The sequence below is a fragment of the Sinohyriopsis cumingii genome, chromosome 14 (assembly GCF_028554795.1).
Source record: "Sinohyriopsis cumingii isolate HCF-2022 chromosome 14, ASM2855479v2, whole genome shotgun sequence".
NCBI classification, from domain to species: Eukaryota; Metazoa; Mollusca; class Bivalvia; order Unionida; family Unionidae; genus Sinohyriopsis; species Sinohyriopsis cumingii.
Genome location: NC_142974.1, coordinates 48,183,712 through 48,255,800, shown reverse-complemented (window position 1 = coordinate 48,255,800; position 72,089 = coordinate 48,183,712). Strand labels below are relative to the sequence as shown.

The 72,089-nt window shown below is 35.8% G+C and overlaps 1 long non-coding RNA gene across 1 annotated transcript; it reads right to left on the bottom strand.

Annotated features, from left to right (window-relative positions):
• Window positions 1-20,775: 20,775 nt before the first annotated feature.
• On the bottom strand, window positions 20,776-46,332 carry LOC149783723 (uncharacterized). The gene is made up of 5 exons (XR_016414061.1): window positions 46,215-46,332; window positions 22,918-23,044; window positions 22,491-22,579; window positions 21,433-21,629; window positions 20,776-20,927 (listed from the first exon to the last, which is right to left on the bottom strand). It is a non-coding gene; the product is annotated as an uncharacterized LOC149783723 (long non-coding RNA).
• Between the last annotated feature and the right edge of the window lie 25,757 nt (window positions 46,333-72,089).

The following is a 72,089-nucleotide window of genomic DNA, read 5'->3' as shown; positions in this document are numbered from 1 at the left end:
ACTAATGTTTCGTCAACCCTAATAATTTGTACAGTGCCTTGGCATGACATATATAAAAGAGGACTATTTCCTCAAGCTAAAATTTAGTTATTCCCACCTTGATTCGATTTAGATAATTACAGGTTTGAGAATGGAGAAACATCCTCAATCACCTTAAGCTATAAAACTATAATTCAAGGCTTGTGTTACTTCATGGCATTTAAGTATGATATTTAAATCGGCTATTATCTTATTTGCACACCCGTTTGTATCAAATTAGTTTGCTCCGTTCCTCAAACATTACGATTAAATAAAATTAAATGACTGGATGAAATACAAGTCTTAATTGATTTCCACTTCTCTAATGTCTCATGTCTACCTCAAATTTATATATAAATGTCCTAGGAGTGGATAATGTGATATTCCCCATATTTAGTTTTGTCATTTTCCCAAGCAGATTATGATCTTAATCTTTTGGTTTGATGACATATTTCGTTTAAGTAATCAACAACGTTCTTGCACATGGACAACTATAACATTCGAGCATAATGTTTTCACCGATAGAAGTATGAACAAACAAAATGTGTCTGTTATAGTTTATCATCCCCAATCCTACGTTTTTGCATAATGTACTTTCACTGAACTAGGTCTTGCAGGAAAATATGTTCAGAGACATATAGCTTCAAAACCTTCTTGAAGGCAAAGGTAAAGCTGATTCACAGAACCATTAAGCGTATATTACGGTTTGCTTTCATCCAATATGATGGACATTAGCACTGGTTGATCCAAACACATTATTCTTGGTGACCTTAGAAAGTAAACGTTTTTAAGATGATAACCGAAATGGATAAAACAAGGCAATATAGACATAATTTGTGAATCATGGTAACATACATTTTACAAGATGCAGTTTCATTCACGAGTGAGCGTCCAAAGATAACTTAAAGTTAGTTTGTGACAAAACGTATCTATTTGATAGAAATTTAACATTAAAGTAGCTACGAAATGTGCCCATTGCACAAAAGTGATTTTCTGCTTGTATTGCTAGTCATTATATATTAAGTTGTAGTTGAAACGATTGCTGTAATTACGATTGATGTGTGGTACCCTTGAAGAGGATCGCTGTACTAAATGTGAAGACCTCAAACGTTAACAGTGTTTGCAATAAAGTAGAATTGAAATGTCCTCTTAATATTAGGGTTGTGTGGTTGGTACAAGACTGTAGAGAACAGCCAGCGGTAACTCCTTTAGATATGTAAAAATGAGGTATTAACCTATAGCAAACCAACCTGGTTCTTGCTAAGATACATGAGAATTGACGAAAAGAAAAAATGTAATTATTGTCAATCATAAACAAAAAATTGTACAACGTATATCAACAGCATCTGAGCCTAAACAACACTGACAATTCATTATTTGGCAATCAGCTGTATAACATAACAAGGAACATTTAATTATAAATCCGTGTCATGGAGCATAACACATTTGTTTTCTACTATATGGGTGATTTTGCTTATAACATTTCTCAACAATGCGTCATGACAATACTGACAGTAATAATAATATTAATACTGTTCCGGTGGCCTAGTGGTTAGAGTGTCCGCCTCGGAAGCCGGAGGTCGTGGGTTCAATCCCCGGCTGAGTCATACCAAAGACTTACAAAAATGGTACTAACATCTGCCTGGCTTGGCGCTCAGCATTAAGAGGTTAGTGTTAGGACTGGTCGGCATGGTTTCAGGATAATGTGACTGGGTGGGGCATCATGTTACATGTCTTCGGCATGATATCCCAGTGCTAGACATCACTAGAAACTGTCACACTGCAGATATCTTAGCGATATGACTGAAAAGTTGTTAAAGCTAAGTTAAAAATCCAAATCACACATACACACACAAATATTAATAATAGTAATGCCAATAATAATAATAATAATAATAATAATAATAATAATAATATAAGTAAGCACTGTTGAAAGAGCGAGAGGTAATAAATTGGAGTATTTAATTCCATAAAAGTTATCGTGAAAGTTCAAAAAGTTCTTCTCTGTAAACAATCATAATGATATTTACACACAGCGGTTAATGTGTGTGTATATATATATATATATATATATATATATATATATATATATATATATATATATATATATATATAGGTGTGTGTGTGTGTGTGTGCGTTTTAGTAGAATGTAAATATCCATATTTTCATGGCGGTGTGGTTGTGAGTCTTTTATGTAATGTGACTGGGTAAGTATTCTCGGAGAACCATTATTTTGGAATATACATTTGCTTTCTCGTTCGAAATCATTCCCGAACCATATTACCTAAGGAGAAAAAGTGATCGAAGTAGGGGATGCTTTAGTACCCAACCTTTACCTCGGGTATCTTTATGGATAGTTTAATTCCGAAGTTTAAATATAATACATTCTCCTAATTAAACGAGAAACACAGCTCGGAATTCCCATGACGTGGAACTCGTTCCGTCGGTTGAGAGATGATGTTGAAATCGTTCTTACAAAAGTTCGTCTGGAAACAGGCTGTGGTGATTGATCTTTTCGTGTCTGGCGGGATTTGATTTGGATTGGTGCAAACTTTTTCTCCTCAAATAGCCGGCTTAAAAAGTCTCTAAGATTATGGATTGTGGCACTGAAGGGCACGATGTGATGGATCTGACAGGAACCTGTAAAGACGCGTCACTTCCATTCTTAATGCTCCAGGGTTTATGACATTCTTGCTGTCGAACTCCTTTTCACAAAAGACAGTCCGGACAGGGATACAACAACCTCGACTATGTTTGCATTGGATATACTAACTGGCTTGGATCTTCCTGGGTAAATCTATCACTAAATGGAGTAGGTCGGTGTCAAGACTTATCCTATTTAAGAGGGGAGATCAAAAATATTTTGTAATTCTGACCTCGTAACTTTTGGAACTTTGTTATCAACACAGTATAAGGGTAGACGAGAAACGTCCACCCCTCACAACAGCGCATCCACAGCACAAGCTTCTGGGTATGGAACTAAATAAATGCAGGTGGGTAACTAGTGATGTCACATGTTTGCAAAAAGGTTGATCATCGGGCCACCCTAAAGTGCGCATACCCGAGTGAAGACCGATGGGTTGAGATAACCTCCCGTATCAAGGACGTGTTGATAATGGGATTGACGCACCAACGTAGAAACTGCCAAATCAAGACACACTGGATGGATGATTTTTTGCCCCATTTTTTGAGGCGATAGATCGCTACTACCAAGCTGTCTGATATAACGAGCACCGTGTTGCACGAGAGTCAATTATCTCTGAAGTGAAAAGCCTTGCTAACAGCTTACATTTTCGAGGAAGAAACGTGCAGAAGCCGCTTCCCTGGCATTTATGTGCCCCCGACGGTAGTAAAGTTCGGCAGCTTGTGGGCATCACCAACAGTTAGATTGGTGCATCCCTTATTCCCGCTTGGGACTTCTCCGACCGGATTCACATTGTCTGCCAAACTGGGTTGCGCCACTGACGCAGAAAACTTCGAGTTTCGTCGTGCGTGAGCAGGAGGGCTTGATGGAGAGAAATGTAAAGTGTATGAGCAAATGAATGACATCTGCAAGGAGCTCATAATAAAACGTTTCCTAGCAGGATTAGGTCAGATGTAACACTGAATAAACCGAATTGTTGCAATAACACTCTCGCTGAAACCCATGTCCTGTTCGCTATACACTCGATGAGTTCGAGAATTTGGTGAGGAGAAGAAGAGGAAGCCTTAGAAGGTTCCGGTTGGCTAAGACCTCCATACCCAGAACAACAAGTGCTGTATTTGAAGGAGTTCTGATTTTTCCCAGTTCACTAAAAATCCTAGAGGAGAAAAAGAGAAACAAGATCGTCCCCGCCTTTTTAGCAGGATATAACTTAACATGTGTATCTGGAGGATGTTGTCCAGTTACGCTTCCGTCGATGTAGATGACGTCAACCAGAACTTGGACTCGACGTTATCCATAACCTGAGTGAAACCCTAGAGACTAATCTTGAGGTCAAAGGGAATTAATGGCAATTGATATATGATCTCGCTGTAAACGAAACGAGGACACGTTAGATATGGGGGGGTGGGGCATGGGACTTCAAATTATATGTGTGTCATATCGAGACTGACAGTTTATACGTCAAGTTTGACAGAGAGGCAGATACACCACTCCGCCTCCAACTTGATCTTTGGATGTACTGTATCTCATATTGAAGGATAGCATACTTATCCCGATCGACTAGGACTACCTTGACCAGGGGAGAGTTGTAGAGGGAAGGGGATTGACCGAACAAAATCCGAAGTCCCTATTAACTGACCAGTGTGTGAGAAGAGGGAGATCCAGTGAGCAAGAAAATGTAGGAAACTGCCTCTCACATGTAGGCTTTTAGTAGACAGCGGGGGGTGGAGATGGTGTTATGTCAATGTTTACGGTTTGGATGCAAGAAGACGGATACAGTTTGTTTCTTTCCACCCTTCTAAGAATGCTACCTATATTGATCATGCTCAGTTTTACTGACATTGGTTTGGGATCGGTATTGGGTGCTTTGCTTTGGAAAAAAATATTTTCGAGTCAATTGAGCATCTAATCTAACTGGCAGGGGCTGAGAATGTCTAAATTCGTGTGCAGGAGGAGCGGAAATTTGGAGGAACAGTTCATGAGATGTATTTGTCCAAAATGCAGCGGAAACCCAAATATGGCTGTCCGTCAAGCAAGAGTATTGTGTGGTTTAAACTATGCCGACTGATGACATGCATCCAGTCGAATTACACCATGAATGGCCGCTGCTGAGTTTTAAGGACCAGACCGTTTTATCCAAGTTTGATTGATCATCATGTAGGACTAATTCAAATGAGGCCAAATCTAACACGGAGGACATTTTCAGGCATACCGAGGCTCTTATTCCTCATTAGCTGCTTAGTATTTTGGAATATTCTCCCTAATATGTTACTAGAAGCAAGTGATAGGATGAGGGGCAAAATTGACCCAGATGTGAGGAATTGCGTCAACGTTTTCGACACCAGATAACACATCTGATCAAATGATGGCTTATAATTTCCTGTATTCTCTTTATCACCTGCAGTACTTGTACCTGGGGATTGCACCTATTTATTTTGGAAAGAGCTTTGACTTTATTAGAGTTCTGACACATTGAAGATATTCCATTGATTCGACACAAAAACAGAACACATTGTATCATTCGCCAATAGCGTTCATGGGCTCATGTGCAATGCTTACTAATAATTCAGCTCGAAACTATCTAAATAGCGTGACATATGGAAAATCTAAGCATAGCTATGAAGCAGTTCTGAATTAATGTCATTGATACAGACTACATAGTGAAATGACTAAGCGAGAAAGGTCAAAAACAAACTGACGCAAAATCATTTTTGTAAGTCTTTGGTTTGTCTATCGCTGTCTCTCCATAAACGAAAGTCATTATGCATTGTGAGCTAGTTCGACCGTTCCCGTGGCCTAGGGGTCAGGGCGACCTTTTCGGATGCAGCAGTTTGCAAGTTCGATCCCTGGCCACGCTGAACCAAAAACGTATTAAAAATAATACTAGCAGCTGTCTCTATATGCATTTAATTGTTCGTGTTAGAATAGGTTGGTCTACTGTCCGTTTCATTGGAATGGGTTGGACATCATGTTGCTTGTCTGCGATACAGTGAAGGTGAACTCAACATGGCTGGAAATATAATAACTAACATGAGAGAACCAAGTTAGGACGATGAAGCTCCAACGAGGAATCAAGTGGACAGGAAAGACTTCGCGAAAAGAACCTCATTAACAACAATCATCGAAGGATTGGTCGTATTCAGAACTGAATATAACAATCACGTGACCGAGTTTACAGATTTTCACAGACTCTTAGGTAGACACCTTAACATATTCTTTGGAAATCTTGCTGTCGTTGCCATTTGTATCACTGAAATTAGCACACGACTCAATGACATCGCCGAGAAAATGAAAAAGGTTACCGTCGTTGGTGTTCATACGACTCCGCCGACACAGTATAGTCTGGATCAAGAGCATGGTCACAACAAAACAACTCCTTCAAACATATCGCTAAGATCACCTGGGTGTACAGGCCCTCTGTGTTTATCACCGATAAGTTAAGGATATTTAAGACATGTATATTGCGTCATTCCAACGATAGATCTCACGTAACCGTGTCGGTCGTGTTAAATCAAAGTACCGAGGAAACATTAATAATGAAACCGGCAGATAAAGTCTTAACCGCAGCGACCTATTGGTGATGTCTGGAAATTGTCGTGAAAACACCTCATTTAGTAACTTAGTATATACCATAACGATCCCCCACCTCTCCATAGTCCTATGCTTTAACTAAGTGTGTGCATTAAAGCCAACGGTAAGAGAAATCATCGACAGGCAGATGATAAAGCAAAACAAATAAAAAATAACGCAGATAGGAAGGGAGGAGTGATTCGGGAAGTCAAAAATGAACTATAGCACGTTCAATAGCTAAAAAAAAATGTTCTCCGCTACTTTAGATCATGTTTGAGCAATTACGCTTAAGACCAAAAATGTAAGAAAATGATGCACATTGTCAAGGAAATAAAACAAAAGTGTTGATGAGGTCATTTGGGTTTAGACATTTTTCTGTCAAAGAGAGCGAAAACTAACCTTTCTCTGTCAGTACAATATCATTCTCTCAAATCCATATTGATCCTATTTTGTATTTTCTTTGAAATTTTCAACTTATGCAGTATTTAATTAATTTAATTTTGATAATGAAATGACCACATACTAGACAAGACTTTCATGTTTCAAATTTAATTACACTATAACATATTAGACTATTCTTAACCAGTTATTGATAGATACAACACGTTAGATTCAAAAAAAAAAAACTTCCATGAAATTAATTGCTTTATAAAGTACTAGCATGAGCATTTCAGACACAGTTGAAATGATCATTGAGTGTGCCTTATTATTATTGTCCTGGTAACAAACCTTGGCAAAGTAAGTTATTTTGTAAATCATCGAAATAAACCAGTCTTCAAAGACTACCTATTTTGCCCCAAAATGATGTTCGGCGAAGTTATGTGGTCTCTCTGGACGGATCTCAACACTTTATCATCACTGAATCTATTAATTAACAATTTGATTTGTCATGAAAAAGTTTTACTGTATTAGTCATGATCAATAATGAAATATTTCTGCCATAGCAATGTATTAATACCTTTAAATATAAAATCAGATCAAATGTTAGAATCAGACAGTGCCTATAATTTCCCCTCAAAGTAGTATATTTTTTGTCTCTTTGCTTATTTGGTGAGTAAAACTTGTTCCCTAGTAAATGTAAATGTGAGATCATGTAATATGCTATTGATTTTGTTGTTGTTTATAAGAAACACCCACAACAACAGCGATACCAATTCCAAACGCTGATGATATCACGTGTGTTACTGATAAAGTGCTGATAAAAATCGTCGTTTCAGAGACCAGCGAAGTGTCCCCTTATACAAAATTGTTGATGACGATGATTCGTCTGCTATATTTTCTTTTTGTTTTTTATGTACTCGGAGATGATTTCTTCCAGCGATGGCTTGAACCAGTGTATCCCCCAAGGGGTGTAAAATTGAGGGTAAAAAAAGCCTTGGTGTCAGAGCTGGGGGTCCAATAAAAGATGTGAGGGTCAAAAATGTACTGACAAATTTTCATATGACTCGTACTTTTTCAGCTTGAAATAGGATATTGCAACTTGCACAACATACTCTCTCTCTCTCTCTCTCTCTCTCTCTGAACATACAAATAAATCAACATGCACAATTAACAAACAAATGCATTGTCCATTCAAAGAATAATTTTATTAGTTCATTTTTCTGTTAAATTCGTACTTTTAATAGTCTCCTTATAATCAATATGAAGCAATACTATAGCCCAACACAGCACATACAAGCCAATACAAAAAACAAAATAAATCTTTTAAACAAAATGGCAATCAAATTACTGCCTTTCATAAAATGTCTACTATCATCGGTTTCATTTTACTTCGTTTTAGAACATAATTATCCAAATATCAAGGAGGATAATGATTCATCTTCTTTCTAATAAGTTACACTTGAACTTTAAGATCTATCTTTTATTGCAGCAAAGTTAAAAACCAACAAAATCTGCAATGACCCGCTGACTTTGAAATCCAAATAACGCATTTGTCTCTCAAGTTTATTGATTTATTTGTTGTGAAAGAATGTCTTCGGTTATAATGTGTTCTCCAGATCTCTTGTGGAGAACAAGGGCAGATTTTTAAAAATTCTAAAACACTGTCAAGAAAGGATTATCCACTTTTGCAGTCTTCGCAATCACGCGATCATAAGTCAAACCGGTAATCCTAATGTATGAATACCTTATTCCAGTCCAGGGCATTATTTTCCCATTTTTTCATTAAAGTTAGATCCACAGTTACTCTTTTGTGTTCTTCTTCTTTCATTTTCTTCGCTAATGATCTTTAGTGCACGACGTTTTAATCTGGAGATCACTTTCTAGTGCAACATGCATTGAGATTAAACATCTAGATGACAGCTTGCTGAGCTCGATGGAAATCGCGTGAGAGCTCGCGAGATTAGGCGAAGCTACTCCGTTGTAACATTGCCTATGCTAGTCTGGTTCATTGTTTATTATGTTCCCTGCGTTGCATTCTGTTATACGAATAGAGGAGCGCGAGGCAAGGAACAAACAAAGCGGGGAACCAGTCAATGCATATGCTCGAAGTATATAAGATGCCATCCATCGTCCAATGCATTGGGTATTAAATAAATCCTGATCACATTATGAAAATCCTTTGCGTCAAAAAAAACGTACGGCAACAAAATGTGTGCGTCAATTTTCTCCAACGTGCGTCCCTGACGCACAAATGTGCGTAAAGGGAAACACTGGCTTTAACGCACAAGCTTGGTTATACCAAAATTACTGTGTGGGATTCATTTTAGTATATAGTAATTTACCAAATTAGGTGTTTTCACGACGAATTCCAGACACCAAGAATACGTTGCCGCAATTAAGACTTTATCTGCATGCTTCAGTATGTTTTTTTCCTAAGTTCTTTGATTCAACACGACCGACAAGGTTACGGGAAATATATGGTTGGAATAACTCCATATATGCGTCGTACATATTCTAAATTAATTTATCGCTAAACATAGAGTGTTGTACGCCTATTGTCGTCATTGATATGTTTAAATAGATTGTTTTCTTGTGACAATGTAGCTGATCCAGAAGCTAATGTGTAAACCGCGTTGATGGGCTGGTCGTATGAACAACACCAGCGGTAACATTTTCTATTTTTTGGCGATGTCATCGAGTCATGTGCGAATTTGAGCGAGAGTGATGTCGTCGACCGCAAAATTTCCAAATAATCCATTAAAGTGTCTACATATGAATCTGAGAAAATGTGTAAACTCGTTCACGTGATTGTTATATTCAGCTCCGAACACGACTAATCCATCATCGGTTGTTCGGAACGACGCCCTTTTCGGGACGCCCTTATTGTCAGCTTATTTCTTCGTTGCAGTGTCGTCAGCCCAATCTTGGTTTTTTCAAGTTAGCTACTGTATTTCCTCCCGAGTTAACCAGTCATTATATTTGCACCGTTAGCAACACTTCTACTGAGATTACTCTAGATAATCGTGAGTGATACACCTGAGCGATCGATTCTTCTGCCGCCGGTTACTATCACGTTTTTGTTGTTGGTCGTACCTGACACTCACAGGATATTATCGATTCATTTGAAATTAATCGTCCTGAGACGTCCATACCGATCCTGAAATATAAAAATCACATCCGGATGAGTCCCACGCAAAAGATCAACAAGTTCCTTTCGTGCTGCTTGCGCTAACAGATCAATGTCAACTGGGCCTTGCCTCTATCATATCTCCCGTAAATAGATTCCATTATAAACCATTGACCTGTTTAAATACCATATCATTTCTTCTTTGAGAATACTGTCGTCTGATATCCTGAAAAGCTATAAATACATGTCGTGGTACTGAAATCGATGTTGTGATTTGATCTGTCATGCAAATGTACCAACAGTTTTGAGCTTGTAATCGAGTCTCTGGTGTCTGGAGACAGCTGGATCAACTCCTTCAGAGTGCCCGATATCATCATCATCCGTGGCTTTTTGCACAAGTGCATGTGTGTGTTTGACCCCGATGATAAAGTTTTAAACATTTCTTCAAAATACAAAGACATGTGACAGCGGTTTGCGCAGCTAAATCTTCCTTAAGTATCAATTAGATTTCTACGTGATGCGAATCTTAGATTAAAATCAGCGTTTGAAAGTTATACAATTTCAATGCCAGTGATTTCTGTATTACCGATTTTTTTTCTAAGTTTGCGAGACGTATGAGGTTGACTATCAGCATGACGAACGGTATATATTGCCAACATCATTGACGGGCCAGATAACCGTGAATAATCATCCTCATATCTTGCCAGACCCAATATTGTCACGGTAAAGACAGTGTTATTATGGCATAGTTCAATTTCTCGGCCTTGGATAATATGTCGTGCATTGTTAAATAATGCCACAAATCTGGTTTTACCAAATCTAACTTGTTGTGCACCATATGGATAACCATCCAATTTATGAAGTCTGCCCTGAGCTTTAATAATATCTCGGCGGGTAGGCAATACCTGGCCGTATCATGGACGTGTAGTTCGATTCGGCCACGGTAGCTTCGTATTCGTCCTTCATACGAATAATACTGATGATCACGTATTGACTCATCTTTGAGTATGTGTGCATCTATGTAAAATGTGGGATCAGACACACGCTTCAACATTTTAATTATATTCGCTGCTGTCTAGAACGATGTTCTAACGCCGATCAATAATACCGACGACGAAGCCAGACCAATACCCGCTATATGGTTTTCTATTATATTGTTTGATCATCGCGACGGCTTGTTTTGTCAGAGATGGCCCACCAGCTAAGTCGTTCAACCGTTCATTAATGCTTTTGTAGGAATTATTGCACGCTCGTCATCCATGAGTCAAAATTTACAATCGATCAATGTCAGCGAGAATGTTATCTGGAGAAAGTTAATCACAGATCACAGGCATGGTCTACTTTTGCGACTTAGATCGCGAGTGGCATGCCCACTTCCAGTTGATCCTTCCGGTGATTTGTCCTGGGGATCTTGAGAGCGCTTCTGGAGTGACTCAGATCCAGATTGTCCTTTCCCTCTGTTGATTTTTTCTTTCTTCTCTCTATTTTTCAAACTGGTTCGTTGTTTTTCTTTGTCATTTATTCATATGCTTTACTAGCATGCGTATATAATAGGCGGCCTGGTTAGCAACAGGAAAATGAGGGATGTATATTTAAGCCATTCATTACGACTTTTCGGGCGATTAATATGCACAGGTTCCATAAATTGTTTTCTTTCAGCCAACCAAAACGAGACAATATGAAATATGTTGTTAATCCATGCTAGTGACAATACCTTCCTCTGTAAATTTTCCATCATGCTTGCTTTAACTTTTGGTGGTGCTGGTGGTTGATCATTGAGTGGAGGAGGGGTTTGACCACGCCATGGTGGAGATGGTTGCTACTGTTTTATTGTCTAACTTGTACACGCAATTTTTCAGCACAGTAAATGATACACCTGCCGACCAGTATAACTGGTTGAGGATATATATAAATATACATATATATATATATATATATATATATATATATATATATATATATATATATATATATATATATATATATATATATATATATATATATATATATATATATACACACGTTTTAGGTGCGTTGTGGGCAGTCATCCCGAAAGTGGGTTTACGGGAAGGACATGATATAGTTTACATTTCAAATCAAAATATATATACATAGGTTGTATTTCTTACATAGTAATTATGTATATGTTGAAAATAAGTATATATACTTATGTTATAGTCCTATTCATGTTTTCGGTTCGTGGGCAGATATATAAATTTCATGGGCAGTTTTGACCTTTAGGTTGAAGTTGACAAAGTAACTGCCCAAAAATACGTTCACGAAGAACAAACATATAGCATTCTGCCCGCGAATACGCCCACGGGAACAATATATAGCGTACTGCCCACAAATACGTTCACAAGTAACAAATATATAGCATGACTTTCCGGTGTGCGCGCGCAAAATGGTTGTCAAGACACGACGATAAACATTAATCTATTAAAGCATCCTTTGCAATGGCCAGCGTACATATAGCGGACGTGAGGTTCGTTTTTCACAGCTTGTTTGAAATAAATGGATGATTATATATCCAGTGTAACAACTTGTCTTGACAGCTTATGGATGCTAATGTTTGACATTTATTGTGAAGATGATTGTTCACTGCTTGTTGATGAATTCGTAGCTTCTGTTAATCGATGCTATAGCTCAATTTAACTGTCATACACTGATATGTTTAAGTCTGCTTGCACAGTTAACTAAGCAGAGTTATGGAAATATAACAAATTGGTTTTAATAACTTTCAGAGTTTGTTTTACTATTACTCAATATTTGTTTCAAGTACTATAAAGGCTGTGATAGGTTGGGTGGCTGAGATTACAAATCAGGCCCTTCTCAATTGGGGGGGGGGGGTTACTGCCCATTATGAATATTACTGGTCCTAGATGTCCAACCTGATATTTATGACGTATAGGTTCAACATCTTACTGCCAGCAGAAATGGTGCTCTGTACTATTTTTCCCAGTCAATAGTTTATGGATATATTATGTCATGTACTATGCTTGTTTAATTCTCTCATCTCAGTTCTGAGTTTACCATTGAATGCTATAATGTTCCTAGGCATGCAGTATTCTTGTTTATTAAAATTATATATATACACAGATAACTGAAGGTGAGTTCTCATTATTCCCTAACAATTGTAATTAGTGGGGCTGTAGCAATTGATGGTCTGAGAATTCAAGTTAACTGGTTCAAAACTTGGGGAAAACAACAAACTGTTTTCTTCCTTTGACAGGCATCATAAAGTTTTGCATCTTTGTCTCTCTGATGACTGTGGTACACAAGTTACAAACTTTGCCTTAGAATGATCCTGATTTTTGATACTTGTTACTGAATGTGGTGGGGGGAAATAACAAAATTATTAAAGGTGGAATGTATGCAAACCATGCTGGAAATAGATATGTGCCAGCAACTGCAACATGTAAGCTTCAATCAATTTGGAAACCATAAGCTTTATCCTGTAAATATTAACAGTTCACACCCTGTATAAAAGATGATTTTGTGTTTGATTAACTGGAACTGTTAATTTATTATGTTAAGGAATTTATTGTTTTAACCCTAGTAAATGTATCATAATTAGGTCAAAAGTTCCAGTTTGTTTATTGTTTCCAAAGTTGATTATTGTAACTGGAAGAACCTGTTTCTAAGTGTTAAATGAAACGAAAGAGATACTGTTTACTCAAGTGATATAAAATAAAAGTTTAAAATGAACTGAAAGAAATATTGTTTATTCAAGTGATACAAAATAAATGTAAAAGTGTATATTCATTGAGAAGTGTATTATCAATTGCAAATAAATGAAGATTTATCTTATTTTGTTCTTTACTTGTGTACAAAATTATAACTGGATTGGGCAATAATTACTTGAACTCCATTTGGAAAAGAAAAATATATATGTTCTAAATACCTAATGTTCATATCATAATGCTCTTTTAATGGATGATTATGCTTTTCAGCTGACGTTACCATATTGCCAAGTGAACTAATAGTATGGCCTTCGGTGTGGCCCACTAATAATATTTGTAAATGAATTATGCATACAATAGAGAAATAACTCTTAAAATATCTTATGAGTTGAACAATGTGTGTACACAAATAAACATGAAGCAAATCTTCGAACTTGCATGCCACACATGCAAGCGAATTGGTGGTTTTCATATTTAACTTGTGTACTCTTATGGCTTTTGTCTGTATTACTTTTAGCCATTTCTATTCACACACCAGAACACAACCTTTTTTGTCTGATTCAGGTGCTAATGCAAAACTTATTTCAGCTGTAACTGAAGTATACAGAATTTTTCCTGATGCTGAGGCCTACTGTGTAGACAGTATAGCTGTAAGTCATCAAATCAAATGGAAGACAACAGTGTGCAGTTGAAGAAAATGATATATACCCAGTACCATTTAGAGTTATCTTAAAGAAAAGTCACAATGCACACTGATACAAGTGGTTTTAGAAAATGCATTTGTTCCACATACATTTTAACTTAACCCAAAAGTTCAGTCTCTTGCCTAAAATTCAATCAGATGTATGCATTTATTTCATAAAACACAAAGATATAATGAACCAAATCATTTTCATTATTGAGTTAGGTAGTAGGCTATGTTAATGAGTGCAATCACTTCATCGATTTTTTTTTCCATTACATTTTTATTTATTATAAAATGACATTTCTTAGTGGAGTGCTAGCAACTGTAACTTGAGGAATATTTTGTACATGCTGGCCTAAGTGTCATGAATATACTGTGCTACATTTTGCTTTATTAGGAATAAACTATCATGAGACTTGCTTGATTAAATCCTGAATTTGTCAGTTACACTTACAAGTCCACTGGTAGAATTTAAAATCTGTGACAGTTTGGGAACTTTTTTGTTGTAACTACAAATCACTTTGCCTTCATAGTCAATGAATTCAAGCCATTGATAATTATCAAACCATTGTGACTGAAAATGTGATTGTCTCTTAGTTGTGTCCTATTTGATAATTTTGCTGCCACAGAGTCTGGATTATGTCTCTGAAGAAATAGTTCATCTAGACTCTGTTGCAGTCTTACATTTTATATGTTCAATTTAATGAATTTTCTTTCTTTGAATCATTCTTATGTCATAACTTGCGAAAATAGTTTAGTTAACAATATTTATTCTAACAGAAAACATCACCTCACTTGACAAATCATCCTACTAAAGTGATCATGGCATACACTTTATCTTTGAAATTCAAATATTGCCCGCTCGTTAATTAATATAATATTGCACATTGAAGGTGATCATATGTATCATCAGTTTTAAAAAATAAAGACATAATACTATCATTTAATCACTGCATACAGGAAACAGACACTTGTGTCTGTAAAGTGCCTTTCATTGGATTACTTTGGTTTATTAAAACCAAACAGCGATCCACTCAGAATTTTCTAGGGTAGATACAGAGAATATATCATGGTCATTCAGAACACTATCAATACATCAGACCAGATTGTTTTTATTATTATTTAGGCAAAATAACTTACTAAGTCGGATGGTGATAGGTTATGTGGAATTTGCATTGAAGCATCTGATCCCAGAAGATTTGATACAATGTCACTGGCTATGGTAATCATCAAGTGCAGTTGCACGGCACCATAAGACTTATGAAGATACCATAAGCTAGAAAGATGAGGAAAAAGAAAAACAATGACCCAAAGACAAATCCTGCAAACTGTGTGCAAAAACGATTCCAGATTATAGATGAAAACTTTACTATATTTAGCTTCAAGATATTAATAAATTCGGATTACTTCCTCCAGTCTGCTACAGTAATTCATGCCCACTGCACTCATAAATAGATCACAGTCCTTGCAGTATTTTGTGTGGGCCACAATATTTTAATTGATGCAGCTGATGCTCCATTCTTCAGTTCAGTGTTGATTCAAACATAGCAATGTCCCTTTGGGATGTGTGCATAAATTAAGAATGCCTGTCCCTTCATTACCACACTTGTTGAATTTATCGTGTGAGAAAGAATTTTATAAACAAACTGGACATAAGTATTGCTAGACATATACTCAGACCTGAGACTGCATAAAAGACTGCTTACTTATGAGGCATTATCAGTGCTAGGGCTTGAGGTAATAACTTGCTATATGTTTGGTAAGGCAAAATAAGGGGCGTTATGACTTAAATTAAATTGAAACTGTGAAAAAGCAAAAGGTTCAAATGCAATAAACTTTTGTTTTTCCTCATTTGTTATATTACAGTGCCATGAAAGGTCTTTTCTTTTATCTTTTCAATCTCTTGCCAATTTTAAGTCATCATCACTAACCAAGTCTCTAAATCAGTTCTTGGCATATTTAGCTAAAATGGTGTCTACTGTTCCATTACATCATTGATTGTTTAGCTTGCTTGTATGGAGCTTAACACCATTTTTCAAGACATCATAGGCTTTACATGGCAGCCAGCATATTAATTGGAGGAAATCAACACACATAACGCTACTGGCAAGCTTTCTCATATACACACATTGGTTGGACTAGAGAGAGTTGATTAGTCTGAGTGATGTGTATGCCTAGACCATTCTATAACCCAGGGCCCCATGATTGAATACAGCCTAAAGAAATTAGCCCTAGTTCAAAATCCTTGTTGCATTTAAATCATAACACCCACCATGCAAAGTGACACATGTCTCAAGATTTTCCAATTTGTTTATGTTTTGCAACTTTTAATTCTGAGTTGATGCATGTGGATGTGGAAATTCAGTCACTGAATACTTAGCTACTTATATAAGAAGCTCTCACATTGGTAAAAGCATGCAATTGGGATTTTATTTGCAAGAGGGCAATTAATTGTTCAAAATACTGTTTTAGCTAACTACATATGCAAAGGGTTGATGTATAAAAAAGAGGATCAAGAAATCTTAGCTGGTGAAGATAACTGTATCCAAACTTGGTAGAAAGCAAGAAGGCCTTTTAATTTTGTACAGCAGTTTCATTAAGGAACCAACTATAATACCATTAGAAGTCTATGAGCATAAACCACATTTAGGACCAACTAGACATCAAAACCATATGCATAGTTCCATTTACAGCCAACCAGACATCAAATAGGTCATCTAGTGAAAGCACAATGTCAAAATGACCAGCCATCTAGGAGAAGTAGCAAGGAAAGGGTTTTCCAGATGCCCATTAAAACAGCCATATTGGAGGTTAGATTAGCACTATTTTCATTTACGTCCAACTAGACATAAGAAGTCTTCCACTGATATGACGATTCATTCAGGAGAAGTAGTGATAACAAGATTTTCAGGATAGCCACATTTGTGGCCTTATAGGAGGTCTGTACAGCACCATAATTCTCATTCAGGACCTGCTAGACATCAACATAAGTATTTTGTACACATGTTGACACGCTGACACAATTATCCATTCAGAAGTAGCGATAAAAAGTTTCTTAATATGGCCACTGTGGCAACCACATTGTATGTGTGAGTGGCACCATCTTGTTTTTTCTTCCAGATATATTCACACAAATACCATATTTAAAGATAACATGAATTCATACAAGATCTTGTCGGTTTATTTCATAACAGATTTTTCCCCCATATTAACATAATCTTTTCAGAACATTTATCCATTATAGTTCTAGAAATTTTTCATACTGCCAGAAACTATTAAAATCACAGCAGAAAGTGTTATGTTATATCTTTATTCAGCACTGAAAAATATTTATGAACTCTTAAAATTTTTTCCCCTACATTAACTTAATTTAATGAAGATATTCAGACTATAACCTTTCCATTGGATTTATTTTTTCAAACATGGCATAAAAAGTATGTTATAGTAACCAATTTTTACATTGCCTTCACCATCGCAGAAATCTCTATTATCAATTTCCTAGTAAAGAAAAGCCAAGAAAATAAATGGACAGTTAATATTCACTTCAGGATCACAGACCCGAGGCAAATATGTCATTGTTAAATCAAACATTTTTATTGTGTTTCCTTTGACCTAAATATATATATACTTGCTGTTACTCTAAACGAAGGCTGGTGACCCAGTTGATAACATAAGGATTTCAAAACAAGTGTGAGGAAATGAGAAACATGGCCAAAGAAAATGCATATTAAGGTTCTACTTTGTATTTATTATGTACTTCTAACCAGCAGGGACAGGGGTAAACAAACCTCGTAAAATGCCGATCTGAGCCTTGTATCCACCAGACGGGTTGGGGTGAACTAACCTTTTGGGGGTTTTAAGGATCAGTCTTTAAAATTAAGGCCTTAAAAATGTTGAGATCTTATATTAAAAAGGACAATTTGAGCCTTGCAGATTCATGTCCACAGGTGCCCAAATAAAAAGGGGAGAGTGCAAGGGGCAAGCTTGTTGATGTATTATAAAATAACTGACTTATCATTGGTGTGCTGACAGGTGATGTGTAATTAAATCACTGTTGTAATATTAATAATAAGGGAGTCTGCACTATGGAATTTCATACACCTAAACTAGCTCAACAACTAGAGGCAATTAAGAAATATATCCACGTTCATGATTCTGTCAAATGGCAGATACAACAGCATCAGGAAGCTCAAGTGGCATTTACTGATGGTAAAGAACAGTTATACTTGTTATCTTTTTAGGGATGTGTTTGGATTTTGCCTTCAAGCTGGAGCAGTCAATGGATATATAATAAATCGCCATGGTCGGAATTTACCGCAAACTGGGGTAATCGATGGGAGAAATCTTATCCAAAGTTGGGGTTTTATTCAAGCTTCAGGTGCAAGTTTTTTTGCATGTCCATGCCCTTGCATAAAACACAGTTACACATTTTTTTATATAGATATTTTTCAGTTGTAGACAGGAATAGTAAGTATTTGCGAGTGTTTGAAATGAATGGGTTCATTATGAACCGAGTGGCACTACATTTCAAAAGCAAAATTGGATTGAAATGCAAGAACTGTAGTATGGAATTAGTGTCAGTTCTGAATCGTAGAATGGAATTGTGTGTGATTGGATTTTTAACGTAGTTTGAATAATTTTTCAGTCATATTGCTACGATGTCTGCAGTGTGGCAGTTTATAGTGATGTATAGCACTGGGGCATCATGCTGCAAACATGTAGTATGATGTTGCACCCAGTCACATTATCCTGACACCAGGCCGATCAGTCCTAACACTAACCTCTTAATGCTGAGCATCTAGCGAGGTAGCTGTTAATACCATTTTTGTAAGTCTTTGGTATGACTTGGCCAGGGTTTGAACCCATGACCTCCCGCTTCTGAGGCGGATGCTCTAACCACTAGGACACCGGAGCGGTCAGAATGGAATTGTAACAATTACAATGGAAGCAATTTGTATTATGCTTGTTGGGGCATTCCTCACTGATGGCTGTCAGTGACATCATCATGGGAATGTGTAACAGCCACATTTTGTAAGAACAAGGTGTAGTTGGTGAACAATACAGACACTTTTCTGCCATTTCCACTGGCTTCAGATCATATGATCTTCCCTCGTTTTCCTCCATTTCCATGTATTTGGCTTTGAAAGCAATGAAGACCTAGAGAGATTTAATAAAATTTGTAATTCAACTTGCTTTCATAATAGTCTGTGGGAGGGGTCCTCTTCCAGGCTGCCAGTGACATCATCATGGAGAGGTGTAACAGAGCTAACAGTTACATGTTGAAATAACATTTCCATAAGATTGTGGAAACGTCATATAACGTTGTGGCAATGTGATTTGGTGAACTTGCTGGAATGCTGTATAATGTTATTAAAAAAAACTTCCTACAACATACTCACAACATATAAAACCTATATGCAAATCTGATGAAAGCTGCTTGTGTTTCTGAAACACATATTCCATACTGGTGGCAAGAATGTCCAAATCTACATTACAAAAATGAAAACATTACCATCCATCTAGGAGTTGCAAATGTATGAAATCCTCTTGTTGGGTAGTTTTACTAACAGGCTTTACAGCAGGGCCTTCCATTAGATCTAAATGTCGCAGGTAAGTTGACAAAGTAGGGTGAGGGGTTGGGAAGACCTACCAATATGGGGATAATTCATTTTTTTTTTAAAGTAGCATGGTGTAAGGTAAAAGTAGATGGGCTGATAAGGAATCCACTGAATTTACAGACTAAAGGTTCAGACATTTGTTTTTAAGAAGAAAATGAAAGAAGGAAACAATACAACAGATATTTTAATATGACTTTAATGTTTATTTTCTAGATTTTATTGAGATTATGAATCAGAATCAGTCTCCAACTCCACTGTAAAGTTTATCTATTACTTCTTCTGCTCAGGCACCTGCAAATTAAAACAAAATTGTAATACTTAAATAAAGTCATATCATCTCAGCACTACTTGCATATGCAGAAGTCATGTTAATCAGCATTATAAAAATGTATGAAATTTTCTTCACTGCACTTGTGCTTCCCTTAATATCGTTAAGCCATGATACAAGATAACTTTGCACTTGTCATTTCTGGCAAGTGGATGGTGCAATCAATTTGTGCAAAGATGAATTTATTTCATCCAAATATTTCATGTGAATAAAAATTCCAAATGGAGGCACTTGTCCGATCAGACAAGATGTATGTATATTGTAGTTAGCTGTACTCTAGCTCTGATAGTCCTGGGCAATAGGATAAGCTGATTTTGTTATCAGTTTAGAAATGCATCCGCTTTGCAAATACTATGCTTTAAAAGACGAAATTGAATCCAATATTGATGAAATAAGAGTCATTTGAATTACCTTGTTTTTTATCATTCTGCGTTGGTTGGGTGCATATTTGAGGGTCTCTGATATGGCCTCTTCCATTCCATTTGCCTTTGCTTTGCCATTATTTTTTCAAGCAGGCTTCTGCAAGAGTAATACAATGTTTTAAAACAAGTTTCACAACAAAGGATGCATTGCATTTTTCTAAATGCCAGCAATAATCAATGGAATATTTTTAAAACATGTACTCTGAAATGTGGTCTCATGTTACTTTATCAATTCATTTAAAAATCTCTGGCAAGTCACATGAAAAACACAATCTAAATCAAGCCATACTTACTTATCAAAACCTGACATATCACAAGCTCTTGAAATGCTTTTTTCCCTTTACGTCCCTTTGGACTATACTCTGGCCAGTCTTATTGTTCCAAGCTTTTTCATCATCCTGCAGACACTATCCCCAATTGTAAACCTGCCAAGGGAGCTCAAGTAGCATATCTGAAAATAATAATAATAATAATAATAATATTACTATTTTTTGATTTTGATATTATTATTAGTAGTAGTATTTCATGATCGATGTGACAAAATATGCTTGTATATAGTTATTTTTTGCCATGGTTTTGCAAGCAAATTTATTTTCTCTAACTTGAAAAAAATTGATAACATTAACTATGCAACACAATGTACTAACAGCAATTATAAACCAAATTAACCACTGTGAATCTATTAACTTCATAAATGACATTCACTCAATGATTGAATTAAAATAGCCACATAATATGTAATAGTGTATATGTAGTAAAATACCTGTTACATGTTCATCTCTAAACATGTTTTGGCCTACATCCATAAGACAAAACAGCTGACCACTACATGTTCACCCCACCCCCAAAAATAATTATACAGGTGCCGCAGAACTTGCATAATGCATATTGAGGTTCACAACAGCAAATAAAGGTTATAACAGTTTTTTTAAATAGAAAATAAGGCCCCAATTTACCATCTTCTTGGAGAGTTTGGGATTCTCCTCCAACCTCTGGCAAAGGCCCTCTAGTTCCTCCACTGAATCACATGGCATTGCAAGAATTTCTTCTCTATATTCTGTGTCTGGGCCTTGTGTATGAACTTGGAGGGCCAGCTGCTCCAACAAATTCTCAATATTTGTGTCCAGTTTCATAAGTACATTGAACTGGAAATCTGTAAGAGATTTGTGATGAAATTAGTTTTGAAAGATCAAGATCATTATTATAAACTCCTTATAAAGATCTGTACAGTGAACATGGGTTTAACAATGAAAAATATTTATGGAATGAAATACATGGTTTTTGTACAGTTTATTTGAAAATAAATAAAACTTTTCCCTATAATCCTTTATTTTTTTATTCCGTGGATATGTTGTTTCACTGCTGGTGTCTGTAAAGTCTGCATTCAATGTAGATGGTTTAGGCGTCTGACTTACAGAAAACAATGGTATACATAAGAAAGGAAAATTAAAAAAAACAATGGAATGATGAACAGTCGACACATCAGTGAAAAACAATTCATTGTTTATTTGCACAAATAAGTCTTGAACAGTATGTTTTATGACCTATAATTTAATTAATTAACATCTCACAATGTTCTGAAATAACAGTATCTAAGCTACAAGAGCTTGTGCTTTCATGTCATAATCTTCCATTTTCCAAACAAATTTTGATGTTGACTCAATGTATATGACCTTAGCATTGAACACTAACATTCAAAATGTCTACAAGATGACAAGACTATTATCAACTGAAGTGACAACAAACCAATGAGTTTTACATGCAATGAACATAAGCATTTTTAAATGCTACAAAATGTGTTGTTAGTGTACTGCCACAAATTACCCAACATTTTGTCCAACATAAAACAGTTCTACTACCTTAGATGAGAATTAAATTCATGAATACAGTGTATAATTGACTTACTCGTATTTAGTGAGCTGTAAATGAAATAAGAGATTATATAAAAGTCAACACCTGTAGTATTTGTTTCATTATTCTATAATGTACATTTTTTTCCATCCTCAATACTTACTACTTGCAGAGGAACTGGCAGAGAGAAATCTTTTATTCTCCACTCCAGAGTGGATGGGGATGGTGATGGTGTTGTCCTTCTGGATGCAGCTAAATGTATAAAAATAATCACTAGTTCTTAATTGCAGTAAAAAAGAAACAAAGAAATCAGACTGGATTTTTTGGCACGTAAACAAAATGCATACTGGTTGCAATGACCACTGTATATAAGGCAGTGATACAATATATCACAAAATGCATTCTTTTTTAACAAAACATCTAATCTCATATATACAGCATCATGAGTAAGTAAGTACTCTTAAACACATCTTATTAAACAGACAGAAAAATGATGAAATTTATACATACTTTTGATAAGGAATTTCCAATTGTGGCATGGTATAAAAGCAATTGATAAAAAGAGACCAGATAAACTAAATAGAACATACCAGCAGGATAAAAGGAAATCTTGGAGTCTGCAAAATACTCTCCATTTCAGAAGGTTTTGGATGAGATGGCTGACCAGAAAGGTTTCCACTTGAGATTTTCATCTTTTTTTCAGTTCTTCATTTTCATCTGAAATATCAATGAGAACTTATAAATACTGTACGAGTCCTTGAATACACTGACTCCTTGTGACATACAGGGTTTGCAGAACAATCGCTAGCAATATTCACCACTTTTAAATCCAGCTGGTGAATTTTCACCATGAAATGCATCCGAATGCAGTGAATAATCCTGGATCAAAGACAAAATAGTGTACAGAAATGTGCAATAAATTAGTCAAGCTCCAGACAAAACAAAGATATGATTTATCTCTGATTCATAATGACTTTTCTTGTGCTACACATTTTACCAATGCAAATTACATTATATTTTGTAAATGAAATGGTACAATTAAGATATGTATGTCAAAAGATTACTAATCTTCAGCTTTCCAATTAATGCTAAACACAAGTATCAAGTCATGTATTTAGTCTCTCACCACCAATAAATGCATTCTTAAGTAATCATCCTAGAGTGCACCAAAGTCATGTGAACTTGATCCAATTCCAACATTACTGCTGTTTGAGTGCTTAGATCCAGTATTGCCTTCACTAACTGATGTTATTAATACCTCTCTCGCATCAGCGTAATTTCCATCATTTTTCAAAACTCCCATTGTAAAACCTCTGCTGAAGAAACTAACACTACACCATAACGATTTAAAGAACTACTGCCCAGTTTCTAATCTCCAATTCATATAAAAAAACTTAGAAAAGGTTGTTCGATCCCAGCTTGTATCTTGTCTGAATTCAAACAGTCTTTTTAGCAATGTACAATCTGCATATCGCCCTTGCCACAGGACACAAATTGTGTCTGCAAATAGATTACACTCCAACCCAGCTGATCTATGTTGTGGTGTTCCACAGGGGTCTGTTCTTGGACCTGTTTTCTACATTCTATTCACTCAGCTGCTCTCAAGTGTCATAGATCATCATTCAGTGTCTCACCAATTGTACACTGATGACACCCAAATATACAAATCTATCCACCCAAATGAAGTTGATGCTACCATCCAAGGTGTGGAGATGTGCATTTCTGATGTGAAATCATGGATAACTTGTAAAAAGCTGCAGATGAATGATGATAAAACTGAGGCCATTCTGATCACAACACAAAGACTTTCTCATTCACATCCTTTACCTCACACAATAAATATCAGCAACACCAATATTAAATTCACACAATCAGTACAAAACCTAGGTGTTACTCTGGACAGTACTCTCACATTGCACCAACATGTCATGAACATATGCATGGCTGCATATCTTGAGCTGAGACGCATCAGCTCCATTCTCAGATATCTTTCAGCTGATGCCACTAAAACACTTGTGTGTTCATTACTACTTTCAAGACTGGACTATGGAAACTCAATTCTGTCTGGTTCATCTTAATATCTACTGCAGAGACTTCAAAAAGTTGAAAACATAGCTGCTTGGATCATACTTAGAGTACCACAATCAGAGCACACCTCCCCGCTGCTCTGAACCCAACACTGGCTATCCATTCGATCCAGAATCAAACATAAAATTTGTTCTCTGTGCTACGTTTCACTGACAGACTCTAGTCCAACATACCTATCCGACCTCACCTATGTGTATACACCAGCAGGACACTTACGCTCCTCTTCCGACAATCATATACTCATTATTCTCACTATGAAAACAAAGTCATATGGACAGCATTCTTTTACATACCAGGGCCCAGCAACATGGAATGAATTGCCCACTGAATTTAGACACAAAGACGCAGTGATCCCATTCAAAAGTGCTCTCAAAACTACTTATTCTGACTGCAAAAACAAACTTAAAGACTTAATAATGTTAACTACCTTAAATATTCTCAGCATGTTTTTTATGTTTTCTAATTTCATGGTGTTTGTTTTTGTAATCATATCATTTTGTATGTTTTTATGTTGTCGAATGTTGCAAAGCGCTTAGAGCTTCTAAAGATTAGGTGCTATACAAAGTCCTCATTATTATTATTATTATATTTAGCTTGGATGAATATTTTTAAAATCAGTGGTCATAACTAAAACAATGGAATTTTGTTTTCTGATCATAAAAGTATGTTGGACACCATCCATGATGTACAATGCTGTCTGACATTTCTATGCACCTAAGGTTTCTATCTCAAATATTAAAGCAAAATGCATACCGAATTTGACAGATTGACGAAAATAAAATAAAGCAATGCTTACCATTTGAAAAGAGGCAACTGTCACTAGAATATTCTATTCAAAATGATATTAATTTTGGACACAGGGGATACCACCCCCATGTTTTCCTGACTCGTGATATGTCGGCCTATTCTGTGCACAGCTTTGAAAAGATGTAATGTTTATCCATCGAGCTACAGAAAAGAAATACATTTACTGTAGACTGTTTCTGTCAGCAGTTAAGTTGAGTAATTAGGTCAGGTTTATAGCTAGTTTACAAAATTCAATGTAGAATGCCAATAAATGCCAAGATATATTTTTGCAAACTAAAGTGATCTTGTAAAAAGATTAGTAAAGTTTAACATTTTATAAAAAATAAGCTATTATGTGGAAGAGAAACAACAATGAAATAGGATGCAATGTGTTTACATCTTGTTGATGGGGGGAAAATTACTAAAGAATTTAGAAACAGACTATACGCTGGGGAATTTTTTGAGAATTTATGTTCTGGCGACAAGTTTACATATTGGGTAGCAGATGATTTTGCATGTGCGGGACAACTTCTTGCAAAATTGGAAACTTGGATTAAAATGCAGTATTGTTTTAAGGTATACATTACCATATTTTATATAATGCACTGTATGATTCTAAAAGATGCATAGTTAATCAGAATTTCTGGGTTACAGATTCAAGAAGGTCATGGAGTGGGTCTACATGTTGACTAATAAATTACTATCTGATCCCCTAGGTGATACTTCAATTCTAAATTAAAACCAATAATACTTAATGTATAACCAAAAATGCGACAACCTGGTGGAGAGGCGAAAATGGATATAAAAAACTTCCATATAGCCTCAGCAAATTTAAACTGAATAAATAGGGAAAAAATAATTAAACTAAACAACAAACAAATTATGATATGATTTTCATACAAGAAACACATAATAAGTTGACTAAAGAACTAATAACTTTATATGAGGAAAAATTAAATGGGGTTATAATTGTGAATGATTATAAGGAGATGTAAGGGGAGGGGTAGCTACTTTTATCAAGAATAAAATGGGAGTAACTTGGGAGCAAAAAAACAAGGGAAACTTTTTTGCAGGAAGATTGATACATATTGTGATAGAGGACACTCATTTTATAAATGTATAAATACCTGCTAATAAAAACAAAAAGCAACAATTCATTGAAAACCTGTTTAAATATGTAGAAACAATTTCAATGCCCCCCCCCCAATCTGTGTTGATATTGATGGAAATATTGTGGATCTGATGTGCAATCTTACTGCATGCAAATCTTTCCAGAAAGCACCTATGTACTGTTTAGACACCGGTATTTGGTAACAGCCATATCTAGCACAAAATTCAAAATGGTCATAGGACAGAAGGTTGAGTAGCTACAATGTCATAGCCTCAATGTCTCCACGAAGTAGGGGTAGTAATATTTGTGCTAGGGTTGTGCTATTCCATGTCGATTTACAAGTAACCAAACAGGATTTGATCTGGAAATATTTTTCACAAAAAAATCTCTTCTGCCAATGGTAGCTCAAAGTCAGATGTGTATAAAATGTACAGCAATGTGTGCAGATAAAATTGTCAAAAATTTTTGCAGGTTTTAATTAAAGGGCTATATCAGCCTTGAAAGTGCCAGAAATTATCATTATAGATGTGGCTTGAGTCTACATGTTTTCAGTTAACAAAAACAGAGTATCAAAGCTAGTAACTGGCATCCTTGATAATTTGACTAATAACTATTTTTAATTAACCATTTCAGATTTATAAATATATACTCAATAGTAGTGAAGTGGGACAATATAGCGTCAATGGGACTTACCATTAAAAACCACCCTGGGACGATATAGCGTCAATGGGAAACTTAACATTACGGAAACCCGTGGGACGATATAGCATCAAGGGGAATTTAACATGGGAATATGGGACTGTTTAGCATCAAGGGGAATTGAACAGGGTGGGACTGTATAGCATCAAGGGGAATTTAACATGGGCAAAAAGAAAAAAAAAAATCTTGGGCCTGTTGAGCGTCAAGGGGAAATGGAACAGGGTCGGGACCCTATTTTAATAAGGTCCCGACCTGATGGGTCTATGGAAATAGAACAAGCGAAAATTGAAACAGGGAGGGGTCTCTATTTTTTATTTTTTTTAAAACAAAAAAAAAAGGGGTAGGCAATGAAAGTCAAGATCTTTTCGAGACCTATGAGTGGCCCTGAAAAGGGCCTTTGGGTTTCTTCTTCTTCTAACTCTTCCACTTCTTCAACCATCTTCTAACTTTTGCCACTGTTCCTGTCTTCTTTATTTCTGATTCAGGCAGCCAGTCAGGATGACCTATCGCTTGGAATTTCTCCTGTATTCTTATCCAGTTATTGTTGAGTTTCTCAAAGCTTTCTTTTCTCTTTCTATTTTCTTCTTCTTTTCTTTCCTTAGACCGCTTTTCTTTGATGTTCTTTACCTCTTCTGTCAGCACTTTCCTCATTACTTCTTCCGTTTTTGTCAACTGGTCGAACCCCCATTTTACGTATCGCCACTCCATCCAATACAATACTTTTTCTAGGAAGCACCTGACTTGGATGACATGGTCCAGTGCTTCCTTCAAACTTCCCACTCTGACATAAGGTGGGTCAGTAAATCCTCTTGACTTGTTGACTTCTTCTATCACCCCTGCGATGAGATCTCCGGCCACCTTTAGTCCTTTGACTTGAATAGTTAACAAGTCTTGCCTATTTCCATCACTCCATTCCTTTTCTATTCTTCCTACAACATATTCAACATCCATTATCCAAAAATAGATATCTCTTAATAGATTGAATAATTTTGTCACCTCCATCTTCTTTGTTTATTCCGTGGAATGGTCTGAACGATTGTTGTTGTTGTTGAGTTGGATTAAAGTGGTGTGCGCTCGCATTGAGCATGTACCACTGGTTTATGATGCCACAGGCACCTAATTGATTACTCCTTGGGGGAAGGAATGGAGCCACTTCCTCCAGGCATTTCTGTGTTCACAGAACACTAATTGATTGGGCCGTCAGGTCAAAGTACTTTTTTGTACATATCGATCTGATTGTAAGGCCTATATTTTTGTTTGAGTGGTATTGGACCCAGCACGCACTCTGTCATTCATTTGCATTGATAAGCGGCCAGTGGTATTGGACCCAATCTGGTTTGCGTTTTTTAATTTATGATGCGTGCACTGCACGTATGAGTTTTGATGTCTGTCTGTGGTAAAGGGTGAAAGTGGTCGGGCTCGGGCGGAGTTGTCTTGCCACAGGTTAGCAGGGCTTTTTCGATCCAGGATATATTTTTTTTCTAAATTTCCATCTTTGGAATTTTGAATAATAAAACTCTGTGCTGTTTTTAAGTGAGATAGAGTCTATTCAGGTCGATGTTAGCTACTAGGTGACAGCATTTTGGTCGAATGGTTTTGCAGCATTGTGCTGCTGGCCCTGGATGGAATTGGTGTTTTTTCCATCTTATCGAGTAATTATTTTTGGGTCCTATTTTTCTAGTTATAAGTTTTGGTTGCAGCCTTGTGCTGCTGGCCCTGATAGTCATTAGGTTTTTTGACTACCTTATGCATGTGATGTTTTGGGGTGTTGATCTATGTTGTTGTTATATTTGCAGCATTGTGCCGCCGGCCCTGATAGTCGTTGGGTTTTTTCGACTACCTCATATGTGTAAGTTTTGGGGTCTTAATAAGGTGATCCCTGATGGTCTATTCTTGCGACCACCTTATACGTTCTATTTTTGGGATTACATAGTTATATCTAGGTTTATCTTAGCTGTCACCTATGTATAGAGAATAGAGTTTTCTAGCTGTTAGTTAGGGTGTTAGGAGAAGGGTAAGTGAAGAGGAGTGGAGTAAGAGTGTTATTTTCACCACCTACCCCCCTGTACATTCCTTCCTGGTTTTTGGACTAGTTATCTTTCTGTGGTTGGTGTTTTTTATTTTATTCTTATTATTTGTAGAGTTCTATCAGTCAGTGGATTTGATTTGCTTATATTTGTTTAGATTTGATATTTATTTTATGTTTGAAAAAATTTATTGTAGACTAATAAATTTCTTTGCTTAGCTGGTTTCCGATTGGATTCTCTCGTCGATGGAACTCGCAGTCTCATAAATGGAGACTTCAGAAGAACCGAATCCTAGTCCCTGCCATTGGTCTGAAAGGGTATATTACTTATTTATTTATGATTTGTAATAATAAATTTCGTTGCTAGCTGGTTTCCGATTAGATTCTCTTGTCGATGGAACTCGCAGTCTCATAAATGGAGACTTCAGGAGAACCAAATCCTAGTCCCTGCCATTGGTCTAAAAGGAATATTGCTTAATTTTGACTTTGTGATTTGTATTTAAATTTTTGTATAAATTTCGTATTTTTTAAGGAAAGTAATGATATTGTTGTATGTGGTATTTAAGTTGGGGTTTGTGCTATCAAGGAATTCTGGATATGTACTCGGCGATCCTATTTTATTTTGTTCAGTTTTGAATATTTCCCTTTCTTTCTGTAATTTGTAGCATATGTTAAATATGTGGTGCATATCTTCAGGCACCCGACAGTAGAAACAATTTGGGTTGTGAGGTTTAGGTCCTATGTGTTTTCCGTAGCTGTTAGCCAACTTGGTTTTTCCTGTATAAATTCTATTTATTACTTTTTGATCTTTCCCTTTAAGTAAAGGTGGTTTCCTATTTCTAATGGTTTCTTTGAGTGTGTTATGTAGTTTTTTACCCGTCTTGCTATTGTCCCAATATTCCTGCCATTTCTGATTTATCATGATTGTTATTAGGCTGTATATTTCACTAACACTGTAAGCCAGTGGTACGTGGTTTAGCTCGCTTAGCTTTAGTTTAGCTAAGTCGTCTGCTAGATTGTTTCCTAGTATGTTTATGTGGGATGGGACCCATAAGAATTCTACTTGTTGTTTATTACTTTTTAGTTTCTTTAGTATTAAATTGGTTTTATTTAGGAAATTTTCTCTGCTGTTGGTGCTGTTATTTAGAATGGTTGAAAGGACGCTTAGCGAGTCGCTTATTATTACTGTTTGGGGTGGGTTGTTTTTCTCCACCCATTCTAGTGCTTGTAGTATTGCCCAGAATTCTGCTGTGTAGATTGAACAGTGGTCCGGTAGTCGTGACCAACATGTATCTTAAGTTTGGGGATTACGTATGCAGCTGCTGTTTTTGTGGGTTTGGTGGTTTTGGAACCGTCTCTGTATTTTTGTAGATGGTCTGAATACTTAGTTGCTAAAATTTCTGATGTTATAGTGTGCAGCTGCAGTTCTTGACTTAATTTATTTCCATGTTTGGTGATAGAGATATTGATGTTTGGGTCTTCGTTATACCAAGGTTCAGGATCGAAGGAGTTGTTATTTTCTTTTTGCTTTATGTCTATGGGGATTAGTTTCGTTAATTCAAGCACTATTTTTCCTGTAGGTATGTGGTGCTTTTGAGTGTTGCTAAAGGAGATGTTGCATTTCTCTATTGCTAGCAATGTGGGGTGAGTGTTTGATTGTGTTTGTAATTGGGCTGCATATCTCAGTATTAGTTCCAGTGTCTTCTGAGATAGAGCGGAAGTTCACCTGTTAGTACTTGGAGCTCTACTAGTGAAGTTGATGGTAATGCTCCAGTGATTGTAATTAGGGCTTTTCGTTGTATTTGCTCTAATTTTTTTAGTTGTTTTGTTGGCGCTAGGTTGTAAACTTGGCACCCATAATCAAGTTTGGATCTTATCAGTGCCCGATATATTGCTAGCAGTGTTTCCTGATTGGACCCCCAGTTCGATTATTTAAGGCTTCGTATGAGATTGATGTCCTTATCGCATCTTTTAACTACTTCCTGTATGTGTTTTCCCCAATTTAGGTGTTCGTCGAAGTACATACCCAGAAACTTCTTAAATTTAACATATTTTATTACTTGATTGTTTATTGTGAAAGTCGGGTGTGGTTTATTTCTTTTGCGTGTGGGTGAGAAAATGATGACTTCTGTTTTATCCTGTGATAGTTTGAACCCCCATTTGTCAGCCCATTTTCCTATGTTGTTTAGACTATCTTGTAAAGTTTGTATGGTTTGTTGACTGCTGGGGTTGCCAGCTTTCCATATTCCGCTGTCGTCCGCAAATTGCGAAATTTCAATTTGTGTAGTTGCCAGAGTTTTATCTAAGTCGTTGATCATTAAGTTGAAAAGAGTGGGACTGAGTACACTGCCTTGTGGAGTTCCATTTTCTAGGGAGTGTATTTCAGAGTGTGTGTCTCCAACTCTAGTTATTTTTTTGCAGTCTGTTAAGAAGTTTTCGATGAAGTTGAACATTTGACCAGTAATTCCATAGTGATTTAATTTGGCTAGTAAGCCTTTGGTCCATACTAAGTCAAATGCCTTTTCTGAGTCTAAGAATACCGCAATTAGATTCCTATCTGCTTTCCTTTTTGAGTTGAAGGCTAATTTGATCGCTGTTTCCAGTCTTATGAGTTGATCCGTTGTGGATCGTTTGTTTCTAAATCCGCATTGGTTCTCGGATATTAAATCATTTTGCTCTAGGTGGCATTTCAGGCGATCAGTAATTATGGTTTCCATAATTTTGCATATATTGTTTGTTAAGGAGATAGGTCTGTATGAGCTGACGTGGTGGGGATCCTTGTTTTGTTTAAGGATAGGAATAACTATGGCAGTTTTCCATTTATAAGGTAATTTTCCTGTTTTCCAGATTTTATTTAAGAATTTAATTATTAATTGTTTGATGTTATTTGGAATATTTTTATACATAATATATCCTATTTTGTCCTCTCCAGGGGAAGTTTCTTTTTTGGTGCTTAGTGCTTTATCCCATTCGGCAGTTGTAATGTCTTTATTTAGGTAGGAGTTTTTGTTGCCAATGTCAGTGAATAGTTTGCTATGAGTTCTTTCTACCTTATTTCTATGTTGTTGGAATGAGTTGGTATGGTTTTTATTGCTACTCATTTCTGCAAAATGTTTAGCTAGTGTTTCAGCTTTATCTTTATTTGTATTTGCTCCTGGTATTTTAGGGATAGTATTTGATGTTTTCCCTCTAACTGCTCTAATTTTATCCCAGACTTGTTTGGTGCTGGTTTTGATGTTTATACTTCTGCAGTATTTTTGCCAAGTAGTTTCTTTGGCTTGCTTAATGATTTTTTTGAGTTCTTGTTCTTTCGTTTTGTATTCTGTGAAATCCATTGAGTTCCCTGTGCGTCTAAATTTATTTAGTGCTTTTTTCTTATCTATGTGTGTTTGTTTACATAATTCGCTCCACCACGGGACTGGTTGTTTGTTGGGGTGGCCACTAGATTGAGGTATGCTAGTTGTTGCAGCTAGATTGATAGTATTAATCAGGTTATCATAGTATATATTTAAATTATCATTTTCTATGTCCTTGTGGTCTATTGTGATTAGTAAGGTTTTATACATTTCCCAATCAGCTTTTTCATATCTCCATTTTGGTTGTTTTTGTTGCGAGTTGAACTGAGTAGTCATCTGCAGGGTGGTTATCAATGGAAAGTGGTCACTGCCTATGGTATCAGTTTGATCCACTCTCCATTCTGCCACCTGTGCTATTGTTGTGGAGCATATGGTTAGATCGATGGCGGTAAGGGTACCCGGTATTCATAGCCGTAATTTTTAGGACCGCCACTGGCGAAACTTAGAATCTTGTCGTCAGGATGCTCGTCTGTCCAGGCTCCTAAACGGTCTCCTTCGATGTTAGGGTGCTGTTGACTCGGGTGATCAATGTAGATGCAACTGTCCATGTCAAAGTACAGGACGCGTTCCCCTAACAGTTCTAAAGCTTCGTACAGTTTTAAGCGAGCATGAGCTGTCATGTAAGCCGCAATGATGACATTTCCAAAAGGGTTGTCTTGTACAAAGTCCAGATCTTCTTCGTAATTGACTAAGATCAAATCTTTGCAAATGACATCCACGTGTTTGATGAATTTAGTTTTGTCGTGAATCATCTGGAAGTAGCGGGAAGGTTCTGTCAATTATTCTGTCTTGGGTAAACACGGTCGTTGTGCCATTTTACCCCACAAGCAATTTAACATCACTCTGGCAAACGATCGCCTGCCTTCGTTTTTCTCGATGTGATCTAAAGTAATGCCTTCTTGTGCCCAGTATTTCTCTTTGAATGTCTTTTGGTCTTCGGGACTGTGACACCAGGACGGATAACAACTGGCTTCTTGCTTTAGTTTCAAAAAGGCATCCACGTAGTCTGCCAAAATGCCTTTCTGAGTTGGGTCACCCTTGTGGTATTGTTCTGTCTTGGGAAAGTGACAAATTTCATACACTTCTAACAATTGGTATCCCATGTCCAGAGCTTTGAACAATTCTACGCTGACCCACGTCCCCGTCAAGGCCCGTTCTTCCTGGGTGTGCTAACAAGGCTGGTCTTGGTTGCACGTTTCAGCACAAGTACGGCACAAAGGAAACGTCAGTTTGTCTTGACAATGGTGATGTAGAATGGGATGGTACAAGTCAGTGGGAGGCAAAACTTTACATTTGATCAAGCCTTCGTATTGTCGAATGTTTTTCAGGTTGATGTGTTCCGTCAACATATGTGGGTGCCCTGCAGGAAAGCGACAATATTTGCACACGTAGGGATACAGTGAACACATGTCCAAGTATTTGATTTCTTCTCCTTTCTCTTTGTCGGCTTGGTACAGCAAACTGGTGGCATTGGTCCTTCCTCCGTACAAACTATCCCTCGGGTTCAGGGGGTCCATGAACTAGTAACTTTCCACGAGGCGTTTCAACTCGGGATCGGTTTTCAAACGGTGATCGTACTCATGTTCCCACATTTCCACCACTTGGTATCCTTCCTGTTCTAACTTTAGGCATCGCTGACATGTGGCCTGGTACAAGTCTTCCATGGTTCGTTGTAAAAACTGATTTTTAGTGCCATGGTCAGGGTAACAGAGGGGGCATCCGTGAAATAAGCAACCGTTAAACTCGTACACGATCTTGGGGTTTTCTAAGTTCCAACCATCGACCAAATGCATTCCGATGGTCTTTTCGCCCCCTCCGTTGCGGGCATGCTGAATTCATTTGTCTTCCTTGTCGCACAAGTAATGTAACCAGCGTAGGGCTTTGACCGAATATTGACATTTGACATAGTTGGTCATTTGAGGACTGATGACAGCCATGGTGTTTTCAGGCATGAATCGTTGCCGGTACACTAAGGAACACGCTTTGGCAATGGTGCAAGCTTCTTTCAAAGGATCGACCCCTCCATGTTCCACGAACAGTTCTCGAAATTTTCCACAGCAACGCCGTAATATGTCCACGTCGGAACGACAATACTTTAGCATTTCTTCCTGAAAGTCGAAAGGGTCAGAAGCGTGAGCCTGGTACCAAGCGTAGAAAGCTTCTCGTTGTTCGGTACGCATGTTGTCAGGGTCGTAATAGTGAGCCTCAGTCAAATGGGGTGGAACGGTGTGTTGATTGGCTTCCGTATTGAAAGTGTGGAAAGTACCCTTTAGCCATTTCTGTTATTCCAAACGTTTTAGGCATTTGACTCAAAGGCATGGCTAAGTAACTCATCGAATCTTTAAACTGTACTTGTTCCACTTGCATGAAAATGATTTTGGCTCCGTTCAAAGTGACTTTAGGACGTTCGGTGCCATGTTCTGTATAGTATCTGAGAAGAAACTGACCATCGTATCCGGAGAAATTGTGAGCCATCACCGTGGCATGACGATGACAATCTCCATAATGTTCGATGTCCTCTTGGCTCGACGTCTTGTCGATGGGGTCTAAGACCCATTGGGCAAAATCGGATAACGTGTTCGGTCCCCGAAAGATTTTTTGACGCCCTCCAGGAATCTTGCTGCAGTGAGGGCAATGACTGAAGATAGATTCCTGAATGCACTTCTCGCACGCTCGATGAGCCACGCAGAAATTAGGAATGCGAATGCCGGTCTCTTGCATGCATTCGAAATCGAAAAAGATGAAATTGCCTTTCTTCTTGTGACCGATCTCTTTCTCTGGTTGGGGTTGGTAATTTTGCACGTAGCATTCGTGTTCCAAGTCCACGATGTGGCAGCAAATGTGACATTTTTTCTTTCCTCGACATACGTGTGCCTTGGCATTATTGGTAAGTATGCCTTGTCCACACGTAGGGCACAATCTCAGCAGTTGACAAGCACATTTCTTCTGTGAACCTTGCGTCTTCAAATGTTGTTGGTAACAGGCAGGGCCGACAAACGTGCGCAGACAAGTTAAACAATGCACTCGTTCTTGTCCTTCGCTCAGACAGGGTGGAGAGGCCAAACATGCTGAGCATTTCGATCCACAATGTTTGTGTTGCTCTCGATTATTATAACCATAGTCACATTTCTCGCAGTAATAACCGTATCCCAGGAATGCGGTGATACTGGTAATGGTATCAAAATGGTCATCGTGATGATAGAGGTGAATGTATTTTCCATCCTTAAAGTCTTTCCCTCAAAACAACAGAGGCCCACGCACTTCTTGAGGGTGCACTTTCAAGGTGTAGAGTGGAGCTAGGATATCTTGCAATTTTTGCATCTCAGGAATGCCACAGGGTGTGTCTTTGGACAGACCAGCTTGTTGCAACAGGAGTTCTGTTTCACTTCGTTGTTTGGCTCGGTCGATTGTTGAATAGTTTTCCAGGCTCTTTTCCATTCTGCCGTGTCGTTCTTGTTGGCATAGGTTCGTCCCACCACGATGGCTCGGGCTAAGCACATCTGGTCTTGAGGGTTGTGAATTTGGACGAGGCTACGCTTAATACTACGAAGACTGTTCACCAATAAGACCTTTTTGCGTTGTCCGGTCCCTTGAGGAGGAGAGACGTGGGTCATGTCCAGTGTGGCTTTTCCATCGGTGATGTCAAACTGGTCATTAGATTGTTGTACGTGTTGAATCTTGTCCATGACTTTGGAAGCGGTCAATTCTACAGGGCTGCTAAACTTGATCCAAACAGGGGATTTCAAACCGTCGTGTTGTATGGAAAGTCTCAAGCGAACGTCTTCTTTGGGTTGACATTGTCGCTTGAGTGTGGTGAGCAAAGAATCCCACATCTCGGTGATGAACCCTTCTGCTTTCTCTAACGGTACTTCGGACTTGAAATCTTTAAACTTCACCATGTATTTGTAAGCCGTAGTTCTAAATTTTCTAGAGGAACGCTTTTCCGTCTCTTGAATGGAATAGTACTTTTCAGGGTTGACTAAGGATGGTGAACTTTGTTTAGAGGGTTTGGATTCTGGTTCACTCATGTCCTCTTCAAAATCACTGGCATGAATTTGTGCCAAGTCTTCAGCTCTGGTGCGAGGCGATAAAGCACGTTTCTGCCTCTTACTTTCTTCTTCTTTCTTCTCAAATGAATTGGATCGTTTCATCTTGATAGCAAAAAGTCAAATGACTAAAGTTTAAACACCATGGACTAATTTATAGTCATAGCAGACCAGCGTATATAAAAGGGTATGTGTCTTGTCCTTTCACTATTCATTTCACTCTCAAACCGAGCACAACGATGGAAGTGACTAACCAAATCGAACGTTTCATCAGAGCTTTGCGAGAGGTCATCCAAAAATTCTCTTCAGACCAGCCGAGGGACTACTCTCCTTCCTTTCAGGATAAAAGTCAAGATACTTGCTATATCTGTCAGAAGAAAGGGCACTGGTCTTCAGAGTGTCCAGACCGTCAAAAAAGAAAAAAGTGGCTAGAAAAGACAAAAAGTCAAGATACCTGTTATTATTGTCAAGAAAAAGGACATTGGTCTCCAGATTGCCCAAAAAAGAAACAAGAGGAGTCAGAAGAAGAGAGGGATTCTTCAGAGGAAGAAGAGGAAGAAAACAGGTGAAGAAAAAGAAGCAGGAGAAGAAAAGAAGATGGGAAGAAAATGAGGAGGAATAGGAGGAAAAGACCGTGACGGTGAAGAAATTCAAAAAACAGAGAGAGTGAACATTGAGACAGAAGAAGTTTATGAACTTTTTAAAGTGCTCTGTTGTGAATTGTGAATTGGATTGTAAATATTTATAAAAGAATAAATTAGGTATCAAAAGGTAAGTGTCTTTGGGTTTTGATTTTAAAATAAGAACCTACACTCACCCCCTCACACCCACATACTAAAGGGGTAAAATGTTTTTTTTTTAGTTTGAATAGATGTTGGCAATTGAAAGTCTATCTCTTTTTGATAGATGTGGGTGGCCCTGAAAAGGGCCTTTTTTGGTGTAGGGGTGAGTTTAAGCAATCAACTTTAACTGCCTTAAGCCTTTGCTACGGCCAAGGCCTACTTCTGGACTGCGTAGGGTTGATGATGATGATTTGGTTGAAATCACTAAGGGTGGCACGGGAGGCTTAGTCACAGGGTTGGAGTGTTCAGCTCGGGAAGGTCGTATTCTCTTCGATCATAATAAAGAAGTCTGATAACATTTGTTTCAGACTTCTTAACTCCGCTAAAATGTCTAACAGTACCGTGACCGTTTGATTTTCACACCCTTGTTTCTTTGCTGCTGCTTCTTCTTCTTCTTGTTTTTTTCTTACCTCTTCTTGCTGCTGTTGCTGTAGGAGAAAAGCTTGTTCCGCTTCCTTCTGCTGTTGTATAAATTTCTCCAATTCTTCTTTCTGTCTATGTCTGAATTTCTCTACGTGCGGTAATGAAGGAGAAGGTGACGAAGGTTCCGGAACAAATTCTTGCGAGGTAAGAAAATCCACAAAATCCCAATTCACCTCTTCTGAAAGTAAGTCCGGGTTCCCTTGGGTAGTCTCCAGAGCTGGTGCACCCCAATTTATCGTTTTCTGAGTTTCCGTCATGTTGAAAAACTGTCGCATGAATTGACTGCGCACAGGTGCTAGCAAATCTATATAGACCACATGACATCACAGACTGCTCTCTTTGGATTGGATGTGGACTGACTGAATTTTGTAATGCGTGTTTGGATTGGTCAATGAACTCAATCCATTTCAATCCTTCCTCTCCCTATAAATAAGTGCAGTTCACTGCATTCCTTCACCTGTTCTCGGTGCCTCAACATGTGGACCAACGTTCAATCTTCTACGCTTGTGTCTTCGATGATGTTCAGGACGGACATACCGATGTACGTCCGTTCCAAGTGGATAGTTGTCCATAGGACAGATACCAGCCTATCAATACACAGGATCTATGTGGAGAGGCAAGGATGTCTCAAAAGAGTTTTAGTCTATGGTCCTGCAGTCAGGTGAAGCCTAAGGACAAGAAGACGCTATACAGTCCCACCCTGTTCAATTCCCCTTGACACTAAACAGTCCCATATTCCCATGTTAAATTCCCCTTGACGCTATATCGTCCCAGGGGTTTCCGTAATGTTAAATTTCCCATTGACGCTATATCGTCCCAGGGTGGTTTTTAAAAATGGTAAGTCCCACTGACGCTATATCGTCCCACTTCACTATTCTCAATGTGTTTATACCAATATTAAGTTTCTGTATGTCACTGTGTTTAAGTTTTGATTTTCTCTGTTTTATTTCACTTGCTACAAACACATGCTGACTAATCTTGTCATGTGGTGTATCTCGATGATACTGTAAAAGTGCATAGCTTAACACAGGTTTCGAACCCTTGCTATGAGCAGCAGCAGTAAATATGGCATGTACCACGAGAAATCAACTTTTTTTCTTCTTGGCTATATAATCATTAGGTACTAATGTGTAAACTATTAAGTTGGTAATTTTTTTAATATAATGATTGTGCAGATTTACTAAATGTACTTTTGCGATACTAAGTCCCATGTTTGTTTAAAGGTTCTAACAAGCTGGGGTTTTTATGCAATATGTCATAAGTATATAAGGTGTTGTGGGCTGCATGTATGAAGAGAGCTCAGCAGCTTTCTAACTAATACTGCAATTATTATGAGCTTTTTTAAAAGTTATTTATTTTCTTTAAGTTGCTTTTTACTGTTCAGTATATAGTTTAGAAACTTTAAGCAATATTTTGGACTAGACCGATAACATAAGACACATCACCCAATATTTTTGTTGGGGGGCTGATGGGTCTTACTGCCTAATGAAGGGTGCTGTGTGGAGCGTTTTGATGTCGACTAACAGTGTAATGAAAGTGAAATTTTCAGAAATATCACACACAACTGGTAACCAATAACAATGCATTTCTACAAAGTAAAGTTATAATGTTTTTGTCAGACTTTACTTACCCTGATGTCTTTTCTCTAATAAATTCAAATTCTCACAAAAGAACCGGACCTGTTTTCAAGTTTTGTTGGCCCACATTTCAGTTGGCTGGAAAGCAATGAAAGTCAGGAATGCCAAAATCGGGTTAAGCTGAAACATTCTTCTTTAAGGAAACAAATAAAAATATGTTTTGCCTATTGGAACTGAAAGCAATGTTTCATTTCATTCAAGAAACATATCCCCCACATGAACCTACTTAAACATACTTTGGCGTACCTCGACTACTGTTGCATTGCAACAAATTCAAATGTATGTCAATGGAACATGGAAATGTGTCCATTTGCTAGTGTCATATTTTCACTCCACCAGGATAAAGACAGCACTGTAAGTATATTAATTACACATAAATTAGTGGAAGAGTGTCGATATAGGCTGCCAAGTGTGTGAGCTATTCCTGAAACTTGGACTACTCATTCCGATGTCAATCGACATTGGAACACATATACATGGCCGTTATTTGGTTAGTAAGACATAGCACTAAAACAAAAACAACATGTGCTATGTCTTACATTGTAGAACTATATTTTGGACTTGTACATTTTTGTTTAAGATTTTATTTAAGCACAAAATATTTATTGATGGAATTTAATGTGCTTTTCTCTATTCTAAATTATATAATTAATATTCATTCCTAACTTATTTTACAAGCAAACTACATATAGTTATATCACTTGTTATAAGAACTTGGCTATATTGTCAAGTGAGTGTTATCTTCACATACCAACACATTTATTTTCTATGTACTGATTTTCTGTATTTAAGACTCTAATTCCATGCCTGAGAAATTTTTCTTATGCTGCAATACATGATTCAATTTCTTATACAGTATAGGTCCAAAAATGTTCTTAGGGATATAGAATACCCAAGTCACTGAGTGTTATCCTTGCTGATTTGATCTTTGCAATACAATTTAATCATTACTTAATCCATGATATGATTGAGGTTTTTTTAAACTAGTAATTTTTTAAATTACATTACATTTTTTTGTAATGTAACAAATCAAAATCACACACACACACTTAATCTAGCACTTCATACACATAATTCCAATGTCTTCACAAAAAGCTCAAAATGTCAAAGTCACTGTGAGTGTTATCTTCACTGACATAATATTCTAACTTCAAGTCAACAATAACTTATTAATCTAGCAATCCAGAAAAGCATAATTTAATGACATTTTTCTTTCATAATTTACTAGTTGTCTAAGTCTGAGGTGGGCAAACTATTTTTCAATGTTGTTGTTGTTGTTGTGGGGTTTAACGCCATTTTTCAGCACACGATAGGCTATATATGGCGGCCAGTATTAATGGTGGAGGAAGAACCCGGGAAAACCCCAGAAAGAACCACCGACCCACGAGAAGCTACTGGCATGCTTTCTCACATACCTACATTGGCTGAATCTGAGACTCGAACCGGCGCAGACAGAGGTGAGATGGCAGTGATCCATAACGGAGAACGCTTTAGACCACTCGGCCACTCGGGGCCCCCATTTTTCAATGTAGCCACAGGTGTGGTGAATGAGGAGTGAAAAACATCATACGATGCCACAACTGAGCCAAACTTACATGGCCAATTTGCCACTTGTGGCAATTGGTGACAAGGTTGCCCACCCTGGGTCTAAGTCAGTGTGACCATTGTCATCACCAGCCTGAAACCCAATTTAATGCCATTTGTATAAATTCATTTCAAATAAATATTATGATATAGTTGAAGTGTAAAGTCAAGCAAGTATTCTGTTTGCAGATTTTACGTTTTAGATATTACAGTAAAGTCATATTTTCTCTTGTGTAGTAAACTTTATTGCAACTGGTTCCAAAATAGTAAATCTTATTCAATTTTCATTCACCAGAATAGGTATTAATACAATCCTGAATTAACTGTATGGTACTAAAATATACCCTGATCTTGTGTGAGATTGTAATATACAGAACTATACCTCAAGACAACAATAATATATTGAATTTATATTATATCAAGACTGTCATGGTTATGAACTCCACCTTTATTCAGGTTTTTCATAATAAATGATCATCTTGTGTTATGGCTGAAAAGAAATCAAAGTTCATTTTAACTCCATTCTCTCCACATTTGTCAGTTGTTAAGAGGCATACTCATCATCAGTGTTTATAGTAAAATGTAATCTTATCTGGATCAATCTTGGTGGTGTAATATATGAATGGAGAAAGAATATTATCATCCAGATTAAAATATCTTTTATTCAGACTCTACTGAAAATTTTAGCTGGATATGGGATACAGAGCCTGATGTGTACGAACAAAGCAATGTGTACCATGACCTTTTTAACATTTTAAACTCCTGCAGAAGAAAGAGATTTTTAGATCCATTAAACTGTATTAACAAAAACACTTGTTCAGTATGATTTTATTTTAAAGTTGTTTTGTGTTTGGTTCAGCTTTTTATGGTAAAGCAACACAAGTAAGTTATTTAGTGCCAAGGCACTTTAAGTATAGTGCCTTGCCCAAGGACACACCATGGTAGCTAACCCAGGTTGGTCCGATGGTAGAATTTGAACCTACCTTATTTCACAGGTCCAGAAAGCTAATCACTGAGCAACTACAGCTCCCCATCTTATTTGTTGTTGTTGTTGTATGATTTAACACCATTTTTCAGCACAAGATAGGCTATACATGGCGGCCAGTATAATTGGTGGAGGAAGAACCCTGGAAAACCCCGGGAAGAACCACCGACCCACGAGAAGCTACTGGCAGGCTTTCTCACGTACCCACGTTAGCCGAGCCTGAGACTCGAACTCACACAGACAGAGGTGAGATGGCAGTGATCCATAACGGTGAGCGCTTTAGACCACTCAGCCACTCGGGGCCCCCTCCCCATCTTATAGTGGAATGCTTGTATACTTTATGATCAAGAAGGATGGGTTGGGGTATGCATGTTGCATCTGAAAAAAGTGATTGAATTTTTGTTTACATAACATTTTAGTCATACAATATGAATCATTTTCTATAGATTTAAGATGTATCAGATCAAGTTAAGAAAAATTATATATTCTGTTTCCTGGGAATGTACTAAAATTCACTGTTATTGTTTGATTTTTTTGGTAGTAAGCTTACTTGGTATTTTTTTCTTTTTAACTTGAATACCTAATTTGTTAACATCCTGTCCTAAATCTTCATGGTTCTGTCTATAAAGTGACAACTGTTGATACATGTAGGAAAGTTTTTGTTTATATCTTTTGAGGTTTGTGGTTCTGGAAGTTGCAGTATTTGTTTTTGTATTATTAACCATTTCAGTAATTTAATGAATGCAGAGTATACTGCTCTATAAATGAAATTTAAGGGAAGATAATGTAAAAGTATGTTTCACTGCAAATATAAATTGTTTAAAATAATAATATATCATTTATCATATGACTATTCAATTGTGGTAACTAGTATTCCATCCAATATCTATATATTAAAATATGTCTTTTCATACAGCTGGTGATCATTTAGATACAAGTCCAATTGAACATAATCAAATTATCAATGCAGGTGTTTTTATTAGTAGTAGTATTGCAAGTATAAGTGTTAGTATTAAGATTTCATATACAGGTATGATAAGTGTATCATAATGTTTAAATGATGCTCCTTGTTACAACATAAAATATGTTCATTGAAATAAATGGTTCACTGGTAAATTGGCAGTAAAGGTCTTCACTGAATTATGTTGCATAAACTATTTTACAATAAAACATATGATGCATCTCAATTATGATGATGTGGAGGAGGAGGATTAATAATAATGCAGTTTAAGTTATCTTCATCACATAAGTTCTAGCAGATGTGTCATTTTTATGTGGCTCATTATCAGTTTGAAACTGGTCTATGATTCCTGAATCTGGACATATCTGGTCCCCTGCTGTTGTGTTGCTATGGTCTTTACAGTTCATTAGGATATCAATTACACTGGTTTACATTTAGAACCCCATGGGATGGAATGCCCAGTTTGAAACTGAGAGAATGGTTAATTATCCATAATATAACTCCTGCAGTTATTATTAGGTTTGATATCAAGGTCTTTCATTAAAAGCTTTTCAACTCATGTTCTGTTCTACCATACAGATAAATAAAGTCAAATTCAAGGCTTTCAGAATTGTCCAGTTTGTTTCATGTGTTGTCAGTTTAATGGGCAGGTAACTAACTGTACAGCAGACAGACTGTATATTGCCACTGTACCATATAAATATCAGTGCTTAGTCTGCTCTCAGTGGCTGTGGTTTGATTAGTTACAAGTGTCATCACATGTGACTAATTATTAACCAATGTAATGAAACTTATATAATTAGAAGGCTGTATTTAAAAACTCTAAAGATCTTAAATGTGTGCTAGAGGGTAGGGTTAGCAGTTATACTCCCAATTATGTTTGTGACGAGCAAAAGCAGCTGCACACATTTGAGCTTTTAGTTTGGTTCTGGTAGGGTCAAAACATGCAGGTACATTTTGATCTTTAAAAATTAACATAATTCCCATGTAATACTTTCCAAACCTAAGTATGCAATTGATTTGATAAAAGTTTTGAGATTACTGTTTAGGTTCTGTTCTTACAATACTAGATATACCTGACTACTCCATAGTGAAATGGCCAACTGTGAAGTTATATAAGCCAGATGAGTAATGTTATCCATTTGTTTAAGTGTTTTCTCATTAATTTCATTTGTGTCACAGAGTTGCATGCAATATTTCTTTCTAAAATAAATTTATTTTATTTTCTAATTGTGTATTTTATGGTCTCACTGGACAGTTTATCTGGTGAATTTTCATCCGACAATGACCAATTACAGAAAAATGAGAATAATTTTACACTGAAGATACTAACAAAAACAAACTAATGATTTTTGTAGAAAGCATACATGTGAGATTTTGACCGCAGTAATCAGGTTAATTCCTGATGCAGCTATTGGTTTCTATACTGAACCATCACTGCCACCATCTCCTAAATTTTACATTCATTTTTGACAAGAAATAGCTATTTTCAATATTTTTCTGTGACAAGGCAACTAAAAGAATCAGTATGTGCCTTATGCATGAATAAAGTTCACTAGTACTATAACAAATTAGCATACTTTTCATCACCCCTCAACCCTCTAGATTTTTTTATATTTGCCACTGTAGCAGACACACATAAAGGTCGGCAGCTCATTTGCAGACCAAGTTACGCATTTGATCTCCAATGCTCATCTAACTGTGACAGGCAGTCACCAACAAGCCAACCTATTTCCATGCCTAACTCAAAGTAAATCTAAACCACATTATAGATTTAGCTTATGTATGAATTTAGAAATGCTAGGCTTGTGATAATTAGGTTCATGCCTTCTACCTTAAAAGTTAGGTGCATGTCAAAATACGAAACTATCCAGTGAGACCTATGATGTTAATTTTAATCCCTATGGGATTTGTGACATAAAAAACCCAAATGCTTTATGTATTAAAAGGTAACTAATGGGGGCAGGATCTGCAGTGAATCAATGGTATGTATGCTAGACTCCTGATAAAAATGTTTGTGTTACAATCCTGTTATCAAGTCAACCAGGTTATCTACTGCAATATACCCTTGCCTTACTCCAATTCCCTCAGTACTCAGTAAACAACTAGTGTTGCTGTACATAACAAAACCAGTCCATATTGATTTTACCTATTTTACTAAATCCTGACAAAAATAATTCTCTAAATAAAGCATGATTAATATGTGAAGGTCTCTCATGTAATCAAACTCTTCCAAGCTTTTAATGATATGAACTGATTTATCAATGTTTATCAAATTTACATGAAAAACTATTTCTTATTTGTTATCAAATATGTTCGATGTTTTGATCATATAAGCATTTCTGCTACATTAGATCAAAATAATCTTTTTGTCAGAAATAGAGCCCTTATAGTATTTGCAAGGTCAACCAAATCAGATGCAGAATTTGAGTTTAATATGAATGAATATTTTTTTTACAAAATTGCTCTTTTGCTATATCTTGATGAGATAAATCTATTTACCAAGTCTGATAAAATTAATGAGAAATAGTTTTAAGAGCAGTAGCAAGAATGGTTAGTGAGATGTAGAACCACCACATTATATGCATAGAATTTGCTTACAGCCTCAGACATACAAGCAAATAATTAAACAAGTCAGATCTAAATTTGATCATAAATACTGTTGTGCAAGTCGTAAGAAACTCTGCCAATCAGATGCAAGGTCACTTCATTAACATACCTTTATCACACTCATAACAAGCATCATTGTGAAGCTTGACTATATAAGCCCAATGGCCAAGTATGATCAAGCTTGAATCAGCAGTAGTGATTATAACCTCATGTATTTGTAAGCATCTTCACTTCTTCAATCTAGATCTCATTTATATAAGCATGTATTCTAAATTTAGTAAAAACTGCACTATATGTATAAATATTGCATGCGGTTGTAACATGCTCAGTCAGGTGAAAGATCACTTTATTATTATTAATGGTTAACACTCATCAAACTTCGAGGACAACTTAATGATTTTAGTCTATATTGTGGAAGTATGGCTTTTAGGCTGGTTAAAAGAACTCAACTAATCTTATACATGATCACCTCGTGTATATACTTGGATTTTGCTCATTATTAGATTTATCCAAGATGTTGATTTAAGCCCAAAACCAAGTTTTATATAAACAAATTGATCAGAACTATGGACTCCAAAGTAGCTAATTTCTTACTGTTGAAAGACAGAAGGTATGTGAAATAAATAACACACTCTGGACCATTACATAAACCCACTTAGCCTTTTGACCAGTTGAGATAAAATAGCAACAATAATGTTAATTCAGATTGATAAATTATGTTTTCTCACATTACCTCTAGCCCTTTTCAACATGGATGGTATTTTTCTTCCACATATGTCAGCTCTTAATTAGTGGCCCTTTCCCATCATGAATGTTGTAGGTGAAACTCTCAGAATTAGGCTTTTTAATTTGTATCTGTAGAAGAAAAAAAGTATTGGTCTGCATATATCATTGTCACCTTTTCTGCATTAGATTAAAATACCATATGTATATGTGTGTGTGTGTGTGTTCGTTTTAGAATTTAAGCATACTTGTCTCCATGTGTTTATTTTACAATTGATGATGATAACACATAACTGGTTCAATTGATAAAATGTTATTTCTGACTTCTTACAACTGCTCATTATATCTGAATTTACATTCAGTGTTTGTTTCAATTAACATATTTGGGATAATGGGCAAATTATTTATTTTGTAGTTTATCATTATATCATTTATCAGTAATTTATCATTCAAATATTTAAAATATAGTACCATTATACTGACTTCATATTCTATATGATATCCCAGCAATACATGTTAAGCAGATAAGTGCAAATAAAAATGTTTAGAATGTAAATGTTACTCCAAGCTCAAAGAAGATCTGCAAAAGATAATCTCCAACATATTACCAAACAAAAAGCGAAGTTAACGCAGTTACCTTTTTATGACGTCTCAAACACCAACAGTACTGTACAGCTACGTCTTCTGAGTTTTACCGTCATCTTGTCTTTCAAACCAGATTTAATATCTTGAACTCTTACAAAATGAAGAAAATTTTAAATACTCTAATTTAAGCAGCTTCTTTACATGACATAAGATAAATTATGGCACAATGTTATGTCTTTCAGCACGACTCAACTTCACATTTGGACGGCGTGCTGTGTGGGCATCCCTGACACAGCAACTGACATGAATTCTCTATTAGCAGACAATAATTCGGAATAAATCCTCCGCAAATCTAACATTCTCGATTTTTCAATGTTCCACTTTTTCACTGTTGCATTTGTTTGTACAATTGCTAATGAAGTTCAATGAATCAAGTTCATCTGCTGTCTGAAATCCCGGTTCAGTTGGTATTTTCTTCCGCGCATGATGCCGTGTAAATACAAGTTACGGTCGACATTCAAAGTGGTTTAGGTTAATTTATTATTTTCCTTTATTAAGGTCATTTGCAGAAAGTGTTTCGCTAGGATGAGATAATTTTAAAAAATATAACAAAAAGAAAACTTTCTTTTCCAACGCTAATACTGGATATATTTCAATTTGTGACTGATGCTATAAATAAATATTTAAAAAACATTTTAGCCCGTGGCTTCGGCGCGCCACTCGTTTTTGTGGGTTTTTTAAAATGTTGTTGGTGTTATTTTGGTTTGTGTGTGTGTGTACCACACTAAGAAACATACCAGGTATTATGCCTAACGTAGGAAAAGAAATTATCCTCTATTTGTTACTATTCTTACTGCAAAATGACGCAAAAGTGATCAAATTGCTATTAAGATTTTGTTTTATATAACACTTACCGCTCGTTTTCCTCGAGATAAAGCAGCCACGTCAAAATGATTATAAAATCCGTGACAGATGAAGAATGTGGTTTAAATAATTCGTAATCGCCTGCCTTAAATACTGTAGGGATTTGCTAATGTATTTCATGGCCCTCGTTTGAATAGATATCAACGATCATGTATATCGACCAAAATTTGTATATTCCTGCCCACGATCATGTATTTTGTATTAAACCGTATATTACACGAGCGCTCTGTGGTGAACTCGGGCGGGGGGGGGGGGCTCTATTATACCCGCTATATCAGTTGAGCAATATATTGCACAGATCAGGCCCCAATACTCTCGCTCTGAAAAACATTAAAATAATAATATGCAGAATATCGGTATGTCTCCCTCTTGCCGAAAATGTCAGCACCATATATATTTTGCAAGTAATGTAATGGGTGTAATAACACACACACGCACACGCACACGCACACACAAACACACTTTTTTTGGGGGGAGGGGGGCGCCGGAAATATGCCCCCCATTTCCAAAAAATTAAAAAGTATTTTATGTTTGTGTGTTTCCCCCCTCAGATGTGCTGTATGTTTTATTTAAAACAAAATTTTATATAAAAAATTTAGTTTGTAGATATGTTGATGGGTATTTATGTTTATGTATGCTATATTTTCTTTATGTTTGAGACAGCAAGTATAGATCAACTATCTTTCCCAGTTGTATTTCTTCCTTTATGATGTTATATTGTATCTTTTAATTTGTTTTATGGTTTTCTAATTTTGACGATGGAATGGTGTACTATTTAGATTTTGTTTAAAAAAATAATTTCCCATTTTATTATTCGAGTGATAATATGTGTCGTTCCTCATAATAGGTTTTAAAGATGTTGATAGGTAGATTACGCTCGATCCAAGGTTCACGCTTCTTTATTCTCTGTGTTTCTCCTGGGTCGCGTTAGGCCTCCTTTATTTAGTTTATCTGATTATGCTTTATTGAAAGATCCAAACGTATGTATGAGTCCACATTATTGTGCAGTGGTCAACCATGCAGTGCGGGAGCTGTATGGATTTTAAGATATAGAAGAAGTTAGTAGGGTTTTAAACTAAGTGTTATACAGTATGTATTTGTGTCTCTGTTTTGTCTGTTTATGTTCTACATGGGGTGTTTTCAAAGATTCTTGATGTGCCTGTCCACTTCGCTTAGCGCCATGTGACTTAGCCCCATGATGTCATCGCTATTTACTTCCCCCTTATATTTCCCCTGTATCCCTTACTATATATGTCTTTAGAATTTTTTTCACAGAAAGAATAAAAAATTAAATTACAAAATTCTTTTATTGTTTTCTTTCTTCCTTTCTTCCATTTTCTCTTTTAAAAAAAAGTTATATGGGTTTCTTTGAAATATCTGAAATATAATTTGAAATTTTCTTTAAAATATGGCTGTTGTGGGGTGCGAGGAGGGGTATGAGTATGGCATCAGCTCGCAATTGCGCTACGCGACCCTTCGGTCTGTCATACCTATTCCTCTCTCCCCCAATTCCAACATAAATTGCGTTATATCAGCCTGACGGTAAGTATCTGTTCGTCGTAAGACGTATTGAGTTCGTATTGTGGTTAATATTCTTATTTTTACTGCGTATGCTATTTAAAAATCTTTATCACCTGTTCACAGGATATCATCGTAGTTACTATATAGTCTATACATTTTTAGAACGATTTTGTTTTCGTAGTCTACATCTATGAATAAAATGTTATTTTTGTTATACTTATATTGTTTTGCAAATTTCCATTATTAACTTTATCCTATTATGTTTAGTTTTTTCACATTGGGCAATCGTATGTAGCTTGGTGAAGTTCGCTGTTTTACATAAAGGGCATTTCGGCATTACCCTGAGCATACGACGTTTGATTGCTTCTTCGTCTGTTAGCCAGGTGTTGTGCAGGTATTTAAAAAATCATACTTTGTGTTTTAACAGATCTTATTTTCACCAATTTTTCCAAGTTTTTGTCCAATTTACCCCCCAGTTGTCCTGCTCTAATCTACATTTTATATTTTTGGTTACCTCCTCCCTAATCCAAGCGTCACTTTTACTTATTTCTATTTTCCATAAATCTGTTTTGTCTCTATATTTTAAAATTAGTTCTCTTATATGTTTAAATTTGCGTGGCATTTCAATTTTTATATTAATTTGTTATTTTTGTATATCTCTGGTCGGTTTCTCAAGGTGAAGCCGAACCACTAGATGAACAGTGCTTCCCACGCTGTAGCCGGGTCTGATTGCAATTTTTTTAATCTATTGATTATGTTAGTTAATTATAGTAGTAGGGGGCTCGGCAACCCCAAGCCCCCTTTACTTTTGGCCCTATATAATGTCTCTTTTTTTACATAATGCATTTTATGATTCCATATATAATCTATTATTTCTTTGTCTGTTTTGTTTAAAATTGTATTATCCATATATATGGATTTAATTATGTAGTTAATATTTGAGTATAAATAAGTCTTGGCCACTTGGGCCCGCTCCATGATACGTAATGGCGCCATGGCCAGATTTTCATATTTTCTCTTATTTTGTTGATAATATGTTCATAGTTTTCTACAGTTTCTTTTTTATTTTTACCAAGGTAAACCCTTAGAGCCTTTACCGTGTCTCTCAGTAGGTGTGTGTGGGGGTGGATGGGTTGGGGTGGCCCATATTTTTCTTAACTATTTTTAAGATTTCGTGCTTGTTGTGGTTTATTTTGGAACCCGACGCTTTACCAAATTTTTCAAATTCTTCTACTAGATGCTTATAGCATTTCCCCTCTCTTATAAAGTTGGTGCAATCATATGCAGCTCTTTTTATTCTTTTTAGGTTTGGTATTTGTATGCCTTGCATTCAGGGGCGGATTAAGGCTCACTGGTGCCCTAAGCACTGACAAATCTTGGTGCCCCCTCCTTTCCACTTACACCTGGGAAGATAACCCTAGGGTGTACCATGATCAAGAAACAGAACATTATGATCAATTGGCACTAGTTTTATCAACTTTTTTTACAAATCTTCATTCGCTTTTTTTTCTTTTCACCCTTTTCTCAACTTTGTGGTGCCCCCTTTGGCCCTGGTGCCCTAAGCAAGTGCTTAGTCTGCCTAATGGTTAATACGCCCCTGCTTGTATTTCTGGGTTGTTTCTTATCGTGTGACTTAGGATTTCTATTGCCATTACGTATTGTAGCATTGATAGTGGACATCCTTGTCTCACTGATCGTTGTATTTCAAATTATTTCGTGCATTTCCCGTTTAATTGTACACATGAAATTATCCCAGTTTGTAGGATTTTGGTGCATTTCGGAAATTGGGTCTGAAACCAAATTTTTTAAAAACATTCTTTATATAGTTTTGTTCAAATCGGTCGAAAGCTTTCTCCTGGTCGAAGAGTACCATAGCACTCATCATACCTGTTTCATTTATGTAGTTAATTATAGTTTTAATGTTTAAAATATTGTTTTGTATATCCCTCCCCGACAAGTTTGATTTACATTAATTATTTTGTTTATCCTACCCGTTACTCTATTTGTTAAAATCCTACTTAAAATCTTATAGTCCGTGTTTAAAAGTGATATGGGCCTCCAGTTTTTAATCTTGTCTCTATCCCCTTTCCCTTTGTATATAATTGTGATAACTCCCTCCCTCATAGATTTAGTCATTTTATTTTTACTTAAAAATATATTATTATACAAAGCTTTAAGATCGGCGTCAGTTCACCGTGGAACTTTTGGTAGAATTCCACGGTGAGTCCATCGTTCCCTGGCGATTGTTGTGAGTGTAGATATACTTTTTGTGATTTCTTCATCTGAGATGACGTCATCACATTGGTCTCTATGTTCTGTTGATGTCATCTCACAGTCGACATTTTTTTAAGGAGCTGTCGGTTGTGCTGAAGTATATGTTCTGTGTGGTGTATAGTTCTTTATAATATTGGGAAATATTATTTAGGATATCTTCTTTTACAGTATGGGTTACATTGTTTATTTTGATTTTGTTTAAAATTGTATCACCCCCTTTTCTAAATTCTTCTCGTTTATATGTTTTTTGCCTTGTTGTAGATCTCTATAAATTTTCCCGCCCTTATTATTCTCCCCTGATTTTCGTGTTCTTCAATGATTTTAATTTTGTCTGTCAATCGTTTTTTTTTCTCCATCGTCGTTTGTTGTTTTGCTTAGTTCGAATTTGAGTTCGTGTTTGTCTTTTTTCTGTTTTTCCGCCCTCTATTTGAGTACTGAATAGATATTCTTTTTATTATGTTTTTCAAAACATCCCAATCAATTATTATATTAATATTTTCTTCATTTTTGAAGGTTTCAATTTCTTTTTTATTTTATTATTTCGACATATTCTTTGTCATTTAAAATCCTATTAATTAGTTTCCATAGTCCTGGCCCATATTTTTCTTTTTTTTTTCATTTTTAGGTGAATAGTGAACATGAAATGGTCTGATAGTTTTTGGTTGGTTATTGCAGTATTAATATATATTAATGGATCATAAAAATTCCCCTAAAATTTATAAAACCTGCTAGACTGGTTTTATTTATAGTTAAAGGTAAATTCTCTTCTTAAAATGTTCAGTTTTCTATGAATGTCATGTAAATTGTGTTTATTTAATAAATTTACCATTTCAGTTCGGTATATTTTGTCACTTGTTAGGTCAGTCGTTCTGTCAATTTCGTCCCCTACCCAGTTGAAATCTCCCCCTATGATTAGATTTTCCATCGAATATTGTTGTAGGTAGGTATATAAGTTTTCTTTAAAATTAGTTTCTTATTTCTATTAGCTGGCATGTACACATTTATAATATGCCAATTCAACATTTTAACATGTAGCAACCGTCCCTTAAAAGAATTCCCCCACCTCAAACCTTTACTAGCTTACTCCCTGTTTTTTTAAAAAATATTATTGTTGCAACCCACTCTAATATCATTATTTGTAAAATTGTTGCATATCTTTATTGCGTTAAGTTTGTCTTCTACTAAAATTTTGAATTCTGGCTTAATTCCATAGCGTGTTTCTTGTATCATTATTATATCAAAGTTTGTTTCTTTGGCTATTTCGTCTGCTTTCGCTTTGTATATCCCATTGCTGTTGATAGTAGCGATCCGGAAGTTTGTTTCTTCCATTTTTGCTTTACTCCCAGGTGCCGCATCACTTTTGAATAGAATTTAATTGTATATATTTCAGTTAAAGTTATTATATTCCATTTTATTTTTTTACACACACACCAGCACGCTCGACAAAGAGGGCTTGAGCAATATACAGTTTGATACATCCTACATGGTAGTGGGCAGGAATACATATATAGGTCGTTATCCTTCTGGGCCGAAGTAGTAATATTGTTCCAGTGTTACCACTCGACGTCCTCGATTTGTGCTTCATCGTATTTGCAGTCTATACACTTAAAGTTACAATGGAAAAGTGTACATGAACATATTTATACCATAGACAGAGCCTTGAAGTACTGCTTATTTCGGTTTAGAAATGTAAAAAAAAAAAAAAAAAAAAAAAAAATTATTTATAAAAATGAAATAAAAACCCAGCTTGTGATAGTTCATTTCGATACACAATAGCATTTGACGTTCATTTTGATGTCAATATATATTATATCGACTAAGTGCGATTTGTTTTCAAAGTTGCTTTATTGCTGGTAGTGCTTCTGTTTTCAAGTTCGATATATAATATACCCATGGAGCAGTATTAATAAAACAAATCATGAACAGCAACCATCATCATCATCATCGGGATTATTATTATCGTATATGTTGGTCACAGCGATGATTTTAATAAAAAGCGGTTGAAATATGAACAAGATTCCATCTCTTCAAATAGCAAATACCCTAGCAAAGTGTGTGTGTGTAATCTTTTACGTAGCTTTAAAAAAATGCAGTCATATCGCTACCATGTCTGCATTGTTACAGTTTATAATGATGTGTAGCAATGTGGCATCATGCCACAAACATACAGCATTTTGTCCCACCTAATCACATTATCCTGACACCAGTCCGACCAATCCGAACACTAACCTCTTAATGATGGGCGCCAAAAGAGGCAGCTGCTAGTATCATTTTTACAAGTCTTTAGTATGATTCGACCGGGGTTTAAATCCGCGACCTCTCGCATCCGAGGCGGGCGCTCTGTAGAGACACTGCACCACCGGAGCGATCGCTTAACAAAGAATGTACGATATTGGTTCCTGTTGTTCTTGACAATTCGACCTGGAGACCTACCTGAGGGAAAATGAAGGCGCATTATAAGGTTATAATATACGAATCCAGAATTTTTTTGATAATTATAATTTTCAAGAAAGTTAGTGCATGTTAGCATTTGACAAAGTGTGCTTGCAGTAGCGTACTAAGGGGAGGGGGAGTTTACAACATACTTCGATGCTGACACTACTGATTTCAAGCATAAAATTAAAGCTAAACAACAGCATAACATGTTAATATATCTTATTAAGTACGTCTTCATTTGTCTTACCGTGCGCCAAATGCCTTCCTACACGAACATGTTCCACATAGGTAAATAAGTTGTACCAATCGTAAACGACCACCGATTTCGACATATTTGATATCAATTTATAGGTTTCTCATCAGTTTAAACCGATCTATGCCACACACACACACACACACAACAACAACAATAAAAAATATGGCGAAAATGAATAATAAAAAAGTTGCTATTTGTGACTCATTGTCGCTTGCGACTTTACCGATCTTCGTATCCTTGATGCTTCCACCCTTGCCGTTTAGGATGGTAGCACATAATTGGATGCTAATACTATAGATTGGAAACATATAATTAAAGCTGTACAACAGTAAATAATATGTGTATGTATCTTATTAAGTGCGTCTTCATATGTATGTTCGTGTGCCCAATGCCTTCCTATACGAACGGTTGCGATACAAACGAATAAGTCATACCAATAGTAAACAAACACCAATTTTGACAAATTTCATATTATTATATAGGTTTCTCATCAGTCTAACTCGATCTGTGCCAATAGACATATGTGAACATGCAAAATACAAAAAAGTATACTTTTTACTGAATATTGGGTTCGACTTTACTGATCTTCATATCCTTGCTACGTTCATACAGCGTTCCCGTTCTGCGATGGTCGCACATACTTCCATGCTAATACTATAGATCTGAAGCATAGAATTAAAGCTGTACATAATTATAAAATATGTGTATGTATCTTATTAAGCACGTCTTTATCTGTCTTTCCGTGTGCCTACATCTGACCTATACGAAAGTTTTCCATATGGGCGAATAAGTCATACTAATCGCAAACAAAGAACGATTTTGACACGTTTGATATCAGTTGACAAGTTTTTCATCAGTCTAAATAGATGTGCCAATATAAATGGGTGAAAATGCAAGATAGAAAAGTTGATATTTTTCACTCAGTATCGTTTGCAACGTTGCTGATCATCGATTCCTTGCTACGTCCATCTGCCATTCCCGTTTTGCGATCGTATCACATTTTTACGATGCTAATTCTATAAATCTGAAACATATAATAAAAGCTGCACAACGGTAAATAATATGTGTGTATTCATCTTATGAAGTACGTCTTCATTTGTACGTCCTTGCGTTTAGTGCCTTCCTAACCAAACATTTTCCATATAGGTGAATAAGTCATACCAATCGCAAACAACCAGCGATGTTGACAAGTTTGATATCAATTGATACGTTAATCATGAGACTAAGTCGATCTCTGCCAATAGACATGGGTGAAAAAGCAAAATAAAAAAGATTGTTCTTTTTACTGAATATCGGGTGCGACATTACCGATTTTCATATCCTTGCTACGTGAAACTACCATTGCCGTTTTGCGATTGTACAACATATTTCGATGCTAATACTATAAATTTGAAGAATATAATTAAAGCTGTACAACAGTAAATAATATGTGTGTGTATCTTATTAAGTACGTCTTCATTTGTCTGTCTTTTCTCCTAATGTCTTCTATACGATCGTTTAACAAACAGGTGAATAAGTCATTACAATAGTAAATAAACCCCGATTTAGAGAAATCTGATATCAATTGATAGGTTTCTCATCAGTCTAAATCGATCTGTGCCAACAGAAATGTGTGAAAATGTAAAATAAAATAGTTTGTATTTTTGACTTGATATCTGTTGCGACTTTAACGATCTTCATATCCTTGATACGTGCCTCTGCCATTGCAGTTTGCCACGGTACCACATATTTCAATTTTAATATTATAGATCTCAAACATATAAGGAAAGCTATACAACAATATATAATATGTGTATGCATCTTATAAAGTGCGTCTTTATGTGTCTGTATGTCCGCCCAATGTCTTCCTCAAAGAACTTTTTCCATATAGGCAAATAAGTCATAATAATAGTTTTAAAACTCCGATGTTGACAAATTTGATATCAATTGATAGGTTTCGCATCAGTCTAAATCGATCTGTGCCAATAGAAATGTGTGAAAATGCAAAATAAAAAAGTTGGTATTTTTTTACTCAGTTTCGATTTAGACCTTGCCGATCTATATCCTTGATACTTGCTCTACTATTGCCGTTTGCCACGGTACCACATACTTCAACGCTAATACTATAAATTTGAAGCATATAAGGAAAGCTATACAACAGTATATAATATGTGTATCCATCTTATTAAGTACGTCTTCATGTGTCTGTCCGTGCGCCCAGTGCCTTCCTCAAAGAGTATTTTTCATATAGGCAAAAAAGTCATACCAATCATAAACAGCCACCGATGTTGACAAATTTGATATCAATTGATAGGTTTCTCTTCAGTCCAAATCGATCTGTGCCAATATAAATGTGTGAAAATGCAAAATAAAAAGGTTGATATTTTTTACTCGGTGTCACTTGCGACATTACCGATCATCATATCCTACCTACGTGCCCTCTACCCTTGCCGCATTGCGATGGTACCATATAATTCGATGATAAGCATTTGTCTGTTTTGTGCGCCTAGCATCTTACAACACGAACGTTTACCTTAGAGGCGAATAAATCATACCAATCGTAAGCAAACAAAGATTTTGACAAATTTTATATTAATTGATAGGTTTCTCATCAGTCTAAATCGATCTTATGCCTATAGAAATGTGTGAAAATGCAAACTAGAAGAGTAGGTATATTTTACCCCGTATCCTTTGCGACGTTACCAATCTTCATATACTGGATACGTACCTCTATCCTTGATCTTTTGCGAAGGCATCGCATACTTCGATGTTTATACCAATGATTTGAAGCATATAATTAAAGCAATACAACAGTAAATATTATGTGTATCTTATTAAGTACGTCTTCATGTGTCTGTCCGTGCGCCAAGATCCGAACGATACGAACACTGTCCATATGGGCGAATAAGTCCTGCCGATCATAAACAACCACCGATGTTGAAAAATTTAATATCAATTAATATTTTGTCCATCAGTCTAAATCGATATTTGCCAATTGAAATGTGTAAAATTGCAAACTAAAAGATTGATATATGTTTATTCGATATCGATTTCGACTTTGCCTGTCTTCGTGTCCTTGCAAAGTGCTTCCACCCTTCCCGTTTTGCGATGGTAGCGCATGCTTGGATGATAATACTATAGATTTGAAGCATATAATGAAAGTTGTACAACAGTAAATAATATGTGTGAATGTTTCTTATTAAGTAAGTCTTCATTTGTCTCTCCGTGCGTACAGTGCCTTCCTATCCGAACGTTTTCCATATAGGCGAATAAGTCATAGCAATCGCAAACAACCAGCGATGTTGACAAGTTTAATATCAATTGATAGGTTTCTCATGAGACTAAGTCGATCTACCAATAGACATGTGTGAAAATGCAAAATCAATTGTTTTGTTCTTTTTACTGAATATTGGATGCGACATTACCGATCTTCATATCCTTGGTACGTGAATCTACCATTGCCGTTTTGCGATCGTACCACATATTTCGTTGCTAATACTACATATTTGAAGCATGTAATTACAGCTGTACAACAGTAAATAATATGTGTATGTATCTTATTAAGTACGTCTTCATTTGTCTGTCCTTTCGCCCTCTCTTCCTATACGATCGTTTTCTATATAGGTGAATAAGTCATAACAATAGTAAATAAACCCCGATTTAGACAAATCTGATATCAGTTGATATTTTCTCATCAGTCTAAATCGATTTGTGCCAACATAAATGTGCGAAAATGCAAAATAAAAAAGTTTATATTTTTGGCTCGGTATCGGTTGCGACTTTAACCATCTTCATATCCTTGATACGTGCATCAACCATTGCGGTTTGCCACGGTACCACCTACTTCAATGTTAATAGTATAGATTTGAACCATATAGGGAAAGCTATACAACAGTATATAATATGTGTATGCATCTTATAAAGTACATCTTTGTGTGTCTGTATGTCAGCTCAATGTCTTCCTCGATGAGCGTTGTCCATATAGGCAAATAAGTTATAACAATAGTAATTTTTTCAAAACGCGATTTAGACGAAGTTGATATCAATTGATAAGTTTCTCATCAATCTAAATTGATCTGTGAAATATATAAAAATGTGTGAAAATGCAAGTAAAAAAGTTGATATTTTTTACTCGGTGTTGCTTGCGATATTACGGATCATCAACGGATCATCATATTCTACCTACATGCCTCTACCCTTGCCGCTTTGAGATGGTACCATATAGTTCGATGATAATCATTTGAATGTTAGTGCTCCTAGATCTTTACAACACGAACGTTTATCTTAGAGTCGAATAAGTCATACCAATCGTAAGCACACAAAGATTTTGACAAATCTGGTATTATTTGATAGGTTTCTCATCAGTCTAAATTGATCTATGCCTACAGAAATGTGTGAAAATGCAACCTAGAAAAGTTTATATATTTTACCCAGTATCCTTTGCGACTTTACCATTACCAATCTTCATATCCTTGTTACGTGCCTCTACCATTGCTGTTTTGCGATGGTATCACATATCTCGATGCTGATACTAATGATATGAAGCATATACTTAAGCAATAAAACAGTAAAAATTATGTGTATGTATCTTATTAAGTACATCTTCATTTCTCTGTCCGTGCGCCTATATCCTTGCAACATGATCGTTTTCTATAAGGCTAAATATGTCATGTTAATCGTAAAAAAAAACCCAAAGATTTGGACATATTTGATATCCATTTATTGGTTTCTCATTAGTCTAAAACGACCCGTGTCAATATAAATGTGTGAAAATTCTACCTTGAAAGTTGCCTTTTTTTGTCTCGGTATTGCTTGCGACTTACCGATCTTCATATCTTTGCTACCCGCTTCTACCCTTGCCGTTTTTTGATGGTTTGTATATGATCAAATAAGTCATGCCAATTGTAAAGAACCACCGATGTTAACACATTTGATATCAATTTATAGGTTTCTCATCCTCCAAATCTTTCTGTTTTTAAGAAACGTTTTTCTAATTCAACTAACGGGTCATCACGCTAAAATTATGCTACTGACAAATGTCATCTTAATATCCTACATACTAAACTTAGACAAGCAGGTAGTCTCCTGAATTCCGACCTTTACATGGTGAATTTAGTTAACTCTTTCACGTGTGCATGTGCTTATCATAATGAAGAAGTTGATCACTTTGTCTATTGCCCCTTACCTAGTGCCAAAGATCCCAGCTCTTTCGCTCTACCTTTCAACACACTTCTTGGTTAAGTCTAGATTTATCATTGAAAAGTGACGTGACTACCCACCTACAATAAGATGTCGTTCTGCTTGTGTGATGACCCGTTAGTTAAATTAGAGAAACGTTTCTTAAAAATAGAAAGATTTGGAGGATTTCGGATATCATCAGGGAGAGAGTTCTAAAGACGAATCGTATATGGTAAAAGGTCGTGTGAAAATATAAAGTTTGGTAGAGATTGGTTTGATACTTTGAGAGTAACGTAGATGATAATTAGATGCCTCATATCTCCTTTGTGGAAGAAGTTCGCTTAAATAGTTAGGTACTTGAGTATTTATAATCGAATACATAATGCATAATCTCTTCCTTTTCCTTCGTTGTGCAAACCAAACAGTTTCCGCACAAAGAGACTATCTAGAAGAATTAATGGTTATAGATCTGGAACGATCCGTGCATCTTCCATCTGATTTTTCCCCCTTTATTCTGATCTTTCCGAATCTTCAATAGAGCAATTATCCCAGACTCCAGAAGTATGTTCTAAGGTTGGACTTATGAATTCTGTATATAATTTAGCCGAAGTCAACAATTAGTCTGTATTTAGACGGTAGTGTTTTATCTCCTTTCTTATACATCGGTATGTCATACGCTAGCTTGCACTGTGTTAGGAACACGCTGGCTGGGAGTGATTTATTTAAAAGTATTTGCAATGGAACATACATTTCTTCAACTATACTTGTACAAGTTTATTACTTATTGGATTGGTTCCAACGGTTTTGTTTAGGTCAAGACTAGTTATTACATCTATAATTTCTTGTTTATATATAATGATGGCAGAAATAAAAGTTTGATTTCTAACTTCAAAATGCGGTAACTGTTTATCATAATTTTTTAAACGTGTAACATATCAAACGTGCGAGTTCAACAGGTCGCACTTCTCCTGATCACTTGTTGCAAATTTAGATGATCATTTCGTACGTTTCAGTGGAGGTAATAGGTTCCATGTCTTTGTAGAATGTACTTGTTATCTCATTATTTTCCAATAAGGTCGAGGATTTGATCCGATGGCAGGGGTTGAACCTGCATCCTTTCGGTCGCAGGTCTGAGACGCTAACCACTGAGCCAATGTGGCTCCTCTTAAGATTAATATACCCATATGATATTTTCCAGTATCATACGTAACTATGATACCCAATAACTCAGCAAATGCCGGCATGACGACATATGAATTGAAGGTGTAATGACGAATGTAATTTAAAGTCAATTATGTAACCTATTTTTATGCTTTTTATTGAATATCATTTCTGTCATGTGATACACATAACATAATCTTACATTTAAGATTATTTAAAATGAAATTTATGAAATTCGTTAAATAGTTTCAATCTTTTGCGACTCTCGTAAGAGATCCTTCATTGTTGTTCATGTAATTTTACATGTCATTATATTCCTTTATTGATTTGCACTTTGGTTACAAAAGAGACAACTTTTGCAATTTAAAACTTATTTCATCTATACTACACTAGTATAGCTCATGAAATGAAGGCAGTTTACTTGGCCTCTAATTCATCTATAGGGAATGATACCTGCGGGAGACTGCTCTATCTGATCAGTGTGTAACTATGGAAACGGTAATTTAGTGACCTCTTCTCCAGCATCGAGCTTTAGGTTAAGACTGAAATTCGCTGTCTTATGCAATGTTCTGTATCTGCAGTTTAAAGCTGGGAGAATTATGCAAAGAGAATAGCATGTAAACCCTTCTGTAAATGGAGCAAACTCGCACTTTTACATTGTAAAACTAATTTCTCTTACAATCATTTATGAATAATTAAAAATTACTGAGTAATAACTAAGAATATATAAATTCTTTAGATGGAAACCTAAATTTCGTTTTTTAAATTATCGTATTTTTTATGTTTATTTTCCAGATACATTTTAAAACAATTTCTCAAGAAAATATGAAATCTAACAAAAGATGAACGAAAGTCTTATTGTTTTGATTTTTTGTAAAGAGCAAAGAAAGAAAACTATTGATGACATAAGCTTTCATCATGACATATACACACTAGCCTCCACAGAAGTACCTTTATGACAGTACGGTTAAAATAGAAATAAATATGCATATCCAGTTGTAAACTTTCCCGATTTATGACTAAACATTTATACTGTGATAGGGTATTCTTAGCAAATAAAATGTGTATTATACAATGAATGAATAGGAGGTATTCGATGAATGGACTGCATGCATTTCAGGTGCAGTGGCTACTCAAGATTATTTACTAATGCACAAACAAGTTAGAGTTGTCATACTGGTTGTCATTCCAGGGATACTGACAGTCAGTGATTTCCACCTTGTAAAATCTTTCCTTTAGGGCGGACAATAATAATAGTTTCTGAAGCTGATTTTATTAGCAATGGTTTGCAAAACAACAACAAATATCCTTGTGTTTTATCAACTCATTATGGTTCCGCTGCTTTGATAGAACAAAAGGAATGTTCTTTATTGTTTTATGAATGTTATGCCCTGTGACAATGGTCAACATTTTGTAGGTCACGATCACTTTGGCATAAACTTATTTTATGCATGGCAGTTGGAAACTACGAAAATCTTCTTAGAGGCGAGCTGTATAATCGGCAATTACATTGTTATTCTGAAAGAGTTCTGATAACTAAATAAACAAGTAAAAAAATAAAACACCAACTTTTATCATTAAAAGTTGCCAAGTGTTGTTTATACATTGTACGTGGCGTAATTCGTAAGTTTACTCGGTATCTTTTCAACTCAGTAACGCCTGGTAACGGTCATAATTTTACCTAAATATGTGGGTCCTTTGAGAGCGTCGTAAATGTATGGAGGAAAAGAAATTGTCTTTTATGCTCATCTCAAAAGATTTGTTTGTATTTCTGCGAAATAGTCATGCCTAACCAGAGAATAGCACAGAAAATCCCCCCCACCCCGTTGTAACTACAAAGCCTTGAGCAAGTGCGAAGTTACCAGTTAATTTTATTGTTTGTTTCTATTTTTCAGGTTGTCTTCGTTTGTGTAAATTGAAAGCTTGTTATTACTAGTCAATATCGTCAATCATATTTGCTCCATTATCCCATGCAGATAAGAAAGGAACTAATTTTGTGTTGAATTTGTGCCCCCACCACCCACCCCACCCCGGCACGGTACAATAAACAAACACTTGATTGAAAATAAAATAAAAGAAACTAACCTTGCATTGTTATAATGTATTCCTTCTTTTTTCATCATGCGAAATTTACAGAACAAAATATATAAACGAACTCCGTAAATGTAGCGGATGCCGGCATGCGTATGCATCCTTACTGTGTGTGTATCGCTAATGTCAGATAAAAAAAAATATCGCAAAAGAGACGAAAATGTCACCAGATTGCTTGAAGGCGCCTGCCATTCACGCATGATAAGTTACAAGGTGCAAACGGACCAAGATTGTATTGTATCCAGGTTAACTATACGACGATATCTCGCAAATAAAAAAAAAATCATTATTTTAAAGAACATACAATGTGAGTGCAAATGGTAATCTTTCGCTAGTATGGGTTACGAAAGTATTATTATTTTATTTTTATTTTTTATTTTTTTTTGGGGGGGGCGCACCAGACAGATGCCCCCCCCACCACAAAAAATAAAGTGTTTTCATGTACTCTTGTATACCCCAAGATGTGTGTGCTTGTTTAAAGTTTTAAAAAAGGAATTGTGATCAAACGTTTAGTTTATAATTAGTCCTAGTGTTTTCTAAAGGGTAGTAGTCTGAAACATGGGTCTTATTCCCACTTTCAGATTTCATATCCTTGATTTTTAGTGATCTTTGCCAAGGATATCCTATGTTCCGTGTATGCTATGTGTATCAATGCTATGGTGTGTGTATGCTATATAGTCTGTGTGTAGGGACAGCAATACTATGTCAAATTTGTCCCTGTTGTCTTAATATATATTTTTATATGGAGTTTTCAAATTTATTTGTTTGTCCTGGTATAAATTTAGTTGCTTTTGAATTAATTTGCAATTTAGAATTCCGGCGAGATGAACGGTATACTACCAGTTGAAATTAAAATAAAACCTATTGTTTTGTGTGAGTGACTATGGTGTGGCGTTTCTCACATTAAAGTCCATTTTCAAAATGAGGCAGGTTGTATTCGAGTCAGGGTCCGCACTTTCTTTCTTTATTTATTTGTGTTTCTCCCGATTCGAGTTAGGCCTCCTCTCTAGTATTTAATTTATAATGTAAAAGAAGTAAATATCCAACCCAAAACCCCTTAGGAAGCTTTATACATTTACTGGTTTGGTTTTAGCATGAAAAACATAAGTGACATCTACAAAAATAATAAACTGGTAAAAAGACTAGAAAAAACAAGGACCTTTAGAAGTATAAAGGAACTTTTATGTAAATATAGGGAAAATGAGGAACTTTGGGGAATTGAAACTAAGGAAACATATAATTGGATAAGGGAAAACTTAACCTCTAAAATTAAAAATAAAGTAGAGGAGGAAATATCTCGGTTAATTGGGACAGACCTTGGAGGTACTGGACCAACATCGGCTCTCCAAAAATACAAAGCTTGATATTCAAATATCTACACGACATATGGCTGACTGGTAAAGTGGCACTCCGAAGGAGAATGATACGCATACATGTAAAATATCTCATGTGCAAATGTGCGAACTTCACAAAATATCATGCGATAGCACAGTGCGAGTTTAGGAAACAAGACAGGATACAATTAATTATGGATATATCCAAGAAATAAAAATACCGAAGAAACCAAATTTTATATCAAGACGGCAACTTTAACAAAAGTTTAATAGGAAAAATAACAGATTACATAACTAAAACCATGATGGCATGTGACCAAGTCATAAACATAAAAAAATGAATAGGCCAATTTTTTTGTAATCCTTTCAAATTAATTAGAAAAAAGAACTTCCTGGAAGATTTGTGAATGGGAGGGACGGGGCTGCAAAGGGTGAAAAGAAGGGGAGGGAGATGGGGCAATGGATAGTCTCCCCTTAAAGGGGACCACCACAAAGTGAACCCTTGCCCCCATACCCCCACCCCGGATTGGAATCTGCTGTAGCTGCCACCCTTTTAATTTCTTATAAATTTTCCTAAAAAGCTTCAGTTACTTTTTATTATCCATTAAAATTAAAATTAAATAATTAAATAGACTTTAATTATATTACGCAACCTGTCACAAATCTTAATTATCGGGACAGAGAAACTATATGGGGAAAAGTACGAGATAATGACGTCATGGGGCTATGAAAGAGTCGGGGAAAACACCCCATATAGGAAACTTTACATACAAACACGAAAACAAAGGATCTAATAAGTCTCTCTTCTAATTCTATTCGCTCTAAATATGCAGCTCTCGCACTGCACGGTAAATCCCCACTGTGTGTGTGTGTGGGGGGGGAAGAACAACCATTTTTAGAGATTTTGGCAGAAATCCAATGAATAATTTGAGACGACCTAACTCTCGGTGGGAGAAATACAAGCAAATAAAAAAGTGTATGGACTCCAACTCGAGTACAGCGGATTTCAATTTACAAAATCAGTATGTGAATAATGACACAATATATTTGCACACAGAACACATTAAGTTTTTTTTTCTTAATTAAATTTTAATACACCGTTACTTCGCCAAAATTCCAAAATATATTAAATAAATAAAAATAAACCTTTTCTTGATCCGATTATAAGGTCCTAAGATTACTGGGGAGATTTGGGAAAAAAATATAGGCTATCCCAACATGGAAGCAAAATATAGCATACACAAACTATAGCATATATGCATATAGCACACACGGGATATATGCGACCTCTAGCCAAGGTCAGCCAAGAGTATAGGGAAGGGATTTCAAGTCAGGTGATGGAAAGATGGAAACCTACTCGGAAAAACAACCCTATAGAAAAAACTAGGTTTAAAAAAAATACCCCGTTAAAAATTAGAATTAAATTTTTTTGACCTAAATTCTTTTGCATAATATAAAACATACAACACATGGGGGAGGGGAATAAATACACATAAAACACTATAATTTTTTGGAAAAGTTGGGGGGGATCTGTCTGGTGCCCCCTCCCTCCCCCCGCCAGTACTACGTTTTGTGGGGATAAATGTACGTCATTTCCTGCTGGCGTCCTCTATAGGTGGAAAATCGTGGCTAAGTAACAGTGATGTATACTTTTATTTCGAGAAATTAAATTATTTTTTCTGTACACTTGATAGTTTTTTTTTGGTTCTTTTTGTTCAAGTATAACTACTTTTAATCATGTTATGCAAATCTGATGTAAAAAGAAAAATGTTGGTGCATGGCCGGTAACTTTTATACGTCATGGCAACGGAAATTAAATTCCGCGCATGCGCATTTTGTGTGGGAGTACAAAATAACCACACAAAAACAAGCAAGTGAATTCAAATATCTACTAAAACAAGCCATTATGTGAGAACTTGGCCTGAAAAGAGCAAATATAGGTACTATAAAATGTTGTCTAGTCTCGGATTTGACAATCCTTAGTTTTTTATGCTGATAAACATTTTTCAGTAGAATTTTTTTTCCTACAGTTTAAATGCCTATTTGTACTGGTTATAATCATACCTGTTCAAATGTACTGGTCACATATAACAATATCGTCGAAATATTAACTGATACCATGCTGGATTTATATAGAATGTCTAAATAATCATAAAACTAAAGGTGTAATTGATTATAACCAATATATATTTTTTGCAATAACAAGATAATGAGATCCGAACATTGACCAAACAGTACTTAGAGAAATTCAATATCGATTAGTTCATCCTCAACCTCCAACTGATATACTTTATTGCAAGGGGTAAATGGTACCGTATTGAAATGGAACCGTATTGAAAGACGTGTTAGGATAAAAGATACCATTGTTAAAGAATATTCTGACCGACTGAGATCTCAACATCGTACATCATAGCTGAAAACAGTGCAAGCCAGTATACATATTTGCATTGTGCTCACGCAAGAAATATTGTATCAACCAAAGGTGTTTCTTGACCGAGCGATGTCAAGCCCTTGCGCGAATCCCGCTACGAGTCATAAGTTTCCCCTGATTCAAAGGAATCCTGTACAACTACTTCTGCAAACTGGAAAGTCCAACGCGTCCATTCTATCAATAATGTTACTCTAATTAATACATGACCACAAATCCCAACTTCCCAATTGAATGTCAAGGTCACAACTGCAAAGCTTCTCTTCGTTAACTTTCCGTAACTTACCACCAGTATTTCACGCCGTGAAACTATACAACTCAACAACCTAATACAGGGAACCGTTTTTACTACGCCACCTTAGGCCATTTAAATCATGATTTTTTGCTTAATTTCGCCTGTAACTTTGTAACATATTTACCACCATAGCAACAATAAATGGCGCCTGCCGACGGCGGAACAGTCCTTTCCTGTTGATTCCATTGTATAATTTACCAATCTCCGGTCATAAATACTGCACCTGGAGTCACACGATCAATTCACGCAACTAGATTTGAATAGGGACTACTGAGTGACAGGGACACTCATGCGGCTCTGACCTGAATTCACCAAAAGTAAACCATGTCATCTTGAAACTCACTTATACTTCACTCCGTAACGTTTGCCCCTAGTAATTGGCTAATTATTTCGGTCTAAAGACTATAATCCCAGCACCGACTTCCCATATTCAAGCAAGTATATAAGGAATCCTTAAAATGGAGAGCTGTAAACAAATGCGCATACTCCAAAATATATTACAATATTATACATACCTTGGAATTTTATTAACTATTTTTGTTTACATATTTTCATTGTACTCGTGGATGGGCAATGTGATTTTGCGTTCTGCCTTGCTTATAAAATGTATTGTCTTTGGTCAACAAAAGTTGATTTAGAGAGGATAAGAAAAACGTTTTGTTAAACGATGATGGAATTAAATAAACACTGGGGACAATATCGTACGTTGCATCAAAACGATAACACATAAATCGCAGAGATTAATTGAGATTTTGCTTAACGGTCAATCAGTCCGCACTCGAAGTAGGGAAATAAGTGAATAATGCAAAAGCCGACCATTGTCTGATAATCGACGTACATCTGCCACTGCCATATATTGTAAAAATCCCATTACTACAGGGAAAAAAGAATTAACTACAACTGCTTCTTTGGGGCGTCATGTGTGACCAGTGTATCTTAGTATTGTGTTAGAAAAATATTGCGACAAACCAAAGTAAAGAAAACAGTCACTTTTATCAATCAGTCCATATCGTTTTACAAATTATACTGAATAATTGACTTCAGTAGAACTCAGAAGAATGTATTCTTGTAAGCACATCACGATTGCGGTGTTTGTACATTTATATAAAGTGGGATCATTTTACAAGCAAAGTATACATTTAAAAATTAATACTACAAATGAGACAACACATAAGTACATACGGATTATAATCGTGAGATGGCAAAGAATGGTTCATATGTTGAGAGGTAACCAATACACCAACAAAATAAGAGTTTGTAAGAACATCTTATTTCCTTCTTAGATATACTTAGCCATAATGCAAATTGTTTCCTAATATGAAACATTTAAACATATTCCGACCATGCTGGAAACAAAAATAGTAAATTTAATTTAGTTTAACGTAAACTGTAAGTTAGTTCTTTCCTTTTGGCATGGTGTCTGAATAAAAAAGTATATTTCTCAAATTTGCTAACCACTACACTGTCATTATGTAATTAGATACCTAATTGCTGTACCATGGTTGTATACATATATCTATAAATATATATAGTTTTGTGGACATGTACGGTTGAATAATACCATCCCGTGTTTGTGTAGGGCAATGCGTACATCACAATCGCACTCGTAAATTTGAATCAATACCATCTTATGAATGGTTAGGGGCCGTCCATTTAGTATGCACGCATAGAGGGGGGAGGGGGGTAACCCAAATGCATAGGCTTGCGTATGGAGGTATACTGATAATATATGTACGCATTTAAGGCAGGGGGTGGGGGCGCTGAAACCTCGAAAATAAGTTGTATAATACGTAACCTGTTCGACTTGGTTCAGTAGGCTTTTGCATTTTAGCGGACAACAACAGCATATAACATGTTTACATATATTATTAAGTACGTCTTCATTTGTCTTTCCGTGCGCCAAATGCCTTCCAACACAAACATTTTCCATATAGGTAAATTAATTGTACCAATCTTAAACAACCATATATTTCGACATATATAATATCAATGTATAGGTTTCTCGTCAGTTTAAATCGATCTGTGCCAAAAAAAAGTCGAGAAAATTAATAATAAAAAGTTGGTATTTATGACTCATTATGGCTTGCGACTTTACCGATCTTCATATCCTTGATATGTGCATCTACCCTTCCCGTTTTGCGATAGTATCACATACTTGGATACTAATACTATAGATTTGAATGATATAATTAAAGATGTACAACATTAAATAATATGTGTATGTATCTTATTAAGTACGGTTTCATATGTCTGTTTGTGCACCCGATGCCTTCCTATCCGAACGGTTTCCGTATAGGTGAATAATTTATACCAGTAGTAAACAAACACAGCTTTTGACAAATTTCATATTAATATATAGGTTCTCATCTGCCTAAATCGATTTGTGCCAATAGACGTGTGTGAAAACACAAAATAAAAAAGTTCCACTTTTTACGGAATATCGGGTGCGACTTTACCGATCTTCATATCCTTGCTACTTTAATACACCCTTCCCGTTTTGTGATTGTAGCACATACTTCGATGCTAATATTAGAGATCTGAAGTATAGAATTAAAACTATACAATATTATAAAATGTGTGTATATATCTTAATAAGCACGTCTTTATTTGTCTGTCCGTGCGCCTAGATCCGATCTATACGAAAGTTTTTCATATGGGCGAATAAGTCATAACAATCGCAAAAACAACGGTTTTGACACATTTGATATCAGATGAAAAATTTGATTTTAATTGATATGTTTCTAATCATACTAAATCGATCGGTGCCAATAGACAGGTGTGAAAATGCAAAATAGAAGGTTTTGTTCTTTTTACTGAATATCGGGTGCGACTTTACCGATCTTCATATCCTTGCTACGTGAATCTACCATTGCCGTTTTGCGATCGTACTACATATTTCAATGCTATTGCTATATATCTAAAGCATATAATTAAAGCCGTACAACTGTAAATAGTATGTGTATGTATCTTATTAAGTATGTTTTCATTTGTCTGTCATTTCGCCTAATGTCTTCCTATACGATCGTTTTCCATACAGGTGAATAACTCATAACAATAGTAAATAAACCCCGATTTTGACAAATCTGATATAAATTGATAGGTTTCGCATCAGTCTAAATCGATCTGTAATAGTAGAAATGTAAGAAAATGCAATATGAAATTTTTGGTATTTTTGACTCTGTATCGGTTGTGAATTTAACGATCTTTATATCCTTGATACGTGCATCTACCATTGCCGTTTGCCTCGGTACCACAAACTTCAATGTTAATAGTATAAATCTGAAGCATAGAAGGAGAGCTATACAACAGTATATAATATGTGTATGAATCTTATTAAGTACATCTTGATGTGTCTGTATGTCCGCCCAATGTCTTCCACAGCGAGCGTTTTCCATACTGTGTATTGTTCCACTTCCTATTTTTACACTACCTAATTTTGATCTAGTTTAATAAACACCCATTTCTACAGAGGACACATCTGTCGCAGCCTCATCATTTTTTTTACACATATCAGCATTGAGTCACGCAGACAAAAAGATTTGTCAAAAGTCATATCATTATTATTAATGAAGTGAAACAAGGACACATACGATGAAAAAAATAACACATTTCTCAAATTCACTTTTTTCCAACCAGGACGTCTTCTTACAATCTTTACCAACTATTCTGACAAGGCAAATACAATTCCTACCATACCAAGCATCCAGTCTGCTACTCAACATGTGTTAGCTATGTGACTCACAGCTGATAACTGCATCTCCAACACCTTTTTAGAATTGTGTTTTGTGTTTTACATGAATATGTCATTACTGATTTTCTGAGGTGGTTCTTGGGTATTTTACTTTGGAGTAATGAACATGAAACACACGTTTATGGTATATTTCATAAATAAATCAGCATCCTCTACATTACTGCTAATTTAAATAAAAGTACATGTATTACTATTAGGATTTTTCTCTCAAAAATAGGCAATTTTACTTTAATAGTAAATTTTCAAACGTCCATTAAACTAATCTTGATATTTAACTTATTTTGACAAATTAATTCTTTCTAAATGTCTTCTGTCTCCTATTATTTGCACTATTAGAGAAATAAGTTATGAAGTATGCATAATAGTTTTGTACCTTAAACAGTATATGTACATTACTAATTAGCATTATTGAAAACTTCTTAGATATCATAATAAATAGTATATATGTATGGTGCTTGTTGGCGACATTGGCAGATTATTCACTCCACATCCTGGTTCCCGGGCAGTTGTGATCTCTCACAATAATAATCACGGGCACGGTGGCTCGTTACAAAGAAAATCAACAGATGTGGGTTCTAAACTGTAACAATATTAACATATTATATTATTACAGGTTAGAACCCCATCCCTTGATTTTCTTTGTAACGACCCCCTGTCATCATGGGCAGTACATTTGAAACATACTACTTCCGGGTCAATCTATTTTTACCATACAAGAAATGCTAGTACATAATAGGAGGTAACTCAAGTTGTGCTATTCAATTCAATTCATTAATGAAAAAATGGAAATAAATAGGTAAAAAGGCAATTATTTATTTTCCAGATGAATATTTATCGAATATTTAACATTCAGCAGCGTAAATATGCATTTATTTTATTGATATTTGTGGCAAGAGTGCAGAAAAGGACGACGTGCTTCGTGGGCAGATTTCCATCTGCCCACGAAGCTTTCATCTGCCCACGAAACCAGTCCGAGGACGACAAAACTGCCCACGACCCACCTTAAATAATAGTATATATATATATATATATATATATATATATATATATATATATATATATATATATATATATATATATAGATATATATATATATATGTATATATATATATATATATATATATATATATATATATATATATATATATATATATATATATATATATATATATATATATATATATATATATATATATATATATATATATATATATATATATGGACATTGCTAATGAATAACTGGTTAACTAACAATTGTTTCAAATTCTTATATTCAATAGATGTAATATCTTTAAAATGGATTTACTTACAACGGTACGTGCTGACAAACATTCACTAAGGCCAGACAACATGAAACCAGTATTTCGTTATTTAACTGTACTAAAATCAGATTATTATCTAAATTCTATGATCATCGCCCGCGGAAAATGCCCAGAATGTTCCTCCTGTTAAATGGTACGCTTGAATTGTTTAAAATTATAAAATACAGGACACATATAGTTGCATTTGGAATAATGTCATTTGACTTCAATAGATCTTGCTATATTTGAAGTTCAAAGAGTGTTAGGAAAACAGTGATTAGGATCATCTGAATGTCAAATGTAAATATTACCCACTTAAGGATTATGTTTTGGTTAAAGTGGCAGTTGTCCATTATGACGTATAAGGTATA